Source organism: Scleropages formosus, chromosome 2 (assembly GCF_900964775.1).
Source record: "Scleropages formosus chromosome 2, fSclFor1.1, whole genome shotgun sequence".
In the NCBI taxonomy this organism is placed as follows: Eukaryota; Metazoa; Chordata; class Actinopteri; order Osteoglossiformes; family Osteoglossidae; genus Scleropages; species Scleropages formosus.
Genome location: NC_041807.1, coordinates 7,858,726 through 7,919,673, shown reverse-complemented (window position 1 = coordinate 7,919,673; position 60,948 = coordinate 7,858,726). Strand labels below are relative to the sequence as shown.

Here is a 60,948-nt window from a genome sequence, read left to right as displayed (position 1 = left end):
TTGTTACTACTCATCACCAGTCACCTAGTGTTATGCCCTAGTCACCTCTAGACGCCTAAGGTGGTAGCAGGGTGAATATATCAAAACATAACAAAGATTTAGAATCTTATAATTCATGCATTTTTTTCCGCATATGCAATGAAGATAGCCATTATACCTCCTGAATGATAGGGGGAGTAGTTTTCTAAGCCAGCAATATAGGACAAGGTTTTGAACAGAGGAGGTTACTGCCCAATAACCATTACCACAGTGACACATTTGATCCCATAAATACTCTGGTTAAGCATGGCATCCTATTCTTCCTTTTATTTTAAGCCACAGTGGGAACAAGGCACTCCAGCCATGCCAGACCTGCTTTCTGGCAAGGGGTGCTTTTCATACCACTACCAGTGTACACAACATTAGAAATGCATAACTGTGTCTGTTCAATCATCCCGGAGATTTGAATCATTCATCTGGGAAGGCAAGGTGGTGTCACACCATTTACACATGTCCTCAGCATATATGTAGAGTCTGTATATGACCCATATGATTCGAGCCATAATTTTCACAATCACATCTGCAGACTATTTTTAAGATGTTCCGTGGATCCTTGTTATGCATCTTTTCTTGAGTTTCAAATGCATGATGCTTGAAAGACCATTAATTACTTTTACATTGTTTGCATATCAGTATGCACAAAATTACTTCTCCAGGCTTTGAAATTCACATTTACTACATCAAATAACATAGATAAATATATGCATACGTGGCCAGAAATGTCCAGATAAGCACTCTGACAACATCAAAGCTATATGAACTATTGTTTCGTGAGAAGTTTAATTTTAAAAGAAAAAAACAGTAAGCCATTTCCGTCACAGCAGTGGGAAAAACTAAGCACCATTAGGGTGTCATTTGTTCTGTGTCTGGCCATTGCAGGAGGTTGAAGGAAGACTGGAAATGATTGACTGCATTCTTGTCTTAAGTGCTACTTTTCATTTTTGGCAACTTGAGCTGAAATGACAAATGGTTAAAACTGGAGAAACTGAAATTTGTAAAGAAATGCTCCTTTCTAAAAATATGTGAAAAGAGCAGGGATGACTTATAATTTAAATGTTTTTGTATAGTCGTGTTCTTCACCGGGGGTGCGGTGGCGCAGTGGGTTGGACCACAGTCCTGCTTTCCGGTGGGTCTTGGGTTCGAGTCCCGCTTGGGGTGCCTTGTGATGGACTGGCGTCCCATCCTGGGTGTGTCCCCTTCCCCCTCCGGCCTTACGCCCTGTGTTGCCGGGTAGGCTCCGGTTCTCCGCGACCCCGTATGGGACAAGCGGTTCTGAAAATGTGTGTGTGTGTGTGTGTTCTTCACCATTAATGATATCCAGGAACTTACCTCAAGTTTACTTGGAATACAGTGTGGTTACTGGGGAACTGGACAATGAAGAGGGAAAGGATATATGTGTCATAAATAGGCAAATGCACAAATCATAGCATCAGTCAGTCCATTCCTTTTCATATAAACAGAGAAATGCATATATGAGGAGTGGACAAAATAAGGGAAAAAGAACTCACATTTTGAAATACAGAAGTTAGCTGTACAGGTGAGTTGTATTAAGTACTAGATCATATTGATTATAATTAGCAATTCAGCTATCAAATTGGTTTGAAAATCAAAACATGCCTAATTTGTACAGTACATCAGTGACAACATTGTTGGGACAAGGGGAATGGTGCCAAAAATCATGGGGTAGCAAGAAATCAGAAAAGTGGAACAATAATGCACATTGAAGCTGCTTGACAGGACGGCCTCAAAATTTACCACGAGTAATTTTTGATCTGTGTAACCACCCTGTTTCAACAGAAGTGCAATTCGCAGACCACGTATTTGTTTCCAAGGCAAGACCACTAAAATACACACCTTGGAGTAATGAACAGAAAACCTGGACCCCAGCAAAGTGAGTAAAATATATCATGCGCTCGTGAATCATCTTTTTTTTTTTTTTTTTTTTTTAAACATCCATATGTGTTTGGAGGAAGTGAAGTGTTCAAACATCATCTGAGAATCACTGGGTCCTGTGCTTCCTCTGCATCGTTGAAATGCCAAGGATATGAAGCCATTTGTTATTCCATTTTTTGGCTCCCATTATTTCATACTTAAACGTTTCAGGTGGATTCATGACTCCATGAATCCCTCTTCATGGAACAACATGCTCTCATCACGAAACTGGTTCAGTGAAGCGTTGCAATTTAGTGTCTGATATTGGAAGGTCAGTTTGCTGCAGGACAGAGGACAGGGGAGGAACTCATTCACTTTGTTACATTTAGTTCAAGTTCAGTTTCTTGCTAATGCGGAGAATTTCCTAGGTAGGATGTTCTGACATTAACGTGCAGGGCAGGGCATCTGAACACAGGGTTGGTTTTGGATACGGGCTGAAATCCAAAGTTTTTTTGTGATTTTGTCATGCAGGCAGCTGTGATGGACATGAGGGGCTACTTACGTCGTACTTCCAGCTTGCACTCCACTGAATCTTCGCCGTATTCATTGACCGCCTTGCAGGTGTACACCCCCCCATCGAAGGGGCAAGGTTTGCGGATCTCCAGGGTCAGGACACCCTGCTTGCTGAACATCCGGTACTTGGCCTCATTTGATATGTCCATTTTATTCTTGTACCAGGTGATTTTGGGCTGAGGGATTTCAAAACCTTTCATTGTAAACTGTTGTAAATTCCAAAATTCGGAAGTGCCACGCTCTTTTAATAAAATTTAAGACTATTCTTTGCAGTTTGCTATTTACAAAGAGTGTATCCCTTAGACAATATGACACATGAAGAAAATTTCAGAAAAAAATATTTTCAAGTAATTTTCACATGAAGGTATGTGTTTTAATAGCTAAAATAATGTAAAGTGTTTGTTCTTCAGATGTATAATTTGGTATTTGTATTATGTTTAATTTATGCTAAGGAGCTTCATAAAATCAGCACAGTAACTGTAAAAATATATAGGGCTAACAGTAATAACACTCGCTCACAAGTAATTTTTACATTCACATTTTACAAAAGAGACTGCATTTTAATCACTAAGCTGATGCAAAGCTTGTTCTGAGTTATTTTCATGACCAGTGTGAAGAGTGGCACGGTGTAAAGGTTGGTCATAGTTACCTTTGGGATGCCACGCACAGAGCAGCTCAACGTGGCATTGTATCCTGCAATCACCGATCGGCTCACCAATGCATGTGTGAACTTGGGGGCTTCTGAGAAGTTGTGTGCTTTGTAAACGGGTGGTTTGTACACCATACCTGGGAAACAGGCAGGAGCAAATAAGAACGAGAGAACTGATGGGTATGAGTCTTGAGGAGAGAAATAATGTCCACGTGACAAAATAAAGGGTACAATGACAAAATAAAGGGTACAAATCATAGAGAGAGAAACGTTTCATGGAAACGCAAGCAAAAATAAAGGTCTCAAGCATGCATACACACATGCATAATAATAATAAAAAAAAAAAAAACTAGTGGTCGTGGTGTATTAGTGTGCACATTCTAAGCACAATTCAAATAATGTTTAATTAAAGATATTACTATTACTACTACTAATAATAACACCACCAAATCTTTTTTTTGTCCAAAATAAATTACCAGTAAAAATTTTGAGTCAAACAGGGACAATTGCACATACAGTGTTTGGGTCTCCAAAGAGTCAAGATGAAATATGTAATTGATTACAATACTTAACATTTGACTGTTACTGTACAATATCAGGGACAGTAGTACTGCTTGTTTCTTTTAAAAGGGTTTTCTGGGAAATTTTCAGCTGTTAGGCTACTGAGCTAGCGCACAGTGAAAAGTCAGACTTCAACCTCTGTGACACAGAGGTATATGCGAGGTACTAAGCTGTTCCAGCACTGGGGACAGAACACACCTGTTTTTGGGATGAAGGCGCTGTCCTTAGAGAAGCAGGCCTCTTGACTCAGACCCACCATGTTGCCGGCGTAGATGCGAAAAACATACTCATTACCCATGACAAGGTCTGACACAACGCAGGTAGTGCGTCGGAACTGTTCGTACATAGTGAACCACTCCTGTGGAGATGTGCCTTGTTAGAATCATTCAACAGCTCAGATGCACTCAATGGTTTCAGCACAGTCATATCATGCCCATTTTACACAATTAACATTAATCTCCAGCCGTGTGGCTTAGCTCCCTGGGCAAGAGATATGAATACAAAACAATAATGAGCAGCACTTAAATCCAATCAGCATGAAGGGGAAAAAAGGACAAGTGCTCTATCAGAATGATAATTGCATGGGTTTTGCAGTTTCAGAAATAAAATGATTGGGGGTAGTGTGTGGTGAGCTCTGAAAAGAGCCCAAGGACATGATCTTAGCGTGGGGCAGCCTTATTGCAAGCTCCAGTGCTCTTTGCCCTTTGACAGCAGGGAAGCACAGCTCCATGTTCGGGGGATTTTCTGATTTTATTCTCAGCAAGTGGGATTAGTCTTCATTGAATTATTGCAATTCACCTGTGCTTTCCTCCTTGTGTTTGTGGATTATAAATGAGAATGGGCAAGATGACAGTTCAACCCCAAATTGCTAAATATTTTTTGTCATGGGCACAAGCAGAAGGCCAGAATAATTTATGAGTAATAATTTATGAGCAATGAGGAGAGTTTGTTTTTGTTAAGTACTGTATTTGGGATCCTCCACAAATAGATTCTTTTCTCCACAGTGCCATAAAACTGTTACAACTTACCATAGTTTTTTTATCCGCTTTCTGGATCGTGTAGCCTGTGATGTCACAGTTCCCATCGTCTTTAGGAGGTTTCCATTCCAGAGCCACGTTAAAGCCCCACACATCCATGATTTTAAGGTTCTGAGGTGGGCTAGGTAAGTCTAAAAGTTATGAAAAGGAAAAGTTATATCCCTCAAACCAAGGCTTCATCATTCTCATTAAGAACAATGTACATTAAATAAATCTCTACCTGCTAATCCACCTATAAACAGTAAGGAGGTGAAAGGCACTACATACTGATTGTTTACTTAGTCCTTTGAATAAAAAAGCTGCCCTTACCAACAATCTGGATGTTGATGTTGGCCTTGTCCTCCACATTTTCAATTTGCACCTGCACTTCATACTTGCTGGAGTCCTTACGCTCTGCCTTGCGGATAAACAGGATGGTGTCCGTGTCGCTGTTCCGTATGTTGACATGCTTGGGGTCCAGAGGTTCGCCTTCCTTTATCCAGGTGACCTTTGGTCGAGGTTTTCCCTGCATGAGAACAAGTAGTTGGTAGTTCACCCAGTGTGCCCTTTACAATACCAGAAAACTTCACAGGTCGTGTGCAGTCAAATGAGTCAAACAACAATTATAGTATGGAATTGATAATGTTACATTTTTATAAGCTAATAATGACTATGTACATAATAATTTAACATTTTTACCAGTTAACATTGCACATCTTTTCTGGGGGGGCGGAATAGAAGGTAAAACTTCCAAAGAGAACGTCAAGCCATGTTATGATGCTATCCTTTTGTGCCCCTGATATATTATGGGTGCATTGGCCAAACACACCTGATGCACTAAATTCTTATCTTACATTGATCGCACAACAAATGGTTGCTTGAATGCCTACCTGGAAAGGAATCACTAGGTTCACCGATTCTCCAACTTTTTTGATCAGAGTCTGGCGAAGGTTTCGAGGAAGCCAAATTTTGGGGCGTTCTGGAAGGAAGAACCATCCTTGTCATGTATTCAGACTAATTATAGAGTTTTCTATGTGTAGCTGTGCTAGCGGGTAGTCCTGATGCTACACAGCCCTCAATTTTTGTGAGTGAATGAGTGTGTGATTGTCCTCTGATTTATTCGGCCTGCCTCACACTCTTTGTTTCCAGGATAGGCTTTGCATCATCACATCATGCACTGATGACAAAGATTTTTTTGTGTGCATGTTTTCTTTTTTTTTAAATGTGCTAAGTTTGAAATGCTGTTATTTTTTAACTTGGAAATGTTAATTCATTGTTTTAGTTTTTTAAATGTTTATATTTATTATAAATTGCTTTATTGCTGGAAGCCGTATATTTTCTTTATTATAAAGCACTTTGAGCAGTTTCTGTTAAATGTACAATATAAAGTAATTTGTATTATGAAGAACATTACCTAACAAGGCAATTCTTATAATTTATTGTAATCACTCAAAATGCTGTTGAGCTTTTTGGGAAGTCTCATTCATAACAAAAAAATATATTGTAGATGAAATCAGTCGTAATGATATTGAGTTTCTAGAAAATTGTGTGTGAGAGAGACATTTTTGGAAGTGTTTTTCTGCCTTTTCAACTTTTAGCACTTTCTTTAAACCTTTTTTTTTTTTTTTGCTTTACGGTTCATTATTATTGTAGATGAAGAGTCACAAGATTTCTGAGAACAGGTATGGGTATGACACCTGACATGCACAAGAGAAGCTACGACTCATGTGGAGAGGGTTGCTGCTTACCTTCTTTGGTGTTCACATATGATGCCTATTTAGACTTGAAACCTCTGTCCTCAAACTAAACTGTTCTCAACTAATTTTTCGGGTGACTTGACTGATTATAGAAATTTTACAGTAAGAATTACATTTGCCCATGAGCTGAATTGCTTTTTAAAGGAACCTTTGTTATCCAAGGGAACCCTGTACTATGAAAACATTGAAACCACAGAAAAAGTATTAGGATCACCCTGTCTAGCTAACAAGAAAAATGATGAAGTCCTGACAGAAGTACAGACCAGTGGATAGGCAGGCTTATTCACATGACTCACGCATAATCTCCCGTATGGTGACAGGCTGGCCCAGGGTGGCGGGCGGGCTGGCGCCTGCCATGTTGTATGCCAGAACACGGAATTGCATCTTCTCGCCTGTAGGCAAGTCCCTAATGAGCACTGATGTGCGATCTGTCAGCCCCTGGAAGGCTGGCACCCACTCGTCCGCTGGAGAGAGACCGGTCAAAAGAGCCACGGGTTACTTCATAAAGTTTTTCCTTTTTTCATATTTTTATGTTGCAAACTATTTTAATATAAATAGTTAATGGTTTCAAACAAAAATACATAAGTGAGCTCAGATGATCCATGTAGTGGAATTAAGGGACTTAATCTGAACATAAATGACACAAATACATGCTTACTTCCTTCTTTGCAGTATTCAACCCCATATCCTTCTAGTTCTGCTGCACCTAGACGTTCTGGAGTTCTCCACTTCAGAGTGATGGATGTGTCACTGATGTCGTCTATGCACAGGCCAATGGGAGCACTGGTCGGGGCTGGAGTGGCAAAAGGGAGACTGGATATTCAGTCAACTGTCTCTGAAACCACTGACGAATAAAGTTGCTGTACCTCTAACCTTTACCCTGGAACTAGCTATAAAACTACAGCAAACCGCATCCCCAAGCCTAAAGCCATCTCTAATCCCAGCCACAGTCCTAGTCCTTGTTCAGCTACACTGTCCTGATCTCTGACGCTACTGTAACTTTGACCTTTTCCTCAGCATTTCAAACAAGTTTTTAGTGAAAGCCCTTCCTCAACCCATATTGTTACCATGAACCCTTAACAATCACTCTGACCTTACACCTCACCTATCTCTATCTCTGGGAGCAATTTTGAACAGAAGTCCCTCCCAAACATTAATTTCCCACCATAACCCTGAATTAATCATAATCCAAACTCTAGCTTGGCTCCCTTGTCTCAATCACCAACCATAACGATCATGACCATACTTTTCAACCCAAGCTTATCTCTTGGCCAAACTTTGACTTTAAGCTCCACCCAAATCATAACATAACATTACTATGCTAAATTTACCTATAACCCCAAACCTAAATATATTCTGAACATTTACACTAATCCTCACCCTAGGATTTCCGTTCCCACTCAAAACAGTATTAAATGTCAAGTCTCTTATGGTTCTTGTTTTTAAAATCTAAGCTAAGAGGATATAACTAAGCAAACAGGATATATTATTCAAATATTTTTATTACTATAGCAATACCCTGCAAATCAAATGTACTTGCAAGATATAATCCGAACGATATGGTGTTTGGTTCACATTGCGAAGGAATATGATACACTGTAACCATGGAGACTGCATATAAGCATGGAGTCCTGTCAACAGAATGCTATTATTTATTTTGAGGATGCTATTTCCATACTGTTGTTGTGCAAAGCCCTCTGAGCTGAAGGAATGAAGTGAAGAGACTGAACTCAATCCCTTCCAAAATAACCTCAGTTCACTGATCTTCTGAAATTAAGTTTTCACATTAACCCACCAAACAAAGCAGCTCTAGACATGTGAAAACTAAGTATCCATTTAAATCATGCATCTCTTGTTAAATTCTTAAAAATACCTTTCACTCATCCCAAAAAAATGTGCTTCCTTTTCAAATCTAGACTTTTGTGTTTTGACATTGCATATCTATTATTCATGTTTTATGAAAAAGGAAAGGAAATCCAAAATAATGAGCAAAAACAGAAAAGCTTGAAATGGGCTGCATTACATCTGTCTTAAAACTCACTCAGTGTGACACATTCCCATAGATAAGTCAGTCTGAAATGGGAAATTTTAGATCTGTGTCATGTTCTCCCACCACAGTGAAACACTTCTGATCACAGCTTATAAATCTGCACCAAAAACTTTCAAAAGAATACCAAGACAATAGTAGATCAATTCATACCTTCTCAGAAAAAAATAAATGCTTTTTAAAATGAGCTCTTCCTTAATTTACCAGTAGTAAAAGAGATGCATAATTAATGAAATGCACACATCTCCTCAAAAAAATGTTTTTCATTCTGTAAAACCTACAAAGTACAACTCTACAACCAGCTGAAAAAATGAAAAATGACAAACAGGAGTAATTCCCAGAAATTATCTTAAGCTTGTACATAATTTCTTCTTGCACCCTGATATAATGGCCATATGCAGTATAGTGTCTTCCTCCCTATGAACACGTAAAGTGGGAATAAAGGGAGCCTACTGCCTTTGGGTTCTGGATCTGGTTCTGGTTCTGGCACATGGAGCTGTTCCTCCAAAATAGTATCACAAGTTGTATCTTCCTCAGCAGGTGTCAGAGTCTCTGTAGAGGTGAGCCCTGGGCCAGATTCCACCTGCAGGGGCAGCTCGGCACTCTTCTCTGGCTCCTGGGGACTACTTGATGGGGCACAGTGCAGGTCCTCAAACTCCTCCATTGCAGCTCCTGCCTTCTTCTCTGCCATCTTTGGTAGCTTCGGCTTTGTCATCCCTGCAATGCTTGGGATAGCAAAGGAATTTCTTCACAGTTTCTTCCCCTTCAGCACACGTGGTGTTCCTGGCCTGCTCCCCAGCACTCTTTGTCAGCAGCTGCGGAAGGATCCTTTCCAACTGTGGTCCACTTGGTCCGAGCCTTACTCTCCACCAATGGCTGACTATTTATAGAGCAGAATACTGCACATTGTTTCCTAATCAGCTGCCTTTGTGCTTCTCACTGCAGCCGGATACCATTATTTCCATACTAGCCCAGGATGCAACTAAAAACGGGGCAGATCCCCAGTGGCGTAACTTCTCAAGACTCAGGTTTCCATAATGAAGTTTCTCCCCACAGCGTAATTTAGATGTAGTGCAGCCAAGTGGTAGGTTCAGGTGGGGAAAGGCATCAGAAGTGAGTTCTTCAGCTAACTGGTCAAGAACAAGAGGTGACTATGCTTAACCTTCCAGACATGGATAACAGCTGTACAAATTTAACTTCAAAACTATGCAAATGATATTTTTTACTTTATGCAAACACTGGTACATGTCAAATCTAATGGGTCATATTTAAAATTTAAAATGACAGCTTTTACTAATCTCAAGTCAAGTAAGTACCAACTTAAACTCTTCATTTTGGTTTTCATGACTGAGGTTGAAGTACCTTGAGTTAAAATATAGAACTCTGGACTGAAAAGCAATAGCACTGTTAGGATTTATATGTGTGGGCTGTGCATGTGTCATTCAATTCCATTCCTTGTTACATGTTCAAATGAATATATATTTAAGTCAAAGAAAATGTAATGCCCCATGTGCTGGTGATGTCACCTTGAAATTAGCAGTATTAATGCAAATTGCTGTTGATCCTCACAAACTCCTCATCACAGAAGGTCACAGTACCCTGGGTACTCTAAATACACTCTAAATATACAACCAAAAGAACTATGCGCAACATTTGTCCTGTTTTGTAAATAAATACATACACACACACACACACACACATTTTCGGAACCGCTTGTCCCATACGGGGTCGCGGGGAACCGGAGCCTACCCGGTAACACAGGGCGTATGGCCAGAAGGGGAGGGGACACACCCAGGACGGGACGCCAGTCCATCGCAAGGCACCCCAAGCGGGACCAGAACCCCAGACCCACCGGAGAGCAGGACCCGGTCCAACCCACCGCGCCCCCTTAAATAAATACATAAAATGTATATTTCTCCAGATGGCTAATACCTTAAATTCAAACAAACTTGACTGGTATTAAGGATGTCTATTTATAAAGTTGGGAAAGGGGTGGTCCTTTGTAGACAGTTTGATGCAACCTCCTGACCACAGCAGTAAAGGGGTACTCACCAACTGGCACAAAGGGCTGGGAGGCAGGACTGTGACGAGACATGCCAATGGCATTTACTGCATAGACACGCATTTCATAGGCCACGCCCTCAATCATTCGCTTTGCCTCGTAAGTCAGTTCCTTGTATGGGTCAAAATTCAGCCTCATCCACCTGTAGCTTCTTGTCTTCTTTCTCTCAAGGACATAACCTGTTGAAGGACAACATGCATTACTTAATAATTGCTAACATCTAGTACTTGTGGCTTATTTAATATCTGGTAAGTAAGGAAAAGAGTCCAAAAGAAAATAACTGCTACAATATAACATGTAACACATTTCGCATGTTGCAATAGACTTGCACTGATTTTTCCGTCAAAAAAAAACCCACGCATTCTACTACTAAGTACAACATGCACATAACTGCAGTGCTTTATTTCATTTTATTTTAACCTGTGTAGTCACATGATGCTCACCTCTTTTTCTAATAAGCAGTAGACAAGGAGGCAATGATAAAACTAATTTAAAAAGACTTACTGAACACCCACAAAAAAATCTGATTATATGCACAAAACACATAGATTTTGGTTTTTAGTTTTAAATTGTTATTAAGATGATGTAGGATGCAGTCTTGTCAGTCTGGTTTCTATATATTATTATTATTATTATTATTATTATTATTATTATTATTATTATTATGTTAAATAATAATACAATAGAAATACAAATAGTTAGCAATTCAGTTTTTCATTTCAGTTCTCATTTAATAGTATAAAATTCTGTTCCACCAAAGAACAAATATGCAGTGTCTCAGTGACAACAGCTGTCTGTCAATGGCTGCCACCTGTCATGGAGTATGACTGTTATGTTGCGTTGAGCTCACCCAGAACAGGCATGCCTCCATCAAACAGTGGGGGGTCCCACTGCACTATGCAGGAGTCCTCTCCAACACTCAAGATTCTCGGGGTCTGGGGGGCGTCTGGCACATCTGGAAAGGGAAGGACAGCAGCAAAGTGTCAATTATTGAGTTCTTCAAAAGTGGCATTGAGCCCAACTCAATATTTCAACACTTGGTCAATACAGGTGTTTGTCACAGAAAAGGTAGACAAAAAAATTAATGGCATGCTCAAAAGTTGGAACCTATGCTCATTAAGTGAACCAGCAACAGATTTTGAACTTGTGTAATGGCACTTTATGATGGCAGCTAATTCTCCAAACAATCCACAGAAGCAACAATAGCAACCGTCAAAACTTGCTCCTTCATGGACTGTTTCCTTTTTGCAGTCTGTAGTCAGTATCAACACCATTCTTGTTGGCCAGCGCTACAGGCTGCACTCACCCACAACCTTGACAGTGATGTCGGCATTGTCCTCTCCCGCTGGGTTTCGCACGATCACCGTGTACACACCCTCGTCCTGTCGCTCCGCCCCTTCAATGGTGAAGATGCAGTGGCCGTTGGTGCTCTCCACGTGGACTCGACCTTCTGCGTTGGAGATAACCTGCCAGCAGAACCAGGGTCAATGCACACCCACACAAGTTATCCTGGGTTTGAGCTAGTTACATGTCAGCATTCCATTTTACAAAAATAATCATATTTATTGGTATAGACCTTAGTGTACAAATTTTTGCCTTATTGCTTATGGAAAGCTTAGAAAAAATTATTTTGGGTACATGAAATACAGGCTGGTTAATTTGTGATTAATGTTAATGGGATGATATTTGTTTTCCACATTTAAATGATTAATGATTCATAGCCAATTAATGTCACATTAAATGCAAATATACCTTATGATACCTATGTAAAATTGTGATGGATGAATAAAAAACATAATTACCAGCTGATGGTGCAAAGAAGTAACCTACCTATACACAGCACAAATAGTAAGGAAGTACGTATATTTCCTGTGGAATACGTGGCTTCAATCTGGCTTTTAAATTTAAAAAAATAAAAACTTACCCAGGAATCCAGGGAAGGGAAACTCAACAGCTGAATGAAATTTAGACAACTTGGAGTTGGGATAACATGCATTGTAATTCCTAGGTGTAAAAGTAAGGATCCACTGTACATGTGTTAGTGTGGAGATGGGAACATTAGCCATATTTACATCATACAAGTACTTTCCATGACACTTTATCTTCAGATATGTGTTGCCTGTTCACAACCGTTCACCTTTAACCAAAAATCCACTACTGGTGACGCTGGTGACTATCCTGAGAGAGCAAAACATGCTTTTGAAACACTTACTTCACCATCTTTCATAACGGCAGTGCTGAACTCCTGCTGCGTGGCTCCTTCACCTGCCCACTTTTTAGAGCTACCCTAAATGGGCAAAGCAAAGCCATGATGCTCGAAACAGGGGTGTACCCCCTCCACCCCAGGAACATCTACAACACTTAGAGGTTCCACGCAGTGTTTGCAGTTTCTGCTGTAATGCCCCATACTTTAGTAATCAGCACCAGCATAGAGTGCATTATGCTTTATTACTCTCTAGTTTGAAAATGCCCAGAGATGACATCTTTAGGCCAAGCCCCTTTCAGAACTCAGTATTGTCAGATCGGATCATTATGAGCTACTGATCATCGAACAGTATAGTTAAGGCCTTCCTTTTTTTAAACTGTGGTTGTCAAAGCTATAACTGGCATAAAGGGTATTATCTGTTATATTGTTATTCTGCTGTTCCTGTATTTGTTTTGTTATACAAACTGTCTTTAGATAGATATTCCATAAATGTAATCTACTACACCCCATCATGGCCACATAACCCAATGAACCAAGAATGAGTTTTGTGTTGAGCTTCATGTTCTCAACATGTAAGTTAATTTAATCAGTCAATGAATGATTGCTCAGGCAGAGGGAAAATCTGCACATGTTGTAGTCCATCAGGACCAAGAAAGGTGATCTAGGTGTTACTCATTCAAGCAGGATGCATGCAGATTAACTTTACATATACTGGAAATGCCGAGAGGACATGAGCAAAAAAGTATAGATACACAGATATTTTCCCAGAAAATGGAGATCCATTTAATCAGAATTTCTTGGATGGATGGGAGTTTGAAGTCAAAATTCATAGGGCTCTTTGGTAACAGAAAAGCTCACAGTGCATGTACTTAATCATCATGACTTTCATTTGCATAACAATACTATGACCTGAATCAGATTACGTCTATATACTACTCTACTTGAATACCTGGATTGTGTTTGTGTGTTTTTGTGCTTCTAGTTGTTTTTGTCTGAACAAAGCCCCCAGCAAAGCAGGAGAAAACCCTTACCTGCTTCAACATTTATAAATAGAGCAGGATTTTTTGCCAAGAGCCTTTCAAACGCATTTATTGAAGTTCAGAGAGTAGCATGCGATGTATTATGGGATTTTGAGTTTTCAGATGCACAACACAAGTGGAGCCAAACAGATACTTAACACTGACTCAGCAGCTGCGCCATCAAAAACCTTCATGCAAGCATTCAAGAATTAGCAGGACAAACCAGTATGCACAATATAAAAATAAAAAAAGACATTTGAATTGAATGTGCAGTATGGAAATAGAGTAATACCTTCAAAACTAGCTTTTGTGTATTAGTGAAAATACAGTGCATGACACACTGACATGCTTGAGCAGTAATTTTTCGGTTTAGATGTGTTTTTCTCACCATAACCTCCATACTCTCCTCTGTTTCGTTTTACTTCTTTGAAAATCAGTGGACCAGAGATATGTGTCCACCTTACCTTCTCGGACTTGGTCCACACCACAGTGGGCGCAGGGTCACCCGTGATGGGCACATCGAGTCGCAGCTTGTTCCCAGCCACCACCACAATGGTTGACTCGGCTGTATTCCCAATACAGTCCAGATGGATTTTCGGTGGATCTTTAAGAGAAAAACAAAATATCAATATAGGCTTTCAATGAGTTGCAAATTATTTAAACAAACAAACAGATAAAGGTTCACTCAGTCAAAAGTGCTTTATTTGGCAATGCAAAATTTGTTCATTTTCCTTAGATTAGATTTCTTGAGAAGAAGGTGTGCTGATACAACATATAGGTGTTTAAAGGAAGAAGAAAAGTGATACCATAGCATAATTTACCTTGTCGTGGAACATAGTCAATCTTGACCTCTGAAAAAAGTCACAAGTTATTGGTAACTGCACAGTAAACGTTCAATATTTTAATGTCACCAGTTGAAGAATGGAAATATTGGAAATATGGCCAATACCAAGGAAGCTAAGTTTGGCAGAGAGGTTAAAGGCATATCCCTCAGGAACAAAAGTGTAGTCTCCCTCATCTTCAGGCTTCACATCTTCAATGGTCAGCTTGTGTATCCTGGAAAGTAGATAAACCCTGATTTTGCAGGAAATTGACAGCTGTAGATGATTTTTAAAGGTATATTATATTATATTATATTATACCTTTAAAAATAATATAATCCATACACAAATGTATACGTGCGCACGCGCACACACACACACCACCACAATGCACAGATCTTCCACTCACCTGCCGATGTGTGTAATGTGAATTCTTGCGTCAGACTTCACCTCCATGCCATTTTTGTACCAGATTCCTTTCACCTTCTCATCTGAAACCTCACACTTGAAGACAGCCTCCTCTTTGGCCTTCACGGTCAGGTCGGCAATGCTCTGATACACCTCAAGCTGTTTCTCTGTCAGCCAAGGGAGAAAGTACCCATTCAGTTCAACTTGGCACAGCTTCATATTTGTTATGCTTCTCTGCGCAACTTTTTCTGTATCATTCTTTTTCTACTATAATACAATGTTTGTAGTATTTGAAGAAGTGTGGTAATCAGTCCCCCAGTATTAGACCTTTGCTTTAACTATAAAATATAGAAATTGAAAAAAAACTATGTAAGGTCCTGAGCTGTGAATTTAGCTTATTCTGTTTGGAATCTGATGCTGTCTCCATCCATGGGTTTCCTCTCACATTTACTTTTCTCCGAAAGAAATTGCAATGTTAGGGTACCTAAACCTATTTACTTACTTAACAACCAGGTAATTCTACAGGAGCAATCTCAAGGCAAGTACCTTGCCCAAGGGTATTACAGTTGGAGGTGAGACCTGAATCAACAAGCTTCAGGCTCAAAAGCAGAAGTGTGTCCGGTGTAAGTGAATGAGTGAGTGCATGCGTGTGTGAAAAATTTCCCTGCAATGGAATGGTTTCCTATTCATGGAGTACCGTGCCACATGCCCTACACTTCCAGGATAGACTCTGGACCACTGTGACTGTACTGGACAAGCAGCTATTGATAGCGGATGCATGAAAGAATACAATATAAAATGCAAGTCTCGATTCTATAGTCTGTTGTAATGGCTTTACATAAGTACACACTTCTTTCAGGATTTAACAAAAAACAATGTGCAGCAGAGAATAGTTTTAAAAAAAAATTGGGCCAAAAAGAAGGAAATACATTTGCCAAGCCAAGTATGTGTCAAAGAAAGTATGTTAGGCATGTCTTCTAACTATAGCTGCCATTTGTGTTTGGTTGGTGTGATGACCTTGACACAGTGACTTCTCGAGAGATCGTGTTTCAGAGGAGCAGGAAGGAGATGAGGCCAATCAGCAATAACCATGGGTTCTGGATGCCCACCAGCCTCTTTGATGCTTTGCTATCAGTCTGAAAAGCTTCACATTCTATTCTAGCACAGGGCACAGAAGTAACAAGGGAGTTGGATGCATGTTTCACGTGCTCCCTGTGTTTGTATAGGTTTCCTCTGGTAGCTCTGATATCCTGCCACAGTCCAAAGACGTGTTTCTGGTGAACTGGGGACTGGAAATTGCCCATTCTGTGTGTGTGTGTGTGTGTGAGATTGATGCCATTGCCTTGTGTTGCAGTGTCCCACATTACACCCTGTGCTTGCAGAATAGACTCTGGCCCTCTACAATCCTGCCTTGGAGAAGCTCTTGCTGATAAATGGATTGATGATCATGACAACTTTATAAACCTACCTTGTACCATGAGTTCTGCCACCGATTCCCCCCCATTGGTTTTAACCCTGTAGTGGCCACAGTCTTCTTTGGTGACATCATTAATGATCAACACATGCTTCTTTCCATCCTTCTTGAAACGATATTTCAAGGCTTCTTCCCTCGTCAGCTCGACTCCATCCTTCTCCCTGCAAGAAGGATAGAAGCACTTGAGTACTGGACTTCACTACATTTAGCTGCAGTTTCCATTGGTGCGCTTTCCGTTTCAGACACTTGGTGTTATTCTATAGGGAAATTTCCATGATCTTTGCATTACAAGTTGTACTCGACTTAACAACATATTCAACCTGTCTCAAGGCAAGGTCGGATATGTTAAGTCGAGGACAACTTGTAATCCTATCTCTCAGACTTATGACGGCTGTTTAATTAACTTTATTGTGCTACTATTACACTATCATCTCCATAATTGTCAACATTATTTTAATGGTATAATATAATACAGAGTATAGCTAAAATACACACACACACACACACACACACACACACACACACACACACACACACATTTTCTGAACCGCAAGCGGGCACCCCAAGTGGAACTTGAACCTCAGACCCACTGGAGAGCAGGACCTAGTCCAACCCATTGAGCCACTGCACCCCCTTATAGCTAAAATATTGCAGTTGAATTCATATGGACCTGTTACAGCAAACTAAATAATTTTGGTCATCATTATGCAAAGCAGGGCAATACTTTAAATAAATGCATATACACACACATTATCATTATATACAGTAAACACTATATAATTGTTCAGTATTATCAGCTTTAAATTACAGGCATGTTTTGTGCATTCTTCTTTAAGAGCACAGTATTTTTGGCCTAGAGGGGGTGCGGTGGCGCAGTGGGTTGGACCACAGTCCTGCTTTCCGGTGGGCCTGGGGTTCGAGTCCTGCTTGGGGTGCCTTGCGACGGACTGGCGTCCCGTCCTGGGTGTGTCCCCTCCCCCTCCGGCCCTATGCCCTGTGTTGCCGGGTGGGCTCCGTGACCCCATATGGGACAAGCGGTTCTGAAAGTGTGTGTGTGTATTTTTGGCCTGTCATAAATTCCACAGATCTTGGAATGAATAAAGCACAGAAAGTGAGAGATGTGCAGGTGTTGGTGTGACTTTTTGCCACCAGTGATAATTTATGACAGATCACACATGTAGGGCAAGACCATGGAGCTTCCACAGAAGCCTTGAGGCTGTGAGCGAGTGCAACTATGTGAAGAGACACACATACGCCACCTACAGGAGACCAGAGGAATGTTTTTGGCCAAGTTAAACACGGGGAGCTACGCAGCCTTTTGGGTACCAGTCAATATAGCATCATCCTTAGAACTGCCTTAATGAATCAATGCCATAAGTTCTCTAATATTATATTTTTAAAAACTTAACTTAGACCTGAAGGATATTAACATATTAATTTAAAACATTCCTGCCATGCCCTCGCCGCCGGAACACCGAAGCACACCTGATACCACTCTTGGACAAACGCATTAAAGGCTGAGGAAGGCAAGGAGCTAGTACGGAACCTTGTTCAGCCTACCGACTAGCGACTCCTGACCCAGCCTATTGCGCCCTCCTTCCTTTGCCCTGTTTCCTGTTCCCTCTCCTAGTCCCTTTGTGCTCATTTTAGATAACTGACCTCTCGCCTGTTTACCGACCTCGTCTTTTTGGATTCCCCTTTTGGTGACGTTCGCCCCTCGGAAAACTTCGCCTGTCCTCTGACTACGACTTTGGATTTCCATAATAAAAGCTCTGTGTACTCTGCACTTGAGTCCGACTACTTCCTTCCGGAACCCTGACATGGCAATTCCGAAAAGACAGTCTTCCATTATGACATTGTGACAATTAGAAAACTTAAAAACATTCAATAGAAAGGTGAACTCTTAGCCCTGTTTTAAGGCACACTGTACATTATAGTGTATTCCAAGTTCAAAACCAATACGCTACTCGTGGTGCGGGCAGCCGGGAGGAGATGAATTCTTACCACTTGACATGAGCACCCTCCTCAGACACCTCGCACTCAAACTCCACTCGCTCGCCCTTCATCACCATCTGGTCCTCCAGGTTGCGAGTGATCAGCACTGGTGGCTCTGTGGACACAGAAGCATAATACTGTGTGTTCTGCCAGAAGAAGACAACAAGTAATGCAGTAGAGCCTTTAAGGACAGTGACTCACAAACTGAAGGTTACTGGCTCAAATTCCAGGAAGGATCCTCCTATAGTTTAGAGTACACTCAACCTGAATTACTTCAGAAACAGTTTCAGGTTTATAAACTGAATGTCAGTTTGTGCAGAAAAAAAAAAAAAAAAAAAACTGGCTACAATATCAAATAATAATAGATGCCATCCAGAGATAGGACAAATCAGAAACTGCTCATCATTGCATCCTGGGACTGTAAATACATCTCTTCAGCTGACAGTTAGATAAAGAGCAGTTTCAGGTCTAATGTTTGGAGAGGCTCCTGGAAATACTCAAGTTAACATTTTTGCTCCAGTAGGAAAATGTGGTAAAGAGGGTAGCACAGCTGTGTGGATGTGGGATCAATCCAGCTCAGTCTGAACTTTGCATGTTCTCCCCTTGTTTGTACTGATTTCATCCATGTGCTCTGGTTTCCTCCCGCTGTCCACAGACTGCGAATTGCATGTCAGGTGAATTAGTGAATGATTTGTGTGAATGAGTGAGTGAGTGTGTGTTACATTGCTTTACTGTGTGGATGGTTGACAGCTGTATGTAACTTTGTGCTGTGTCACTGTCAAAGTCATCAGCAATATATGAGAAAATAAAGTAACTGCTGCTATTCCTGCACGATGTCAAATTTTTGAGGTTCACCTTTGACAAAAAGTTCAGTGAAACACTTCTCATCTCCAATCACACAGCTGTAGGCGGCATCGTCGGCCAGCGAGCAATGGTTGATGGTGAGGAACCGCTTGTTGCCCACGTTCTCAAAAATATACCTGGCCAAACATAGGGAAACCATCAAAAGCCACAAACCTTCACAGCTTCACCAGTGGCTCTGCACTGAGCAGAATAAACTAAACTTGAAGACTGTAAACAGAAATGAACCATGACGGAGACACATTCTGGGGAAAAAACCGGTGAAAATTTTGCACTGATGCAGTTACTTAGAAAAGAGACTCACTGCATCTTGTTATTTACCAACATTTTGAAGGCTGCAAAACGAAGATATTTTGATTATTGATCTGCTGTTCCATTAGAGGTTTTAGCAGAATGCCACCCTGCCAGTTGTGTGGATAATGTACCTAGATGTGCTATTAAAACATATAAGACTGAGAAAAAACTGTAAATATACAGATTCTTTAGTCTGTTCAACTCTATTTTTAAAAAATTTAACAAAACAATTTGCTTTCATTGACTTGTTCATCATGAAAAAAACTGAATACTTACTTGCTGGTGACAACAAGTGATCAGGTGAAGGAGGGGAACCCGGTTCGACCCCATTTTGTTTCAAAGGAGAAAAGTTGAAAAAAGAAGAAAGAAACAGGATTAAATGAAAAAGTGAGTGTGTTTGAATGATGCAGTAATCTGTCCATATAAAAAATATGAAATACATGTCTTAGATAAGCAGATATGCAGGAACATTTAAGAAGATTTTTGAAACACCCTGAATTAAATGGAAAAACAAAGACCCACAAACTGCTTATCCCAAGCATGGTTGTGGCAAGCTGGAGCCTAACCTGACAACACAGGGCACAAGGTTGGGTGGGGAAGGGACACACCCAGGATGGTATGCCAGTCTGCTGCAAGGAACCCCAAGCAGGACTTGAACCCCAGACCCACTAGAGAGCAGGACGCAGCCAAGCCTGCTGTGCCACCGCACCCCCCCCTGCAAAACAAGGACCCAGTCTTTGCAACTCATACAGTAAGTACCTTCCAGTTAGCTGGATTTCCTGTCCATTCTTCAACCACTTCACCTCAGCACTCGGGTTGGCCACTTCCACTGCAAGTTTGATCTTGTGGCCTTTCTCCACCTGGTAGGCAGGGTCCAACTTCTTTAGGAACACTGCAATTTAAACGCACACATAGCTATAGATTTCAAAATGAATAAAAGACAGAAACTAAAGGGAAAATGAGCATAACCTGAAGTCTGTTAAATAACTATATTAAAAAATGGTATAGCTCTATAAAGAACATTAGTCACATAAGACCTTGGACAACATTGCTGTGTATAAGGGAAAAGGAAAAGAACTAAAAATATTTCTGGATCTAGGGCTGCTGGTAATGATGTTTCAACTCACCATCACTCTTTTTCTCCTCCTTCTTCATCTTTTTCAGCCTCTTCAGCATGCCACGGAGGTCCGTGATTCCATACTGAAAGGCAATCTTCTCGTACTCCGAAGGCGACGCTTTCTGAAGAATTTCCCAGACGTCCACATCAGGCTCTGTGTTCATGTGCACGGTGCTGGAGAACACAAGGAGTGAGTCACAGACCTGTCTTATCACGATTAGGCTTTATCGGGTGATTCCAAGAATTTACATTTCAGTAACAACAAAATTGTTATATTTTATTTTCACCGTTCTGTTGAATCTGTTTAAATAAATATGTGAAGCCTATAATCACATAGCCCTCTCATTTCTGCATCTGCTAGACCAAATTATGACAGTGTACACATGCAACATGGAGTCAGTCATATGGACAGCACTACAAAAAGTAATTCACACACACTAGGCAAGGCCAATAAAAAAAAAAAAAAAATAATAAAATAATTGGTGATTCAAAAAACAAGTTTCTTACCGATTTGTTGCTTTTAAAAAACTGCTGCACTCATTCAGATGCAGAACCCCAGCAGCAGGCATGGTATGAACAGACCAAGACATGTTAGCCAGAGCACCGTACAGCGGTACAGGTTTAATAAGCTTGCACAGTTGTACATTTATTGTCATCAAGATTACATTAAAAAATAAAAACATCAAAACTGTTCATTAACAACACGGTAACAGTTGTTCACAGCATGGTTAATTATTGAGAAATGCAGTTAATTTCTTGACCCTAGAACAATCCATAGTGCAGAATCCAGTGATGTTCAACGTGTACGTTTAGATGAAAAGCATGATGCACAGAGGAGTGGACAGCTCCTGCACCTGTCAATAAACACGCTGTGACGGCTGTTGCTGCTAATTCCAAGCCAGGTGTGGAACATTCTTACATTCGCATTTGGAAACAAGTCACATCACCTAAACATAGATGGAACTATTTAAACCTGCTGAGACCACTGCTGATTCTATTTCATGTAGCTTTCAGTGGCCAATGCTCCTACGCAGCAAAGCTTGCAGTTGGCCCATAAGGGCCTCTCAAGTTAAATAAACAGTCATTGCTCTTTTTCCAATTAAAGAAATAGTTTTGGTTTTTTGGCATTTCACCGATGGAAGATGTAGGTATAGATTATGAACTCTTTTGCGTATTTGTCAAATTAATGTTAATTCACATCCGAGGTCACTTTTGACATGTTTGTTCACGATGAAGAGCAGTCAGTACGCACTTTGGAGGATTGTGTGATTGCTGAAATTTAGTGTAGGGGTGTCAACAGCCATGACAGGTGAGGGAGGAGTGACTTTAAAACGGCTACAGCTTTCACCCCAGGTGACCTTTGACCTCTGTAAAAGTTCTGAATGTGGCTCCAGGGGAATCCATTCAGGCAGCGATTCTGTGAATAACGGGGGCTGTCAATGGCCAGGTCACTTTATCTCTGAGGAACAGGTGTGACTTTAGCCTGTGCAGTAAGACCAGCCATTGTTAGTGGTGAGGGGGTAAGAAGCATTAAGTGCATGCAGCTGTCTGTCAGACCTGCTGACAGGAAACTTACTCCCTGCAGAGAATGCGGTCATTCGAAGAGCCGCCGCCGTCCAGAAACAAGAGGAAAACACAAATGCACCCATTAGTTGAGTTTTGAAGACAAGAATAATTTGAACCATTTTTTACTTCCTGTTTGCCCAGCATTATTTTTTAACTGGCGCTTTTCTTCAAAGCGAATGCCTATATTATTGTAACGGTGCTGAGGGGAGCCAATATAGTTCAATGTTAATAGTTCGTATTAGTGTTTTTTCGTGTAAATAGTCTTGTGCCCTGTTCTGATTGGGTGTTGTATTGCTTATGCTCCGTTTTCCACAAGGGGAATTCTGGGGAGTTCAAGGGGTGATCTCCTAACTGTTTTGCAGAGAAGGGGGTCTTAGAGTGACCTGGGGGAACTCTCCACTGTTCAGGTACTGCTTTATATTGTCAAGAGCATCTTTGTTAAGACTGCTGCTAGAGAGCTATGTACATGGGCCATAAAGAACATTTTCCTACTACCTTGACTCCTGAGTTTGTTTCCAGTAGCTCCATTGGGGGGGATATGCAACATTATGTTTTACTAAACTCCTTAGAATTATTTACCCATTTATTCAGCTGGGTTATTTTTGCTAGTCTAATTTTAAATACACACACACACACACACACACACTTTCAGAACCGCTTGTCCCATACAGGGTCACGGGGAACCAGAGCCTACCCGGCAACATAGGGCGGAAGGCCGGAGGGGGAAGGGGACACACCCAGGACGGGACGCCAGTCCGTCGCAAGGCACCCCGAGCAGGACTCGAACCGCAGACCCACAGAAGAGCAGGACCCAGTCCAACCCACTGCGCCACCGCGCCTCCCCTAATTTTAAATACTTTATATCTATTTATTTAGCAGCCACTTTTCTCCAAAGTGACTTCCAGTGAACTCTACGTAGTGTTATCAGCCCACACACCTTATTCACCAAGGTGACTTACACTGCTAGATATACTACTTACAATGGGTCACTCATCCATACATCAGTGGAACACACTCTCTCTGTCACTCACACACTACACGAGAACCTAAACAGCATGTCTTTGGACTGTGGGAGGAAACCAGAGCACCTGAAGAAAACCCATGCAGACACAGGGAGAGCATGTAAACTCCACATAGACTGAGCAGGGATCAAACCCACATCTTCTTGCAATGCCCAGGTGCTGTGAGACAGCAGCTCTACTTGATGTGCCACCATGCCTCCCATGCAAGCTACCTTAACCACCTTAATCAGAGGTTCTCCACTAGGAGCAAGTGAGGATTCACACCAGGCACCAGCTCTAACCACTATTTTACTTTCTGACCCAAGAAAGTACAATATATAATAAGATTAAGCATATGAAATCAGGTGTATAAGCTCTGTATTAGGAATCCTGTAAGTGTTTGTACATCCTTTCGTAACATGTCCAAAATCCACTTTATAGGTCAGCAGTTACTGAATTGATCATCCAACAGACTGATTCGTGTTAAGGAACCTTGATGGCTTAACTACCCAGGAGCAACACGTAAACTCATGAGACAGGAATAGGACACACCTCTTCTTCAGCAAAGCACTGAAGTCCAGTTCTCCTGCTTCCTGTCCTCCATCAGTGCTCCTGTAGGGAGAAGTCAGATCCAACATGGTGTGAACTGCTCAACAGCACAACTTCTAAAGGAAAAAAAGCATACCACAAACGTTTACTTTCACCTCAGCTGGAATTTGTAGAATACAGATAACCCCCGAGACACAGCAGACGAGAAAGGTTTTTAAATATATTTATGGGATTTCTAGGAAGTTATCCAAGCCCCACCCTAAACATTTTTAGGCTTTATAAGCATAGAATGTCTTCTATACACTTAAAAAATACACACACACACACACACACACACACACACACACACACACACACACACACACACACACTTGTCCCAAATGGGGTCGCGGGGAACCAGAGCCTACCCGGTAACACAGGGCGTAAGGCCAGAGGGGGAGGGGACACACCCAGGATGGGACGCCAGTCCACCACAAGGCACCCCAAGCAGGACTCGAACCCCAGACCCACCAGAGAGCAGGACCCAGTCCAACCTACTGCACCACCGCGCTCCCCCATACTTAAAAAATAAATATTCTAAATATTGTCAAAAATACTGATCTTGCTAATTGATTCAGGTAATCATCTGGTTTCTCAAACACATCACCATTTAGTTATCTGTACATTCTTTGTGCATTCATAATACAAATATATTAAAGAATGAGAAAATAATCAAAACCCAATGAAAGGCTATACATGAGATGTTAATAGACCTACAGTCGATGCCCTGTACTGGCAAGACATGAGTGCCAGTGCTGCAAAAGCGCTAGTGCATAGCATCCTATCTTTAATGTGCTCGCACCTTGGATCTGGATGGCTCTTGCCATCACTTTCAAATGCGTAACAGCATCTCAGCACTTTTAAAGCAGATTTTCTCATGTAAAGTGAACTGTTTTCAGGTGCAGAGATGCTGTTACTCTTATCTTTCTCATCTGACATAATTACCAATTCCATGTGTTGTTTTGCAGGAAATCACTCATGTAGTAGAACATAGTAGAACAACAGAAACAGTGTAGGTGCAAAAAAAAAAAAAAAAAATAGAATCAGATGTATAAATCATAATCATTTATTAATTTTACATGTTTTAGATGTGAGATTTGTATTTTATAAGTTTATTTTAATATGTTATACATTAATAATGACCTTCCACATAGGGTTAGCATACTTTCAGGCAGAACAGTATATTACCAGTTAACATTTTTTAAAAATTGTTTCCCAACCAGCCTTCAAAATATCTCATGCTGCACACCAAAATATAACAAATAATTAGTAGGAGAATGTGATTTGTCATTCTGAAAGGAAAATTTTGTCTCTGACTGCAATGTTGAAAAAAGTTCTCATATCTGTATGTTTAATGCAGGCTGGAAACATACTTCTGTGTAACTGTCTTCTGTCTGTTATAATGTGTAATGCTTATGGAGAAAAAGGTAAAAGAGGGAAAACCTACGTGCGTCTGAAAGCTGTACGGATATCTAAATCTCCCAAAGTTCGTGCCTCTGCAAATAGACGTTAGAAGTACATGTTATTCTTTGAATGAATGAGTACGTTGATACACTATAAAGAGAAGAGTTCAATGGAGTTTGCTGTGACAGACAAGCAATTACATGTACAGAAAACTGAATTTATTAATACTGAAAACTGGTACTAGACTTGAGAAATCCGGAGCAGTTACACACCATGAACCATGAGGTCAAAGTTGCAGCTGTCGAATTTGTCCTTGGAGGACACCTCGCACCGGTACCCACCAGCAAAGTTGGCCTTGGCTCCAATGATGTGCATCTCAAAAGTGTACACCTGTAACATATGACTCAAACTTAGAGCTTGTGTCAACAATTAAAACTACGTTAAACAAAAACTGTGGAAATTCTTTAGATGGTATTACTATTGGATATTCTGTCTAAATTCCCACCCAAGGCTTGATAGTAGTACTGCTCCACCCATCTGTTTTTAACATAATTTTTTCCCGAATTTTCTCCCCAGGATAAAGCTGTCTAAGAAATAATAATAAATCACATAGAACATGCACTTAAAATATGTATAGTTGTAGTATGCTTTTTAACTTTCACTATGTCATCACTACTTTACATGGCCTCAAGTCCCTTCACTGACCTTTGAGTTGCGATCATACAGCTCTTTCAACTGAAGGTGCTTTCCTGCCTTGCTGGCCAAATCCATCCACTTCCCCTTGAACCAGCGGACTGTGGGCTTCTTCAACAAGTTTGCTGAGCCCACCTTGGCCACAAAGGTTATATTCTCACCTGCATGTAATGTTGATCTGCCATTACATGGTGACCGCTTCAACGTGATTACTTTTTCTTATTACATTATGAAAAGTCAAGTAAATATTTTTCTTTTCATATACAAGTACCAGAAAATATTTTTTCCAGATTATTAACTCCATCAGTGAATGCTATGATTAAATTGTTCATCTACTGTCAACTGTATACTATATACTGACTATAATAATTGGCCCTTTGCATTTTTTACTATCTGATTCATGTCACCTTCACTGTTGTGGAAGAACTCTAATCTTTCATTTACCATCAACTCTCTGTATTCTCATCTTTTTGGCCATCTAGTTCACACCATCTAGGCACTCACCCTGAGTGACTTCAGAGCTTTGGGGTTTCTCCAAGAAGAGCCCCGTCAGGTCCTGACGTGTGTCTGGATGTTGGCTCTCAGGAAAACCTGGTAAAGGTGGCCAAAAGCATGAGAGGAAGCATTTCTTGACCCACAGTTGCTTCAAGGTCCTGGCCCTGTGAAACTCCTCAAAGAACACATGGAAGGTCACAACAGAATTATGGCAGCTTGGTTGAGTGTGTTGATTCACCTTCTTGTCCCGCACAATCCTCAGGAACATGTGCTTCATGCTGAGCTGCAGCATCAGCAGGGGTGGAGCTGGACGAAGGAGCTTCAGTCAGAGTTGGAGCTTCAGCTAGTGCTGAAGCGATATTTGTGCCGTCCTTGATTTTCTCTGGCAAGCATTCCAAGACCACAATGGGGGACTGATAAGAATGTCAGCAAACACCTATGCCACTGGAGATAGCTCATGAGTATGTTTGTTATCACATTTTCATTCCCTGATCTCTTAACCAGACTGCATCTAATAGCTTCATATAATAAAGACCTTTACACAACAGGAAAATTTAACCATGACTGTGATTTTTTGGGTCTTTAAGGAAAGGTATGATTCACTTCATTACTGAAGAAATATGGACAATAAAGTCCTCTCAATGCTGTCTTGATCATAGTGCTTGTAGACAAATTAACTTAAAATAATAAACATATTTTGTGACAATGTAATAGGTGGCTGTGTCATATTATTAAATAGGTCATTAAACTTAAATCACTCCTTTACTCAATAAGACTACTTGGTTGTAGTAATAGAAGTTATATAAAAATTTCCATATATATCATTAACTTGGTGTGTATAAAGACTTAAAAGTTTAAACCAATTATCTGGTACACCTACCTTCTACTGTGTTCACCTTCAGTTCAAATTTGACCTTGGAAGTGCCTGCAATCACAGCGTAGACCACATCATCCTCCTTGGAGATGTTTCTAATGGTGAGTGAGTGATTTCTCCCTTCAGCGCTGATGACATACTTCTCACTGGCAACAATGTCTATCGAGTCACGCTGCCACTTCACCTTAGTTTCGGGCTTGTCGGTCACTGCCTCGAACATGCTTGAACCTCCAACTGTAGCCTCTGCGCTTTTTGGCTTCTTGGTGAAGGCTGAAACTGAGGGGAAGGGAAGATAACCCTTTGGCCTTTCAAACACTCTTTGCCCTACTATACTGTTTATCCAAATTTTTTATATATATATCTATCTATATCTATCTATTTATATATAGCAGTGTCTTGTTGGCCTTGTATAGTGTCAAAAATGCCAGTATCCATGTGGGGGTATTGAGGCATGTTCACCTTTGCACAAAAAGCAGGATAAAAGGTAATATGTATGCTCCTTTATTGCCATAGGTTTTGTATAACATTTGGAAAGGTTTAAAATATACACTTGCAGTTTTTTAAACAAAAAACCTATGTATGCACACATTAAATTTTGCTGAAAGTATGCACAAGGTTAAGTCAAAAAGTATCAGTAAAAAAGATTAAACATCATTACAGATACTTTTTGACTTATCCTTGTATGTGTAAATGTGTATGTGTGTGTATGTGTGAATATATATAAAATATTTAACTACTGGATAAGAATGAGAGCCGATGAGCAATTCCTCTTGACAAGCCTGTTCCTGCTTTTATTGCTGACCTGATTAAGAGACATTCATACATTCATAAATTTATATTTTCTAAACTTAATGCATGCACTGTCATAGTCTATCATGATTTTATTGGTGACTAACAGATGCGCTGAATGCCAGCATGAAAACCAAATTAAGATTCAAGGCACTGCAATTATATATATTTAATTAGCTTTACAGCAAGGCCAGTACTAATGTCTAAATAAATAACCTCACAGGGGGCCAACCACATATATAACTAAAAAAATGTCAAACAGCTTGCATCACACTGCTCTCTCAGGAATTCATATTGTCATTCATATGAAATTCAAAGCCTGGTAGTTGCATTTCTTGCTCACTACTTTCCTGCCTTGCTGGCCAAATCTATCCACTTTGATACCAAGAACATTTGTTTTAAAGAATGTTTTGAAGTGCCTCTGTAGATATATGTAAGAGAACACTTTCCACAGAAGTACAAGTTAATCACTGTACAAATAACTCAGATTTTTTTCTAAAAAAAAAATTCTGCTAAAAAAGTTTTACAGATTTAGTACTCAAGGCCACAAGTGGAAAGTAGTCAAGGATTAACTGACAAAACCAGAATCAATAAATTATATATATATATATATATATATATATATATATAAAAAACAGGGGGGTGCGGTGGCGCAGTGGGTTGAACCACAGTCCTGCTCTCCGGTGGGTCTGGGGTTCAAGTCCCCCTTGGGGTGCCCTGCGACGGACTGGCGTCCCGTCCTGGGTGTGTCCCCTCCCCCTCCGGCCTTACGCCCTGTGTTACCGGGTAGGCTCCGGTTCCCCGCAACCCCATATGGGACAAGCGGCTCTGAAAATGTGTGTGTGTGTGTGTGTATATATATATATATATATATATATATACAAAACAGATATATATTCAGGTGTATGTAGCATTTATTAACCAAAAAGTAAGATATGGTCTTCACATTATGCTTCTAACATTGTCATGGTGAAGTAGAGAAGCAATACTTGCGGAGAATTCTGGGGCTGCTGGTTCAGGTATTTAGTTTAGGAACAATTACACTAATCATACAAGAGATTCTCACATTAGCACTGTGTAACCCTCTGACACGTCATTGTACACGCAGCCATATCTGCATATGGAGAAGACAGGTAAAATTTCATCCAGGTGCCTAAAATAATGTTGATGATTTCCCACATGGTGGCCTTATTTATCTGTTACATGTTATCTATGTTAATAAAGAAAAATAATCTATATTTCTGAAAGTTATCAGGGTTAATAATATAAGGGAGTCTAGGGAATACCAAGTTGGACCTTGGCTGAGACTTATGACTACGGTGTTTAGCTCTTACATATTCACTAAAAGTTTAACACTAAACAGGTTTTCGGTGCTCAACAATGGTTATTACTGTTCTGGACGAGAATGAAAAGTTTACAGACACTGATAAAAACTGTGAAAATAGGCTGTAAAGTACGTTTGTATAATATAGACTTCAAAAGTACAAACAAGTATAAACACAGGAAAGATACAACAGGCCTGTCAGGTACAAAAGGCTTGCTTATCAACCCCAAGCCTAGCCAACATTTGTTAGCTAAAAGTTATAGCCACATAATAGAACAGATACAGTATGAAAAAAAATTCTTTTAATAAGCAAAAGAGCTTTAAATATAGTTTTGAAATTGTCAATTGCAGTCCATATAACAATGTACGTTACATTATTACTTCATGAACCCACATATTAAAATTTAAAAAGCTTGTAAGTTTATTCAGTAATTAGTACATTTAACGACTATACTACACATGTTTTTGTCAACAATATCAAAAGAAGAAGAAATTTAAGAATTTTTTTTTTATTTTTTTTTTTTTTTTTTTTAAAAAGTGTGGGAACGGCTGATTTATTTTAAAGCCATTATCTAGCCATGGTAATGAAATTATAAAATGCTCAAAACTGACACAGCTAAACCCAAACACAGAAATATTTCACGAGGTAAAGAGTCAAGGTTGTCGGACATATTGTGTATTTAAATGCTTTTTTACCCTACACTGGCATGCACACATAAAAAAAAAAATCCTGTGAAAAATGCTTACGCGCTTTTTTGACTGGTTCCGGCATCCTGGGTGAGTGTCGTCTGTGTCCCAACAAAATGACTTTACAGCCTTTATCCCGGTGCCTCTATAAACCCCTCAAACCCCTTCCCAAAAGGGGGCTGGCACCCCAGCCCACCGCCCGTCCTGTCATCACTTCGATAACGAAAGCACACCTACGCCCCAGAGCACTACATTTCTATAGGCCCCTTTCCTGAGCAATGTCAGCCATCTGACAACCCTGAATGCTGGAGGTAAATTTAGAAAGGCTCTCACAAGCCTCAGATTTGCTGGTCTGTCTGACAATGTACTAGTAAAGAAAGTGGATCCCCTAACCCCTAGCCCCCACCCAAACCTTGTCTGAATATTCCTGTTATCAGTAGGCCTGAACAAGCCACTTCCACAAACACATCTATTTTTTACCTTCTCTTACCTCAAGATTTCCAGGAATAGTTTTATGCTCGCCAGGAAGAGAAGTGCGACATAAAGCCAGTAGATACTGTCTTATAAACCCAGAATAAACTAGTACTCAACAATGATCTTCCCTGAGGCAGTCAGATTACTCAACACCCTGCTGCCTCCCAACGCTCACCTGGCACAGTCAAACAGCTAACCCAGCATGACTCCATACACTACAAACTACCTTCAGCACAGCCCTTTTTTGTTTTGTCCTGTACATTTACTGTCCTGTACTCCTGTTCTGCGTTGCACCACGGTCTCTGGAGAAACAACATTTCGCTCCACTGTATACAAGCTATATAGAGGAATGACAATAAAACTACTTGAACTTGAACTTGAACTTGATACTACACTGTTTAAAAAAAGTTCCTCCCCTTCTGTTTCTATCCAAACCAACTCTGTGTTGCGTGGGTTGTCGTTTACAAACATATGGCCCCTGCGGTTTGCTCTTGTTACAATTTTGGGTTGCCAGACTGTGGAGATGGACACTTGGTGGACAGCGATGGGAGCAATAAGGGAAGATCTCCCATCGGGTCCCCAGGGGCAAAAAGGCAGCTTTGATTCAGCATGGTGACTTTCTTTTTTGACCCAGGTCCTGTGTCCTAATTAGAATTGTCTTCCACTTGCTCAGTCCCACCCAGCCACAAGGACCCCATCACACCACAAGTTCTTCTCCCACCAGCTCGTCCAAGGCGACTCGAAGATGTTTAGAAAATGCTTGATACTGGCATGCTCCCGACACTTATTGACTTAAAGTTTTCTTTTCCGAAAACTGAAAATCAAAGTTTCTTTAATGTTTTTTATATCTATACACACATTCTCTCTCTCCTCCTCCTGCTCTCTCCCTATTATAAATACTATAGTAACATTTATTATTCTCTTTCTGTCTCTCTTATAAAAACTGTACTTATATTTATTATTATTATTATTATTATACTAATAATGTTTTAGTAGGGGGGGTGCGGTGGCGCAATGGGTTGGACCGGGTCCTGCTCTCCAGTGGGTCTGGGGTTCGAGTCCCGCTTGGGGTGCCTTGCGACGGACTGGCATCCTGTCCTGGGTGTGTCCTCTCCCCCTCCGGCCTTACGCCCTGAGTTACCGGGTAGGCTCCGGTTCCCCGCGACCCCGTCTGGGACAAGCGGTTCAGAAAATGTGTGTGTGTGTGTGTTTTAGTGTACACAGAAGTGTTTATTTTTTATGCATAAAAAGGTACGCTATATACTATATACTAACACAAACATTTGGCTAACTAACATTAGATACCAGCTGTACCTAACTGTTCTGATTTACGGAAAAATCCGATTCAAAGACAGATTTAGGAATGGAACTTGTTCGTAATCCGGAGACTGTCTGTAGAATTCACAGTCACCATTCCATCACTCATTATCAGTAACATCCTAACATCCTTATATCCTAACAACTTACATAAGGACGTGGTGGTCCAGAACCTATCTTAGAAACATAGGACACTAGGCCAAGTAGGGTACTACCTGGGCAAGACACTAATCCAACACATTGCAATCACACACAAAGTCATTCACATACTATAGGCAGCCGTGGCGGTTCTACGTTGTATGGTGCCCTGGGCGAACCCCCGGCTCAGCATCCCCCCACCCCCAACTCCCCCAAAAAAACCCTCTCTCTCGCTCGCTCCCCCTCCCCTCCTGCTCTCCTTGCAGATATTACCTCAGGTCGCCATTGGATGCCCTGAGGTGATGTCAACTAACCCCGCCCCTCCTTCTTGTATTTCTTAGTAAGAGTACAGGTGTGTGTTAGACTTCATAGAGTGCCTGTGCTGTGCGGTCAGAGACGCACAGAGCGATTCAAAAGCAAATGGAGGTGCTGTCTGCTCGTGAGACGCTCCCGCGGTACTTTGATGTCATACCCTGAACAGTCTGCACAGACGTGATGTGCAAATTAGCGGTAAAAACCTGATTGCACATTTTTTCTTTTTTTTTATATTTGCACGGGTGGCCCGTGCCCCCCCCCCGGTAAGATGCCGCCCTGGGTGGCTGCCCGTGTTGCCTATGCCTAAATCTGCCACTGATGGGCAGAATTAGAATCACCTGTTCACCTGTATTTGCAAGGCAGCAAGAAACCATCTCAAACACATGGAAAACATACAAACTCGTGACTGCCTGAGCTGGATTCAAAGCCCCCATTTGAACACGCAGCACAGGAGTGCCATTTTACTTTTCCACTGAACATTTTTAGCAGTCTCTGAGATGCTTTTTGTAATGCTTTGGACTTGTTTGTGAATTGAATTATTCACGTCAACCAAGCATAAAAAAGGAATGCGTGGTAAAATTTTGACCTGAAACAAGATTCCGTCTCAGAAGCCTTGCTTTTATCAATAGTGCAGAAAGGCTGTATTTAATATGTCAGTGGAACTCCCAGGAAGTCTAGACACCTCATGGTGTAGAACTGTTTCAGCAGCTCTGGCATGCATATCTTTGTTTAATTTCCCACAGCTGATGCACATAATTTACATTGTAATGCAAGAGGGTCTCTAAAATCTTACCCAGAGCCTCTGGAAAGGTGGAACAAGTCCACCTATATAGGTCCCTGCTCTGGTAGCACATACTCTCAGTGACAGCAAGCCCTGTCAGTGGTGTGTTATTCATGACACACCATTTTAAATAAAGTCAATGTGAAAGTAGCAACATGCTACATATACAGACATCCCTCAATTTACAAAACTGCCTTTATCTGAAATTTTAATATAACAGCTCTTCGCTTTCGATACCAAATTTTTAATTTTCAGAGAAAAAGTCAGCGACAAAATTCATCCAAAGCTTGCCCAAATGAAAAATTTAAATGTATTTGATGTATTGTACAAATAAGGCTTGCGTGCAAGTAAAGGGATGAAATGAGAGACAGAGAGAGATTGTGCAAGTTAAGCGGAAGTTGTGGGAACTGCCCCAGGGAAGTAACTCCAGAAACCTCCCTGGATTTTCTGGGGTGTGCCTGGAAGCCAGAAATCAAAGATAACAGTTGTAATTCACATTTGTATTGTTTTAAGATGTACGTTGCACTGGAAAAAAAAAAAAAAAAAAAAACATTTGTTGAATTAATAAATTTGAATGTGTTTTATAACGTGCTGAAATCGTGGGTTGTTAATTATACAGATGTTTCACAGTGTTTAAGTGACACTTGAAAGCTGGATGGACCGGGAATGGATAACTATTTTTCACATTTGCGATAATGGGAAGTAGGCTTTTGGTGTCCACACTGATATCCGCACTGCATTCAGGAAGGAATTTATTTCCTACATTGAGGGATGCCTGCATTGAAATATATATTTTTCTTTTCTGTAGTGTTGTTGACCTCTTGTGGTTGCCCTGTGTCTTCAAGTCTCAATGCTAAATGGAAGCGCCATGAACACTAAAAACCAGTGGACATATACAAGGATATCAGTAATTCAGTGAAATAGCTGGAGAGGTCCAACATTAAAAACACGTCACATATAAATGTTATATTTTTGCTCTAAGACTGTTTAGAAAAAAGTCTGATGTGATTCCTTACACAATAGCAATCAACTGGATTAAATCAAATTTCTTCACTAGTTGATCAGGGAAATATTTTGCATCCTTAATTTCCAGAGAATGGTCACAGCAAATTAATATAATTTCAATGAACATAATTGCTGATTTTAACTAGTTTAAGTTAAAATCAAATTAATCGACGTTACACAGGCATTCATTGCACCATCATTTGAAAAACAAAAAAAAAAATGATGTAAAAAGATAATTTGAGGTTTAGCTAATTTTGAAGCCTTTGCATTATAAATACAGTCCTTAAGGGAGTGAAGACTCATTAAGCATAGTAATAGCTTAATTATTCATATGGATTCTACAGTTATTAACAACATTATCAAAATGTGCTGAAACAAAAAAAAAAAACAGGTTTAATGAAAAAGAAATTATCAGCAACATGACAAACATTTTTTTGTAAAATCTACACTCAATAAATATTGCTTATCTGACTAAATGACCTCAAAGTTAAAATTAAACACCCAGTAATAAAAGTACAGTATTAGCCTTGAATGGCCAAGAAGTTTTTCCCCCCAAAACTTTGCATTGCTAGTTCATGTATTTTCACTTCTCTTTTATGAGAACAATAGCACATTGTGTGACTTGTGCCTTTGCATTAGACTCTCACAAGAACTGCAAGCTCCATGAAAGACATTACGCAACATGAAACATATTAATGCTACTCATCATAACATATACAACAAGGCCAGAACTGTTATTCTTCTACCAAACAACAGCAGAATAGAACATTCCACTATGTGTGGCACACCAAGTCTTTTCATCCCATAGGAACAGTTGTTTAAAAATGATTTCCTCCAGCTGTGTTTTTTTCTAGTGATTTATCACTTTTTGCAACACTATGATAATGGGTACACCTTCCTCTCTGCAGGCCCAACACTTCTCCCCATCACCTCTCCACTGAACTGGTACGTTAGCTTCTTCTTCACCTTCTTCACCTCCCCCGTCTTTCCGTAGTTCCGCAGTGCCCGGGCCATCTTCTGGTAGGTCATCGTCTTGCGGTTCCCTTTCTGCATGCCCCAACGGTTGGCCAGGGCCTCTTTGTGCTTAGAGGAGAACTGAAAGGTGCCTTTGTCCTTGTCCACCCACCAGATGCTGTCCTTCATGTCTCCATTCCGGAGAAGGTCTAGCAGGAATTGGTACAAGCGTATCTTCTTCTTGTTTCCTGGGAACAAATGATTAGCGGTCAAGAAAGCCAATTTCTCAAAAACTGCAGGACACATAGACACTCCATGAGTAGCAGTTTGGTGATGAATTGCATGCTCACCAACAAATACTGGGATCATTTTGCATGTCTCTCAATAGATGTAGCACAGAGTGCAGGGGATGAGTAACATTTAAGAACACAGGCTTGTGACCCAAAGGCTGATATCTCATGCCTCACCACCTGCTGCTACTGTAGGACCCATGAGCAAGTTCTTTATTCTCAGTTTCTCCAGTAAACAAATCCACCTGACCAAATATGTCACTTTGGAGAAAGGTGTCAGGTAAGACCTGCCATAACTTAATAATGTTATCTTTCGACTGAATTTTTCCAACCTATTTGCTGCAAATGACACTCAAACAGAAATCCACATATCCCCAAGTTTAACTATGATCATAAATGTTGAATTGCTCATGCGGGAGCGTGTGTCCCTCTCTTCTGAGAAGTCACTGTCTGTCATGGTGATTGGATAGAAGTATCTTTCTGCTGTGTCCTCTGCCACAACAATGGTCCATCTGAGAGCTATTTTAGCTGAAGGACCTGTCATTTTGGCTGTAATTGCACATGTTTACTAAGCAGGGCAGATTTCCACACTGCACTGCACTTCCACTTTTATGCAAAATATCAGAGAACTGCTTGCTCCAAACAAATGTGAAACAAATTTATGCTGCGGGGGAAAAAGCAGTTTGCTGACTTCCAAAGTTGATCCATTTCTTGCAGTGTGGTTCTTTAAATTTACTGTAGATGCCAATTCACGCTTTTACAGTTATGGAAATCGAATTAAGTGTATGGAAACACAGTATCAAGTAACTCACCAGCCTCCATGGCAGAGGGACAGGGGTGGTGATCCCCGAAGTCCTCCTCTCCTTCGGACACCTCAAGGGGGGGGCTTCGTGTCCCATGCTCTTCCTCGTCAGAGCTGCGCTCTGCAGAGGAGGGGTTGGGAAAACAAAGAGGGTGGGGCAAGTATGGGATCTGTGGAGAAAACAAATGACTGAATCAGCTGACCATTCAAAATGTCACCCGCTTAACTTGAGCAGCAGTTCTGCATCTGCTCATTAATGCCCTTAAACTTGTTAATACAGATGAAAAATGGTATTGCGAGCTGATCTTAAAATAACTTGCTATTTCAGAGAAGGCTGAACTTGACACAGAAAGAGGAAGTATGCTGCTCTCATAATGAAATACAAAAGTATCGGGGGGGAACACAACATTTAAAAAGTCAAAGTATGGCATACATTGCTTATGTCCTTATAATTATACAGTTATGCTCTCAAAATACAGCGTATTAAGAACTGCATGATACATATGAAATGCCACTAAAGTCTGACATATTATCTATATTTGCTTCAGTAAGAATCAAACACAAAAAAGTTGCAAATGGCTGTGAATCCAGTTTAATGGCCCAATATCCGTTATTAGTTTTGCTATACAGGAAGTGATTGCTGTGAAAACTCGTTTTGTAACACACGGTCATTTTTTAAAGAAATCAGAGAAAAGACCATACTATCAGCCAGCTATATGCAAAATATTATTTATTAAAACAGATGCCGTAGAATAATTTCAGCCTCACAAGGTTGGAGAGGAAACGGACCAAAACCATCTTCTTCAGTCCTATAAAACAATGTACAATGTGTAACTCCTAACGCCACAAGGTACACAGCAATGTGCCAATGAACTGCCAGGGAGTTTCAGGAAGTGTAGGCATATATGTGTTGCAACAGTAGCCTACACTTATGTCCATTCCTGAAGAGAAAATGCAGACATCTGAAAGGCCTCAGTAGAAGAAAGTCATGTTAGTGGTTGCTGACGGCACCAGCACAGTGGACGATCATCTGCAGCTTTTCATAAGTTATTAATGTTTTGAGCTAATATGAGAGCGAACATGTCAGTTTTTAAATACAATATTAAGACTTTTAAAAGCAAATAAGTAATAAAAAATATTTTATGTTTTCCCCAGACTTCACATGCATAACAGCCTATACATGAAATATGGAAAACAATTTCCCACTGTTACTGCAAACATCATTTAAAACCATCTCAAGATATTATTAAAACTATAAATTAGTAAACCAAATGCATGGGGGACACAGACACACTGCAGATGTGAAGAATTCTTGTGAGTGCTGGTCTGCAGGCCACCATGTCTGCGTTATTCAGCCCCTTTAAATTTATTATTATTATTATTATTATTATTATTATTATTATTATTTCACACTTTTCTTGAAAGTGACTTATCATGTTCAGTTTGTACATTAAGATGCTTAAAATTATTTACACATTTACACAGGGTACTACAGCAGGTGGGATCAGAGTTCGAGTCCTTTAATTGCATAACCACTGCCCCCATCAGCAAGCTTTCAGTGCAGCATTTAGCATCCCTTTGGTATCTGACATTTTCTATAGTCATTAACCATTTGTCAGCTGTTGTCCAGGTGGAAATAGATGGATTGAGGTGAAATCGATGCCCTGACAGTCTCAGTCTTGTTCAGTCCTTCATTTATAAATAAATTACACTTGCATCTCATCTTAGAAATAGAATGGGGGCCAGAAGTCATCACTTCTAGTGCACCCATTACATAACAATCAAAGAGGTCTTCATAATACAACTTAATCCCTACATCTACTCCCAGGTTAGGTCATATTAAAAACATCTCTCACACACACACACACACACACACACACACACATTTTCAGAACCGCTTGTCCCATACAGGGTCGGAGGGAACCGGAGCCTACCCGGCAACTCAGGGCATAGGGCCGGAGGGGGAGGGGACACACCCAGGACGGGACGCCAGTCCGCCGCAAGGCACCCCAAGCGGGACTTGAACCCCAGACCCACCAGAGAGCAGGACCCAGTCCAACCCACTGCGCCACCGTGCCCCCCCTTAAAAACATCAGATAAAGCTAAAATAAATGGAAAAATTTCTTTATTATATTTTCACCAGTTAAGACAATGCAGGGTCTCAATGTTCTTTTATCTATAAATAACTGGATGCGACACAGCGTGCTGTGGATGGAATGCTCTTTTATTTTATAATCTTTTGTTACCTTGAAGCAACATTAAATAAAATTAAAGTTATGTCCTCATTTAAATCACTAAAAAATAAAAATGCATAATCTCCACAACCTGCCATTCAATTCAAATGAAACCAAGGAAGGTGGGTTGCTGCCTAATAGCGGATTGCATGGGGAGAATGTATTGTATAAATGTATGTATAAAGTGTTTCAACTTAAATGCTGACTGTGTGTCTCATGGTGAACCTCCACAAAACTGGCCACGAGGAAGTGACAAGTTTCTGTACAAGTCTCTGATGTAGCTATGATACATAAAACTGCTTATAGATACTAATATTAATTCCATATTATGTAAATACAACTATACTAATAATGTAAAATAGATAAAAATATATATGCTGGGCCACTTTCACTCTGCTGCAGAGAAATTTTTAAAAATAAAATGGTGAAGAGAATGCAAATAAAATAAAATGAATACATTTTGAAATGTAAGCATAACTTGGATGTTCATAACATCTACATTTAATAAAACAGGTAAATGTTTTTGGGGAAATCTATGACTAGACAGGGTAAGTGCTTCACACATTTGTAAACTCTAATAAAATGACGTGGTCAGCTTCTCCATAAAGAAATGAAACTGTTTGATAGAATCTAAGGTTGAAAGCACAGGATGAAATAAGCCCTACGTACACTGTTTATTGCTAGGATGAGGGCTGGTGAAATAAAGTTGAGAAACATAACCTAAAGGTCATAAAAATACATAACACATGATATTGAATGACATCCTGGAGTTCGTGTATCTTATATTAACTCTTTAAGATCTGTGTTGGACATGAGCATCCCAGAGTGAAACCTAACATTGTGAGAATGAACCCTAACCATTCATGAAAAAACATAAAATACTGTTCATAGTAGTAGTAAGTAGTGGGGCGGCAAAGCATCCCAGTGAGCAGCTGCTGTCTCACAGTGCTTGTGTGGTTTGAGAGGATGTGGGTTCGATCCCTGTTCAGTCTGTGTGGAGTTTGCATGTTCTCCCTGTGTCTGCGTGGATTTCCTCCGGGTGCTCTGGTTTCCTCCCACAATCCAAAGACATGCTGTTTGGGTTCACCCATAGTGTGTGAGTGACAGAGAGAGTGTGTTCCCCTGATGTATGGAAGAGTGATCCATTGTAAGCAGTGTATCAAGCAGTGTAAGTCACCTTGATGAGTAAGGTGTGTGGGCTGATAATAATTACATAGAGTTCACTGGAAGTTGCTTTGGAGAAAAGTGTCTGCTAAATGTAGTAAATTATTTCAATAATGAATAAATACATTAAAAGGACATTTTTGGGTAAAGTGTTTAACAGACGCACCTGCGGCGGATTAGGGAGAAAGGGCATAAAAGGGCTGCACCAAATACCCCACATCGCAGAGCCTCATTTGAGCAAACCACAGCCTGCTCGCCAGCACGGTCCTGCGATTTCTCCCGTGTTCCTACCTTCTTCTTTCCGTGCCCTCTCCCCCACGTCTCCCTGGTATCCTGACCTACGGCTTCATTTCTGGACAACGGCTTTGGATTCTCCCCAGTTCGACGTTTGCTCCTCGGTGACCTACTGCATGTTCTGCGACTACTCTATTTCGCCTCTTCTTTGTCCGCCCACACTGCCTAAAAAACCATACAACTGCATTTGGATCCATCGCCCCTCTTCCTGACTGCGAACATGACAGGTTCAGCACCTGGTCCATTTTGACCTAGGTTTTAAACCACCTGTACAAGACAACAGCTTGGCCAATTAACACTGCCTGTGGGCAAATAACATGCAGTTAAATTGAGTAAAAGAGGCAAATCCACAGACTGGTGGTTGGGGAGTTTGCACAATTCTGCTCTCTCCCAGCAGGTCATGATGACACTGTCTGGCTTCACTCAGGAAAAGAACATGTTGAGCAACACTGTGCATGCAGACATTACCCTCTGTCTAAATGCCTACAGCTCCTGCGCTTACTCTTCTGCTTGAAGCGACCTTCACATTATAAAATTAAGCGCAGTATATTCAAACAGCAATATATTTAAACGTGGCTTTTACCCAAGGGAACAATATCTCAAAAACAAAGAAAAAATGTTTGCTTTAACAGTAGAGGTGAGAAAGAATGTCTGTTTCCATTTGTGTTTCACTTCCCCGTGCTACACTGGGAATTCAGTGCTTTTAGCCAAAGAGCGTTTAAGGACACCAACAGACTCCTAAGGAATCATGTGAGACTTCATAATGTGAAATGAAGAAAAAAACTCTGTGTTTGTAAGCTAACTCTACGAGGCACTTATTAATAGAAAACCAAGTTCATTTGTAGATAAATGAGTTATGGATTATTCATTTTCCCTCTCAGAGTGGATCAGTGCAACTGAAAGGGCTTTAAAAGGAAAATAAGGGAAGAAATGACATTTCTTCTGCAGCTTTTTTTTTAACGCTGAAAACACTTGATGAGCTTGTTAAACTTAATTTTTCCGAACCAGCAATTTTCTCCTTGTAAACAGTGACACAGAGAAGAAATGGTGACTTCACACGGACAGGTGACAGGTGAACACTTTGACAACCCTTGATGGCTGTTATCACAGCAGAGATGAATGTGTGAGAATAAAGACTGGAGTTACTTACCTCAAGCAAGCAGTAAATTCGCTCACTCCGAGAAATGCCACTTGAAGACGCAAAGCACATTTGAGAACACAAGAACAGCAGATACATGGAGACCAGACAAACCTGCGGAGGCATGGTCAGGTGATGCCCATTAATCCCTGAGTCCAGGGGATGCAGAGGCTCCAAGTCCCCAATCCGATGGAGGCCAGTGAGGTGAAGGGCAGGGACATTCTGGAGCTCTGTGAAGTGGCTTTCCTGAAGGTTCTCAAAGTCTGCAGTGTGAATGGCATGGTTGTAGTAATCCCATCCGTGATCTACAGCAGGTCACACAGCACATAGCTTGAATTATCAGTGAGAACAAGAACAACCACAGCAACAAAAAACTCTAAAACTCTACTATTGATTTTAGTAAAATTTGCTAATGTTTATTTTTATATTCATACAATAATTAATATGTTATATTTGTTTCATTATATGTGCATGTGTTTTTGAACCTGTGGGTTTGTGTGTATATATACACACACATATATTTTCTCAAGATTTATTAATATCAAAATATTGTCATGCTTTAAAAAAAAATCTTGACATCACTGTGGAAAAATATTATTAGTATTACTTATTTAAACTGTTAGAGTGACAGAAATACACATTGTCTAACTAGACATGATACTTGGGGGGCTATTTGGTATTTTTCCTGATTCTCTATTTTTAACATGACGATAACAATGGTTGGGGAACCACTGCTTTACTGAACTATGCATACAGTACTTATTCCTGTCCCAACGTCTGCATGTTTTTATGTGAATATGGCAATGTAAAACATGTTTAGCACAAAGGACTGACAAACTCACCTCCGTGACTTTCTCCGTCACTGCTGAGATATGGAGGATACTCCATTGGCATTCGATACATGTCTGGATCGTAAGCTATCATTTCATCTGATGGCTTGCAAGCAAAATAGATAAATAAGTTAATCAATTTGTCTTCTCAGAGGGCTATTTTTCTTTGAACAATGCACCATAATAATTAATCTGATTTCCACACGTACACAGTGTCTGAGTCTGTTAGAAATTCAAAAGCTCTCCTATCATGTAGTTGGAACACAGCAGCGTTGTACATTATGGATCCTGCAGATTTCCAAATCCTGGTATTTTTCATATCACTTGTACGCTACTCTATTAGAATCATTTTAATTGTCTTGTGCCTATGCTAATTAAATTAAGAATTTCTTTTGCAGTGTGTGTATATTACACATTCTTCACATATCTTTTAAATGCTTTTTTTTTTTTTTTTTTTCCAGAAGAGGAAGTTGAAATTGGACTGCTTGGGATGTTTTGAGCTGAATGGAATTTTAAACATTCATATAGTGAATCTAACATAAATGAGCTGTGAATGAAACTGGTAAAACTGAAGGAGTCACTGAGACGCAAAAATAAGATTCTTGCAGTTTGTCAACCAGCCCAAGATACCTCAGCGGCCTTGGGAATGAGAGAAATTGAAGTGAACTCATGACGTACTTACAGGTGAGATAAGGAACCTCTCCATCCTGCTGCTGTGTTGCATGAACAGATCTCAGCCAGATGCTCCTTTCTTCAGGGAAGACTTGCCAGCTCTCTTTCAAAACTTCACCGAAGCCATTGCATAACGAAGGAAATGTCCTCTCTTTACACCAGTGTTACTGCTCCTACTTAGCCCCAAAACAAAGCATTCACTGGGGTGCCCGTTGTGTGTTTAACAAACCATCTGTGACAATGTATGTACTATGAATACACTCTCACTGTTGGGGAAAGACCATTGACTTCTTTTTTATATCTGTGTGTGCTGATAGTTCCTGATTGTGGGCTGCTGGTCAGAAGGGCATATGACTCTAAAGATATATCCGGGTTGCATTGTGTCACCTGAGCACTGGCCAATCACAGACTCATAATATTAATGATGCAGCCTTCACTGGGCCTGGGTCTGAGGGCTTGCATGAAAATGAACATACTCAGTATCCTGAAAGCTGCTAAAGAGTGTGAAATGTTCAGCGGAGAGATCACAGCTGACTTCGCTGCTGTTCTAAGAGCACAGCTAAGCTCTGCATATGGCCAGTTGCTGAAGGACTATTTAAGCGTGAAGTTGTGGTTAAAGTTTCATCCGTTCTTCTGTCAGTTTCAAATTGTATTTTGAGACAATATGTCAGTGCATATTGCGCATGTTTGGCCTGAGAAAGCTTTATACATTTTGCCTGATGCTATCAAATAGCTTTAATAGAATGTCCAGCATGTTTCACACACAAATGAAAAGCCATGGCAGCTGTTATGTCTGCTGCAATGCTTAAAACACGAAATAACTTACTGTAAACCAAAAGTGAAGTTATGAGAATGGGTTGTTCCCGTTTCTAATCAAAGCCTGGCTTTGTGACATTAATTTTTAGGAAGTAAATTGAATTGAGGGGGACCTGTATTTCACAGGATAAAAGAAAAAGATGAACTATCAGCAGATGTTGAAGGTATAATAAAAGTTCTGTTTATTTTGTCCTGCCTGACAATAATTTCTTTTTTAATGACAGTTGGATCCTGGTAAAACCATTGAAAACACTTAGGCACGTTTCACATTCACAGATAAAGCCTAGTAACAATGATTGCAAGAAAGTGTAGAAGACGGAAACATTAATTTCAGTTTATTTTTATAGAGCATGTTTCTCACGCTGACACAGAGCACTGAACGAAGGATCAATGGCCGAATTCAAATAAAAGGTTGTCCATCATTAAATTATAAAAATCTAAAACATGTAAAATATATTCATAAACAAGTAGTTGAGAATGGAATGTGGCAGATTTTTTTTTTTTTTTAATATTGGAAAAAAAAATTGAAAAAAATTGTAAAAACAATAATTATATTATGAAACTACTTGCAATTCCATTTTCTGACCAAATATTTCTTACTAATTATTATGGTTATTATTAATGCAGTACTTGTGTAGTTTATATGAGAAAAGGCAGATTAAGTATAGTGCTCTTTGAGTAACTGTGAAGATCAGTACTTGTTTTCTTACAGCAGTACCAAGCTTTACATCTTGAAAAATTTGTCAAGTGCTTTGAAAATATTATAAATGCTTGAAAAAAGTCAAATATTTAGCTGAAGGACGTGGATTTCACCAAGCTGTCTGCTAAGCGCAAATCTAAGGAAACAGAATCTCAGATATGCAGCTGCTGGACACTGAAAGAAACTGCAACACCACTGGTTTTTTAAGGACATCAGTATGTTAGTTCCAGAAAGCACAAGTACACATAAACAAAAACACAATACAAGAGCACAAAGTAATTAAGATTTACTGTGCTCCGTTGGCTTCCTGCAACTGCTCAGTATCAAGTACAAAACTCTGGGTAAAGTCTACCAAATTGTTAAAGGGTCTATAAGATGGCTTAATGATTGGATTCTTGATAAATCCAAGACGTGATAAATCTTGCATTGATTAAAAGTTTAAGGGTCCTCTGTTTCTTGGTGCTTGGTGGTCCCTCTGACAAGCATTTCTTTAAAAAAAAAAAGTTTTAAAATGTATCTCTTTTGGATCCATTTCTCTCCTGATTTCCTGGCAACTATATGGATTAATTGGACATTTTCAATGATTATTTATACATTTACTATTTGAAAGTTGCTTCTGCAGGCAGCTACTATAGTAATGTTTACCCACAAAATCTGTAAAAGCAGTATCAGATAAACAAGGTGAATGCACTGAGTGCAACTCTGAGTTGAGTAGGACTTTGGAGAAAAAGCATCTACTGAATTAATAAGTGCCTATGTGAATAATGATGTAATACAAAGATAATTAGACATGGAAATGAAAGAAAACATAGTGACTCATTCCCACCACTGAAAAAAGTGCTTGGACATTACCTCCATTCTCAGCCACTCAGACTATATTGCAGGGACACTGTTGAGTTGAGCAGGTGTTGGACAGTGCTTATATGTGCCAGCGGCTGAATGTGGAAGAGCCATATGGCCTCACCTGGCTCCATACCTCGCAGCCCCAGTGACAGCAGCGATCCTCAGGTTCCCCCCTTCGCTCTCTTCCGGGCTTCCAGTGAACCTCACAGACTCGCTCGCATTAGCACACAGCCCACAGCCATGACAAAGCATTTCCACATAAACCGAATATCTTTTGCAAGCGTTGCTCAGCCTTTAAGAAAAGATACCACCAGATGCCTTGAAATTTTATGAAAAACACAAGTACCAGTAAAGCACCACACTGTCCATTCTGCAACTGGCACAAACGGAAACCAAATGAAGCTGAATGCAAAATGAGACACAAGTTATACACCCTCACAACAATATCCCCTTCACACTAGGAGTTAGGACTTTATTATTAAAAATGAGTATTCTAAATAAGCTCTTCACAACCCCACTGAGACATATATGCTGCCTTCTTTTGGATGCACGCTGAAGATTTTGTTGGTGCATGAGGTCCGACTGGCAGAGTGAGGAAGTAACTGCGTCTCACATATAGAGGTGATGAGATTTGGAGATAAAAGTGAAAAATATGCACATATTTCAGGCTGGATCTTGGGTGAAAGAATTTATGACATTATCTACTTTCAAAAGGGAACTCTGAAGTTTCTGATATGATGAGTAATATTGCTTTTGTTCAAATCCTTAAATGTCCTCTTAAGCAACAGTTTCGGTTAGATAAAATGTCATCGTACTGATGATCAAATCAACTGACAACATGAGAATACATTGAAAAAGTTCAAACTGTGATTTTTTTTTTTTTTTTAAACTGGAGGTTCATGGGGGGGAGCATATTTCCGGTGCCTACTATGCTGCACGTCTGGGGTTCAAGCCCCGCATGGGGTGCCCAGTGATGGACTGTCCCCCTTTGGCCTCGCGCCCTGCACTGCTAGGCCAGGCTCCAACTTATAGCGACCCCACTTAGGACAAGCAGTTGTTGATGATGGATGGATTTCAGATTAGCATTCAAACTAATTTAGATTTAATAAAATACTAATAATATTAAATATTTAGAACACACACACACACATTTTTGGAACCTCTCGTCCCATACGGGGTCGCGGGGAACCGGAGCCTACCCGGCAACACAGGGCGTAAGGCCGGAGGGAGAGGGAACACCGGAGAGCAGGACCGTGGTTCAACCCACTGTGCCACCGCACCCTCTACGTTGTCTTTATATTTAGAACAATTTAAAAAATATTCAGTCTGAATCTCATAGATTTGTTTTATATTCATGCTTTTTGAAAAAAAGGATTCTTTAGTTCAAAACTTGCTGAGACATTGATTTTTTTAGGCAAAGTCATTTTTACTGTATTTTTTTTCAAATCTTCCAAATTTTTTTTTTTAAAAAAAAATGCTTTTGGAAAAGCAGTATCAGACAAACAAAACAGGCAAAATAATAATAATACATTTATTCATGTTCTAGTTGTCTAATGGCTTTGTAAATAAAGAGAAACGTTCTACACAGTTCGGATGACGTCATTTCCACCTTTAGATGTGAAAAGGCTGACTTGTGTCTCAGAGATGATCCTGTAGGTGAGATGGACAACCACTGTTATTTTCACGAAAGACATACAGTTTAATATGACACAATAACAAAGATTTAGAGCAAAAGAAATCCATTGGCATATTAATTAAGTTTGTCTGTTTTGGTTATTGCATGATATAGAATAATGGTACATGGTAACAATAATACATAAGAATGAATGATAGCACAAAGGGGTCAAGAATTTTTATTCCAAATTAAATATAATGAAGATAAAACTGCTTTATAAATGCAGTAATGCATATTGTTTTCTGTGCCTTTTGAAGCCTCATCAAAGCAGAAACATTCTAAACCACATTGCTGGAAACAAATAAAGGAAGGACAGATGATATAAATGAAGCATAGGTAAATATTGGTTGCATGCTCACTGGGAAGCCCAGGCATTCGCATACACACACATACTGGACTGGGAGACACAAAACACTACAGTCACCCAGACAAAATGAGGAACAGGGAGAATCTTATGGATTCAGTTCCTCGTGGTGTGTCTACAGTGACTCATATGGAAGTGCCTGCTCTGACTCACACACGGAGCTCAGGCTAGAACGTTGCATAAACAAGGACAGCCTGGAAAGACCTTTAGTTCCTCATGGGAGCGAAAAGCCTGTACTCATAGAAGACTTGGAACCAGATAGCATAGACAGTGGAGAAAGGACTGAAAACATCCATCCATCCATCCATCCATCCATCCATCCATCCATCCTTCCGTGATCAATAACTGATTGACCAACAAGGGATGTGATGCAGAGCCTGTCTTGGACACAGAGGGCAAAAGGCTGGATACACAGATTGAGGGCCAGTCCATTATCCATACAGTAAACATATTCAAGTATAGGATGAAATGGACCATGCTATAGCCAGGTATATTAATCAGTGTATTCTATCCCTTCACCTAGGGCTTTTCATTAAAACGTTCAAATGAAAAGAATCTGTGAAAATACAGCTCTTCTGTTGTCTCCTGTAATTGGCTCTGAATCACAGAGACCGTGTCTGTGTAAGCAGCATATTTATGCATTTAAATGAATTTTTACATTTACTTTTTCTATTAAGAACTTACTGCTTAGCTGATGTATTTTTCCAAAGTGACTTAGAGTACTTGATCTGAATGTTTTTACTAGAGGTGTTCAGAGCAAATCCATTCAAAGTATTGTAACAGGAGAGGGGGGCGTGATGCTGCAGCGGGTTTGACGGGGTTCTGCTCTTTGGTGGGTGTGGGGGTCAAGTCCCGCTTGGGGTGCCTTGCGACGAACTGGCGTCCCATCCTGGGTGTATCCCCTCCCCCTCCAGTCTTATGCCCTGTGCTGCTGGGTTAGGTGTTGTGTGTGTGTGTGTGTGTGTGTGTGTGTGTGTGTGTGTGTGTGTGTGTGTGTGTGTGTGTGTGTGCAACAGGAGTAGGACTAGAACTAGAAACCTACAACTTACTGCTCGATATCTTTAAACTGTGCAATCTGCAGGTCACTTGTGGTTGAACTATCTAACACTTATGAAAGTTATTCAACAATACTGTTCAATAATGTATCACATATATCCTTTCTTTCACATGTTGGTTCAATACACGCAAACAAGCCTCATTTCATCTTCACGCAGATTTCAACCAACGTGTCTGTCTGTTGTCATATTTTCCCAACAATATCGCATTGCAGCACATTTCCTGTCACTCCAGGAAGTCTGTAATGCTGTGTAAGAACATGCCCACATGCAAGGTCTTACACAACAGGGATGATGACCCCTCATGCATAACTGTCTTGGGTTAAATGTATCAAATGTATCAACTTGCAAAGCGAGTTGAGCAAATAGCTCTGAAAAACCTGAGAAATATCTAAACATTAAAAATATAGAGAGGCATGTTAAAAGGGGAATATATTTCTTATATAATACATTGCAATCCATTTAACTATCACATTCTATTTAAGTGTTACTTAACTAAGGCCATACGGCTGTTTTCTTGTACTGTTACCATCTCATTTCTCCAAGTCAAAACAATTTGGTTTCTGGAGTGGATTAATGGATTTACAGTTAATTGCCAGTGTCTTAAGAATTTGGTTTTTAAACATGTTATTAATGAGACAAAACATAAATTGCAGTTTGCAACTCAGAAATGCATTTACTTTCATCATATATATAAAAAAAATCAAATTTTATAATTTATGGTGACTAAAACACCAAAGGCATCATCTTGCCCTGTTCAGAAATATTTTCATATCATGTAGTTTCATTACTGCACCATTTCATTACTCCTTAGCCCCAGCATGCCTTTTAGTTATTTTGTCCTTGTAAAGTTTTCCAGTGAGTTAAAATGCTCTGACTGTTCTACAAATGAAAAGAATGATCTGTAATCATGATTTTAGCTTTTTGAGAGAAAAAGGTGGATTCTCATCAATTAAATATACAAAATAATTCTAACAAAAATATTTCTTGTGAAGATTTAATGTATTTGTATTATTATTAGGGGGTGTGGTGGTGCAGTGGGTTGGACTGAGTCCTGCTCTCCGGTGGGTCTGGGGTTCAAGTCCTGCTTGGGGTGCCTTGTGATGGACTGGTGTTCTGTCCTGGGTGTGTCCCCTCCCCCTCCGGCCTTATGCCCTGTGTTGCTGGGTAGGCTCCAGTTCCCCGCGACCCCGTATGGGACAAGCGGTTCCGAAAGTGTGTGTATTATTATTTTCAATTAATGAATTTTCTCCTTTTTTTTTTAAAAAAAAAAAAAAATCGTTTTAAGAGATATTACATCTAAAGCACATTTTCTGCTTTGCTTTCATTAAAATATTCCCAGTTTTATTATTTGTCTGGATGCAATGACGTGACTCCTTTTCACTGACAAATTTCAGTAAAATGGTGAATATTACAAATTGCACAGACATTTCAACTGATATAATGTAGCTATGCAGCAGTTCATTAAAAATGGAAGACAAAGAATCAGTCCGTTGTGAAAATATAAATACAATCTGATTGGATGGACTCTGGCCTGGTCTGCTGAAGAAGTGCTGGTACATCTGAACACTCACTTTACAGAAAGGGGAAAAGAATGAAATGCAAACAAAAACATGTAAGCATGAAGCGTGACTCACGTCTTTGCTGCAGGGCTTTGTGGTACGGGTGGAAACAAACTGTAAACTGCTGTGTTAACGCCTCACTGTTCACAGTTGCCCTGCTGTCAGGGGCCATTGCAGAAGGCTCACACATTCATCTTTTTTACAGGGTTTGTCGGGTATAGCTGTATTTTTTATGATTCTATAACACTATGCCTTAGTTCAACTCTTTCCCGATATAATTATTTATTTATTTATTTTTTTATCACTTAAGTGAATAAGAGACAGCAGCACCACGAGTCACCACTTTGCACATAAATAACATTTTAGTAGCAAGGAATGATTAAAAAGAACCGAATGGTAGCAGTACAATAGTGGAAAACAAGAGAATCCCACATTTCCACAGACAAAGGATAACCCTGGAGGATGGTCTGGTCATGTCCTACGAACCACAGAAGCTGTTTACCTAATATGTCCTACATTAGAATTATGTCATTTATTCATAGCCATAAATGACCTGGAGTATTTAAAGTACCTATTCTTCAGATTGCTCACAAATGCTAAAATTATGCTATAATATTCTGTGAAAACAGACGGTACCGTGGATCCTAAGGGAAGTGAAATAAATCTGTGGACATGGCCCATTGACGGTATTGGGACCAGCATATAGAGAGTCAATTAGGACATTGTAGAGCGTTGTCTCAGAAGCCCGACACATTGCCCTATTAGTCATGATAATCCATCATCAGATAAATAGAATCTAAAAAGTCCAACTGGTTCTCGTTGTTGAACAAGGCACACACATTCCCACAAAGAAGACCTCAACCCACAGCGCTGTTCATAACTGCTTGGTCACTCATTTAAGCATTAGTCCTATTCTCACACCTCTCAACAAGATTTTTAAAAAACTATTTCAATATGCTTCATCACTTACCATCTCTTCCATGTTCCCTCCATCCTCTTAAGCTGCAGAAGTGTTGAGCCAGCGGCCACACTTTCAACGATTTGTGACACTTGGACGGGGAGGCAAACTCATGCTGTTATAAATCTAACAAACTTCCTTTATTTACACATTAAGGTTGGTACGTACAAGGTTTTTTTTTCCTTTTCTTTAACAGGAACCAATGTATAATCATAGACTTCCCCAAAGTGCTGACTGATTCTCATAGACATGGGCTGACCTGACTGACTGTGAAGTGAGGGGATGTGGCAGCTCTCCTGAACTGTAGGGCTGCAAACAGCACATTTTCATTTTCACAATTTAATACTGTGGATGTCAGAATCAATCCTTTCCAGACATCATCAAAAGTGCTAAATTAACATTCACCTTACAGAGTTAATTGTTACTAAGTTGGAGCATCTCAGACCTGAATGCATTTGGTTTTTAAGTCGCTGCTATAGGAAGAAGGTTTGGTCCATAGGATTAGGAATCTCAAATTATGTACGAGATGGTGGAAAACTAAATCAAAGAGAATGGTGAATTATGGAAAGGCCTGGAGTGGAAACAAAAGGCTGAGAAGAGCTGAACGTCCCTCATCGTTGTTTCTGGTTGGCTTCTGTGGCAACCTTCTCTTTCACAACAACACATAATGGCAGTCTGTAAGTGGCTCCAAATGGCTCACTTCTTATTTTTGATTCCTCATTTGGTTTCATTCATGTCCTTCCTGGGTAAACACAATGAATTCTACAGATGGGGCCCACTGACCATTTAACATTTCAGTAGATTCTCAATATAGAGATGCGGAGTACTGAATAACTTGGCACTGTGCTTATTTAAGCAATGTAGCAACAAAGGACAGGAAAGAAACTTGCAGGCTGAGCTATCGGGCGGGAAAACCTGCAGGTCCAAGCATAAAATTTAGTCTACAATATTCAATGTAACAGGTACCATGACAAGATGACACGTCTTCTCTGTTGAATGACTTCCATGAGGCTGATTGTAGCAAGAAGGGTCGACACAGTCACGTGGGATGCTAGAATGGGGGGGTTTTATTCAAGGGGGGATCGGTCAGCAGACACAAGGGTTGGGGAAAAAGGAGGCACAGGGAACTGGTGTCTGGGGGGGGGGGGTGCTCGGGAGGAGGGGCTGTGATCGGGGTCGGGGAAGCGTGTGGGCTCGTGCTCTCTCTTCCTGACGTCTCGGCGTTGTCTCCGGCGTCAGCTTGACACTCGCCCTCTCTCTCTCTCACTGGTCGGACCGAGAGGAGAAATAGAGGCCTTGATTAGGTTCAGCTGCTGTTGTTCCGTCGGCGTGCTATACTAATAATGAGGTTAATTTAGAGGAACAGATGCACCCCACCAATACACACACACTGCATACACCCTTGGACAACCATACTTTGTCTTGGTCATGCTGGAGGACAGGTCATGAGATCATAAGGTGGTGGGTGTATTGTTTGGTTGCCTGGTGGCCAGCCGAGACTGCCACATTATCAGCTGAAGCACACTTCCTGCCTCTCATCTTAGAACGGGGGGGTGGGGTGGGTCAAAGATGGGTATTTGGTATTTTTGATGCTAAGAGGAAAGCAGGAGCAGAGATGCAACAGCACAATTTCTCAGCCAGTGCTCAGATTCATGCAGTGCATCAGCACAGCAATTTCTAATGTGCATCGGCGGTCATATTGAATGCCCACAGTTTTTGTGCAGAGTTCGGTTTTCAAGCGGAAGATCAGTTCACGGAGGAGGAGGGTGAGGTCAGCAAGACGCCTGACATACAGCCAAGTGTGGCCACAGTCTCAGTGCTCGGCAGAGACCAGGCACAAATATAGACCCACACGCCCACCAGCTGCACTTACGTCTATCCCCACCAAACCCTAGCCTCGGACTGTCAGCAAATGACGCATTTCATGGGGAGCTGTGATAAATATGGCCAGATGTTTGTTCCAAGTGCTTTATTTACACAAAAATCAGACCAGTTTTGGAATGTGCTTACATGCACTTCGGAAAGAAATCATTTTAAATGCCCATGTCATCTTGGCATTCCTCTCCACTTGGCTCGGAAAATGACTCACAACAGTTCACTTATTTCTGATGACGGCTGGCAGTATGTTTTTTTGTTCAACCACTTTGTTGGACTACAAGTCTGTCATGATTGCCTGGATGTGTGATCATTCCATGCACATTACAAACTATCCTGGTTTGAAATATAATTTCCATAACTACAGTCTTGCTTTCATTGATGTCCAAGAGTCTGTAAGGTGGCAGCAGGTGTCAGCAGGTGGAATAGTGATTAAACTATTGACTTTTAACTGTAGAACCTACGCTAGAAGGTCTGCTCCTGCTGGATCCTTTATCAAGGTACTAACCCTGAATTGATAAAGTAAAAATTACCCAGCTCAATAAATTGCATAGCTCTACAATCCAAGACACTGGTTACGGCCTACAGAACCGTTACCCTAGTGCTCCATAATGCCTGCAAGGCCTGGTCACCCGCTATGCTCCTCCACTTTTGCCCATTCAGTGGTTCCCTGCAAAAGAGGTCCAAAATCAGAAGCACAAAGCTTATCGGTAAAATAGTAAACAGTAAAATGACCTCTCCCTCTCACAACTGCTGAAACTTTCTCTACATTCAAGAAGGGTCTCAAAACTTACCACTTTCAGATTCACTTCTCCTCTGATCTCATATGTCCTCAGTAAACACGTATGTGTTTATTATCTGTATAACTATTTTTAAAAACCCTATACACAGTTACTTTGTGTCATGTATACTAGTTTATATGGCAAAATGTAACAATTTTTACTGTACTGAAGAATCATGTGTCTGCATCCAAATCTGTCCTTCTGGTATAATGCACTTTTTGTATTGTTCTCAGGGATGTACCTGTACATAACAGAGCAGCTGCTGCCTTTGGACACAAAGATTGCAGGTTTAGGGGGGGACATGATTTGGCCAACATCTGCTGTGTGGCAGGTCTTGGGTTTGAACCCTGCTTGGGATGCCTTGTGGCGGACTGGCGTCCCGTCCTGGGTGTGTCCCCTCCACCTTCGGTCCAGTCCTGTACTGCCGGGTAGGGTCCGGCTTGCCACGACCCCGCTCAGGACAAGCAGTTGTGGACATTGATTGGTTGGTTGCAGGTTTGAGTCTCAATTCCAGCTGTACTACCCTTGATAAAGTACTCACCCTAAATTGTCCCAGTAAAATTACCCTGCTGTATAAATGGGTAAATAACTGTAAGCTGCTTTGGCGAAAAGTGTCAGCTAAATGGGTAAATCATTGTAAGTAACTCAGAGATCAGGTGTCAAATTTTAAGCTACTTTCTCAGAAAGTGTCACGTAAATAATGGCTAAAAATTTAGCATTAGTATATTTTCTCTATATGACTGTGGTAAAAATAGAGTAAAAAAGACCCTATAATTCTATGTCCGAAAGCATGAGCCAAAAGTTTCCTGCTGGTAGACGTACGCTGGCAATGACACAGTATCATGAATTTGTCCAATTATGGCAGGAGCCAACAGCACCCATGTCAGTTGTTTTTGCAAAGACTCCAAAAAGTCTTGCTTTGGAACAGCAAGTCAGAGGGATGTGACCATTAATCACAGTCATAAAATGAGACTTCGGCGATGACATTTAACCAGGAAACAGTATTACAAGAATTTCTGAGTCTATAACAAGCAAACAAACAAACAAAACAATGCTCTCCTTTTCAAAATGTTGTTTTCAAGCTGGGAGAAACTAATATTCAGAGCAAAATGGCAAAACTGTTGAATTAGAGGTACGGGGCACTTTTGTATCTTTTTATAATAAAATGAATGGTTACTGGAATACACACCACTTAAGCTGCTTACGACTAATGCTCCATAACTTACAATATCTGTGACAAGCTGACATTCTTGACAAGCGCACACATTTCCTGTGACTTAAACCTGATTTCTGTGCTTTAACAGCAAATTACGCTGAAAGAAACAGGCCTTCACGGTGGATGGGGAGCTGTCTGAGGAGTGTAGCTTGTGTTTGGGATTATCGCTGCTAAACGACAGGAAGTCAGATATGGCCTGCTAGTTTAAAGAGCTGTGTTTGCCAAGACTAAAATTTGTTTCGTCTTAATAAGTACACGTGGTAAGGTAGTGATGGAAGTAAAAATACCCCTTGCATATTACTGCTGAAAAGGAGAGAGAAAGAGAGAGAAAGAGACAGTGAGTGAGTGAGGCCTGTTCCAGAACACTGGCATTCATAATTCATCTGCAGCTGCCTAGAATCTATTTCGCCAAGTGTCAGTGGGCAGCTGTGCTTATTAGAACTCAGCCTAAAACTGTACTGTAAGTGCAAAATCAGACAACTGACATTTGATATTTGAAGTTTACTGAGTTTAATGCTGGGGGGTGTGGTGGCACAGCAGGTTTGGCCAGGTCCCGCTCTCTGGCGGGTCTGGAGTTCGAGCCCTGCTTGGGGCACACTGCGATGGACTGGTGTCCCATCCTGGGTGTGTCCCCTCCCCCTCCAGCTCTGCACCCTGCAACCCTGCTTGGGACAAGTTCCTTCAGCCACCTTGTGTGTGTGAATTTAATTCCTTAGCCATGCTGTAATATATCATTAGGCTGATATTTAATTCTTTCCCATATAGTTAACATTAAAGGTACTTCCTTTATATCAAGAGTGCACTTCCAGAATATGATTTTCCAGATCATTCTGTTGCGCCATGAGGTGTTTACCAAACTGCCTCAGTGATATACTGTACTGTATCTTTACGACTCCTTCCAGCAGATGGAGCAATTTCTCTGAAATACATCTCATTGTCTCTGCACCCTAAGAGCTTTTGTGTGGCAATATGTTATAGTTGTTTACAATCTCCTACACTGGCAAAAATAATTCATTTTATTTAATTTCCATAAATATTACTTTGTGGCAATAAATATGTCTATAAATGCTGCCAAGATGGATGAATCATTTCGTATTTCACACCCCAAGGCAACTTAAAACATCTGTGTTACAGTAAGAATGTTACAGCAACAGAACTTACAACAGACAAGAAGCACCACACACTCAATTATTACTGGTAATTGCCTCTCCAAGTCAGGGTTGCAATGGTCTGGAGCCTTTCGCTTGGCTATGTATAATTACATGATTGCTAGACATGTATTTCTCACAAATACACAAATTATCCTAAATCTTTTCTCTCTGCAAATGGCATCAGAGAAACAGCCTATGGCAAATACCATTTATATGTGTTGATTTGGCAGATGCTTTTGTCCATATTACTATTATTATCATGATTACTACTACCATTATCCTGTTATGAACTGGCATCCCATCTAGGGTGTATCCCCTCCAGCCATCTACCTGGTGTGCCACTGTACCACCCAGTCATTGTGGTTTGTGGAGCTCATGAAACCAGTGCTGCTTATATAAGCACCCCTAATATGTTTAGCTGTTGTGAAAACCGAGAAAATAAGTATACATAATATTATATATAAAGATATAAATAAAACATAAAAATAAATACATTAACATGCAAGGACTAAAAATTTTATGGCAGATCTTCAGATTTGTGGTCTCCAACCTTTAATGGAAATCAGCTTAATGAGTAATTTCATTACAGCCAGTGAATCCGTTTAACGATGACACAGCTCAGCCCTTTACAGAAATATGAATACACGGAAGTCACACTTGAACAAGTTCTGACCAGAAAAACCGAATTTGTCAGTCATGGTTAATATGTCTGCATTTATTAGAGGAAAATTTAGATAAGTGGACACCTGCAGATAACTTCTTTTGTGTGATACATGGTTACATTAACCTCACCTCGATTAAATTATTGGACTGTGAGCTTTACGGATGAAGGAATGGCTCACGCCTTTATCTTTCCCTCAGAGTAATTTAATTCTGCTGTCCACAATCTCAACAAAAATGAACCTTATTCAGTTCAGTACAATATTCCTGGCAGAAACCCCCTTAGGATGGAATGACTTTATGGAAATCAGCTGATGGAAAACAAAAATTTAACAGGGATGCAAATTGCTGCTTAGTACAAGGGGAGTGTCTTCAGGTGTTACGGACCTGTTTTTGTTTACCCTTAAGCGTAACTGATTCCTTGCACGGTGATTTACAGTGGGTGAGTCATTTTTAGCTGCAGGGTTCCAAACCAGCTTGGTGTGTGGAGTGATGTTCGCAAGGGTTTCTTCCCACACCCCAGAGACATGAACAGCAAACTCCTTCCAAACCAACCTGTCATTGAGAACCACACAACTTGTCTCCAGGTCTAAACTTTACTTCACTAGCAAGGTATCATTATAGAGACATTTGAACAAACTTCCCACAAAGTACAAGGCAACCTCCTTAACTGCTACCCACCTGTAACCCCCTGCACTGTCTCTAGATCTGCAAAGGGTTAAACTCAAATGCTTGGATCCCTCTTACCACAGTGCGGATTTCCCTGTGCAAAGGACCAAAATTAGCTCCAACTGTTTTACCAAAGAAACTATTGGACAAAGCTTGCAAAATGTAAAATTCACAAACCGCCCACGGCACTTTCAAGTTCTGTATTTTCACACTTAACCTGGTGTTTCTGAATTTTTACGGGACTCACATGCTGCTAATTCTAAGAGGACAGAATTGACAATGTATCCTTTCCTTCATGTACCACATAATTCATTATTTCACAGTCTTCAAATGCTGTAGTGATGTGCATTTATTTTAGGCCTCAGTATGAATATCAGTATGCACAGAAAAACATGTAGTGCACTACAGCCAATGCTGACACTGTGCAGCTAACACTTACTGAGTATACACAGTGCTGAGAGCACACAGAGGGGAACAGGCCATAAACATGACAACATGCACAATTGTTAAACATCATTGTGTATGAAATCAAGCCATCCATCCATTGTCAATAATCGCTTTACCCAAGCGGGGTCGTGGTGAGCTGGAGCCTTCCCAGCAGCATTGGGTGCAAGGTTGAAGGGGTGGTTGGGGGGCTACACCCTGAACAGGATGCCAGTCCATCGCAAGATACCAAGCAGGAACGTTATTCAATTAAATTAAATTTATTTTTACAGAGCGCTCTTCTCACACAGTGACAGAGCACGCTGAACAAAGGCAAAAGAGAAATAGATAACTGTCTATATATTAAATTACTACAGTACCCATGCTGGTATTAAAGCTATAAGTAAGCCTACTGGTCACAGAGGAAATTAACAAAAAACTCCCAAATGAAAGGCAAGGGAGAAAAAAACCTCTGGGGGTCCAAGTGCTGCCCACTTCTCTTGAGCATTCAAAATTAAAAAAAAAAAAAAAATAATAACAATAATAACTTTTCAGTCAATTTACAACTAATAATGAGATTGTAGTGCTAATAATATATGCTACATACTAATAATCATTTCACAAGCGTCCTGAGCCCAGTGCTGTATTCCTTATTCACACGTGACGTGTGGCCAGGCACAGCTCCAACACTATCATAAAGTTTGCTGATGATATCACCATTGTGGGTCTGATCACCAACAACGATGAGATGGCCTACAGAGAGGAGGTGAGGCTCCTGGGAGAGTGGTGCCAGGACAACAACCTGTCTCTCAACGTCAGTAAAACTAAGGAGCTGGTGATTGACTTCAGGAAACAGAATATGGTTCATGCACCCATTTACATAGGAGTGGACGTTGTAGAGAGGGTCAACAGCTTCAGATTCCTAGGGGTCACCCTCACTGCCAAACTCACATGGACTGAGCACACAGCATCAACCATCAAAAAGGCCCATCAACACCTCCACTTCCTTAGGCGTCTGAAGAAAGCCAGGATGTCCATTACACTCCTCACCACTCTCTACAGGTGTGCTGTGGAGTCCATCCTCGCAGGGTGTATTACATCCTGGGGTGGCAGCTGCTCCACCAAGGACAAGAAAGCCCTACAGAGGGTGGTCAAAGCAGCTCAGGAAATCAGGTTTTGTTTTTTTGTGCACTATTTTTATTGTTTTGCTCATAGTCTGCAGAGAAGCATTCAAGAAGAATTTCATGATACTTGTACACGGTACTTGTATCTATGACAATAAACTTGAAACATAGGCATGTCTTGTCCACCATTGCAGGGACCCATTAGCTTCAGTAAACATGGGTTGCTGGTATAATGGCCAGCTGGCCTCCACATGTGTCATCATAGGGAACAACGGTGAGCAACAAAGAAAAGGTTAGCAGTTTCAAGGCTGAGACATGTGGTAGATTCCTGACAATAACCGGCAGGCTATTCCAAAGTTGAGGTGCTCTATAGCTAAAGGGACACTCTCTTGCTGAGATCTTTTTGGTCGCAAGGATTTTAAGGAAACTCACATCCAATGAACATTGCTCTCAAAGTGCTGTATTATTCACTGATGCATCTGTTGTCAAATTGGCAAGCCTCGACCAGCCTTTCTCTTGAAGGACTAGGCCTATTTTGGGGGCTCCTTATATACTGTAACACAGTTGCCTCACCTGTTTAACATCACCTGTTTCACATTATCTTGTAATTTCAACGTGTCACAAGGACACATTTAGGACACATTTAGAATATGTTATTAGTCTTAAACTAATACTAATGTGTATCAGGCAGGACCCTTTTCGATAAATGATTGTCTCTCTTCAGGGTGCAAAGTTGTACAGTTTAAAGATTATTTCTTATAGTGCAGCAGTGCCAAAGATTTGTTTTAATACTTCTGTGTGGACGCCGATAACAGTGAATGGTCCTGAGAGAAGTGTTACATTCAGAGGAATGGAAAATCTCAAGCCAACCTCCTTTCTTCCAGTTATTATCCATTTTATATCCATTCCTGCTGATTTGCATTGACCTATTTTCCCCTTGGTGTTGGTGTGAATTCAATGTGCAAAATAAACAACAATGGAATGGCATGGAGAGTTATACACTTGATGATATTGACTTCAGGAAATTGCTCCTGCTCCGAGCTTTGCTCTGTGTACATGTGTGTCATTGGTTCAGTGGCCTGGTTAATATGTTTGATCTCTGCACGATGATGTCACTTCTCCCCACCATGAAGACTTCTTTTTAATCCTCGAGGTGCTCTGGTTTCCTCCCATAGTCCAAAGTGTTTTTCAAGCGAACTGTAGATTCTCAACTGTATTTACTATTTGTGAGCTGATGAGTATGTGTGATTGCTCTGTAATGGATTGTTGTCCCATCCATGGTGTACCCTGCCTTACACCTTCAATTTCCAGGATAGGCTATGGACCACCACAACTATACGCTGGATAATAGGTCATTGTGACTGGAAGGACTGACGTTTAGGGAAGATTCTGTCTGATTCATGGTGGATTAGTTACGGTACAAATTGGGAATATCTGGTTCTCAGCTCTTGATCCAGGGTTCAGTCATTTCACCATCACAGTGCGACTCTGATCTCAGAAATTAGTAGGTCAACAATGATCACCTAGTTAATAAAGCATCCTCAAGGCTCCAGCTTAAAAGATTTCTATTTGTCAAATGCAGAAGCGCCCAGTTGGGTTTGGCAGACTTTGGAGTGAAGTCCATCTGTGATTTACAGACAGAAGTGGGCTATTTTTGGCAGACTCAAATATAGTCTTCTCACAACTTTTTATGCATTACATGAAATATCTCTAGTTGCCAGACACATTTTAGAGTAAGGAAATTTTCATGCTTTCTGAACATACTTAGCTTCACCCTCCCTTTCTTTGAGATCAGCAAGCCAGCTCTTCATCCAAGATTTGTATGAGGTATTAGCTCCAAATATTAATGGGAGGGGCCTCTTTGAAGGCTGTGACAGCAATATAAATGCAGTTATGAGAAAACTGAAGTGCTTTGCACTTTGAAACGGGCTGCTTTATATTGTGTCACTCTGCACTAACTCGTATGCTGCAGAAAAAGCTGAGTAACCCAAAAGACTGTCAGCTTCTCAAGGCGGGTGGCTGTCTTTGAAGGATGGGGATTCATTGAGCTTTACTGCCTTTTTTGATCCAGTAGGGTCCCTTTCTCAGAGTTTAAATAACGTTCTGCTTTCATATCCATGGGGGAGCTTCAGGAATCATCCAAAGTTTCTAAATCTCCAGAATTAATTAACATAGAAAGCTGGATGATATCCAAAGGAACCAGGTGAGTTCAGATGAACTCATTTGCTGGACTCCATCAGGAGCTTTTCTGCAGAAAGGTACTAAACCACAACTTACGTTCATCTGCCAGTTGTATATTGTGGAGAACAATACCACTTTTTCAGCCACACTGAACACAACCAAAGTCATTATTCCTAGCACTATATTGACACTGTCTGATGCTACCCTTACCTGTCTTACTTGAACCTCTTCAATAATCGTACTTGGTATTTATTTTGGGGTGTAATTAAATAGTGGCTTGACAGAAACATGGGT

The 60,948-nt window shown here is 40.5% G+C and overlaps 2 protein-coding genes across 3 annotated transcripts; both read right to left on the bottom strand.

The window, feature by feature from the left end:
* Positions 1-2,457: 2,457 nt before the first annotated feature.
* mybpc3 (myosin binding protein C3) lies at positions 2,458-30,277 on the bottom strand. The gene is made up of 31 exons (XM_018760476.1): positions 30,253-30,277; positions 27,399-27,668; positions 26,757-26,900; positions 26,528-26,614; positions 26,036-26,184; positions 25,603-25,720; positions 25,374-25,422; positions 23,891-23,950; positions 23,353-23,355; positions 21,279-21,302; positions 20,782-20,945; positions 20,414-20,546; positions 19,931-19,933; positions 19,355-19,479; positions 18,509-18,614; positions 16,499-16,665; positions 15,032-15,197; positions 14,751-14,857; positions 14,623-14,652; positions 14,266-14,405; positions 11,883-12,042; positions 11,427-11,531; positions 10,567-10,755; positions 7,126-7,260; positions 6,764-6,931; positions 5,601-5,689; positions 5,041-5,236; positions 4,723-4,862; positions 3,893-4,052; positions 3,134-3,270; positions 2,458-2,660 (listed from the first exon to the last, which is right to left on the bottom strand). The coding sequence occupies exons 1-31, from the start codon at positions 30,275-30,277 to the stop codon at positions 2,466-2,468; spliced, it is 3,744 nt and encodes a 1,247-aa protein (XP_018615992.1). The 3' UTR covers positions 2,458-2,465.
* Positions 30,278-34,671: 4,394 nt separating this feature from the next.
* Positions 34,672-43,733, bottom strand: LOC108939490 (transcription factor PU.1-like). Of its 2 annotated transcripts, none has more exons than XM_018760880.1 (5): positions 42,611-43,733; positions 41,941-42,034; positions 41,213-41,403; positions 36,279-36,438; positions 34,672-35,424 (listed from the first exon to the last, which is right to left on the bottom strand). In XM_018760880.1, the coding sequence occupies exons 1-5, from the start codon at positions 42,650-42,652 to the stop codon at positions 35,099-35,101; spliced, it is 813 nt and encodes a 270-aa protein (XP_018616396.1). In that variant the 5' UTR covers positions 42,653-43,733; the 3' UTR covers positions 34,672-35,098. The 2 variants fall into 2 exon arrangements, with proteins under 2 accessions (XP_018616396.1, XP_018616405.1); XM_018760889.1 differs by having other exon boundaries at positions 41,213-41,361.
* Positions 43,734-60,948: the final 17,215 nt, after the last annotated feature.

Excerpts from the sequence above, each read along its gene's own strand:
- mybpc3 (XM_018760476.1), bottom strand. The coding sequence starts at position 30,277 with ATGCCGGAACCAGTCAAAAAAGCGC. Across the intron at positions 25,721-26,035 it reads TGTATGATCGCAACTCAAAG|GTGTACACTTTTGAGATGCA; the intron begins GTCAGTGAAGGG and ends CATATGTTACAG. Across the intron at positions 2,661-3,133 it reads CTGTGCGTGGCATCCCAAAG|CCCAAAATCACCTGGTACAA; the intron begins GTAACTATGACC and ends GAAATCCCTCAG.
- LOC108939490 (XM_018760880.1), bottom strand. The coding sequence starts at position 42,652 with ATGCAACACAGCAGCAGGATGGAGAGGTTCCTTATCTCACCT. Across the intron at positions 41,404-41,940 it reads TGACGGAGAAAGTCACGGAG|ATCACGGATGGGATTACTAC; the intron begins GTGAGTTTGTCA and ends GACCTGCTGTAG. Across the intron at positions 36,439-41,212 it reads ACCTGACCATGCCTCCGCAG|ATCCCATACTTGCCCCACCC; the intron begins GTTTGTCTGGTC and ends TTTTCTCCACAG.